Source organism: Hippopotamus amphibius, chromosome 8 (assembly GCF_030028045.1).
Source record: "Hippopotamus amphibius kiboko isolate mHipAmp2 chromosome 8, mHipAmp2.hap2, whole genome shotgun sequence".
Classification (NCBI taxonomy): domain Eukaryota; kingdom Metazoa; phylum Chordata; class Mammalia; order Artiodactyla; family Hippopotamidae; genus Hippopotamus; species Hippopotamus amphibius.
Window position 1 is genome coordinate 45820 of NC_080193.1, and position 68975 is coordinate 114794.

The 68975-nt window shown below is 56.2% G+C and overlaps 2 protein-coding genes and 1 long non-coding RNA gene across 20 annotated transcripts; 1 reads left to right on the forward strand and 2 right to left on the reverse strand.

The window, feature by feature from the left end:
- Window positions 1-2546: 2546 nt before the first annotated feature.
- Window positions 2547-24493, reverse strand: LOC130859608 (uncharacterized). 2 transcript variants are annotated; one of them, XR_009055228.1, is made up of 8 exons: window positions 24336-24493; window positions 19836-20990; window positions 18526-18602; window positions 18108-18235; window positions 17464-17551; window positions 12461-12697; window positions 3217-3488; window positions 2547-2989 (listed from the first exon to the last, which is right to left on the reverse strand). It is a non-coding gene; the product is annotated as an uncharacterized LOC130859608 (long non-coding RNA). The 2 variants fall into 2 exon arrangements; XR_009055227.1 differs by lacking the exon at window positions 18108-18235.
- Window positions 24494-29606: 5113 nt separating this feature from the next.
- DGCR6L (DiGeorge syndrome critical region gene 6 like) lies at window positions 29607-37209 on the forward strand. 2 transcript variants are annotated; one of them, XM_057744629.1, is made up of 5 exons: window positions 29607-29764; window positions 29852-30012; window positions 35141-35241; window positions 36064-36204; window positions 36580-37209. In XM_057744629.1, exons 1-5 carry the CDS (start codon window positions 29676-29678, stop codon window positions 36643-36645), a joined length of 558 nt encoding a protein of 185 aa, XP_057600612.1. In that variant the 5' UTR covers window positions 29607-29675; the 3' UTR covers window positions 36646-37209. The 2 variants fall into 2 exon arrangements, with proteins under 2 accessions (XP_057600612.1, XP_057600611.1); XM_057744628.1 differs by having other exon boundaries at window positions 36738-37209.
- A 444-nt stretch (window positions 37210-37653) lies between these two features.
- PRODH (proline dehydrogenase 1) lies at window positions 37654-60247 on the reverse strand. Of its 16 annotated transcripts, none has more exons than XM_057744612.1 (15): window positions 58462-58742; window positions 54624-54832; window positions 48366-48400; window positions 47897-48046; window positions 46381-46445; window positions 46080-46196; window positions 45557-45636; window positions 44927-45008; window positions 43821-43913; window positions 43586-43732; window positions 42907-43082; window positions 41802-41900; window positions 40260-40406; window positions 38325-38413; window positions 37654-38252 (listed from the first exon to the last, which is right to left on the reverse strand). In XM_057744612.1, the coding sequence occupies exons 1-15, from the start codon at window positions 58732-58734 to the stop codon at window positions 38065-38067; spliced, it is 1950 nt and encodes a 649-aa protein (XP_057600595.1). In that variant the 5' UTR covers window positions 58735-58742; the 3' UTR covers window positions 37654-38064. The 16 variants fall into 16 exon arrangements, with proteins under 16 accessions (XP_057600595.1, XP_057600602.1, XP_057600601.1 ...); XM_057744619.1 differs by adding an exon at window positions 57756-57847 and having other exon boundaries at window positions 37654-38413; window positions 58462-58573; XM_057744618.1 differs by adding an exon at window positions 57756-57865 and having other exon boundaries at window positions 37654-38413; window positions 58462-58571.
- Between the last annotated feature and the right edge of the window lie 8728 nt (window positions 60248-68975).

Here is a 68975-nt window from a genome sequence, read left to right on the forward strand (position 1 = left end):
TAAAAGATGTTTCAAATAAGTATTTGTCTTTAATAATTATAAAAATGTGTAATCATATATATATATATACTGTTTTACTGAGTTGTAAGTACTTATAAGTGTGATAATACTTCAGAAAAAAATGTAACCCTCAGAACTGTATGGTCATAGTAAAGAAAACAAAAATTTAGTTATCTCTTTATAAGCATAGATATGCTGGGTAATCAATGAGACTTTCAGGCATCAAAGTCCATTGCACTGGAATAACAGTCTCTGAGTGATGTGGAATGAAAAGACAATTTCAAATACACAAACAACAGGAAGCTAGTCTGAGACGCTATGTCCTGTGTGATTCCAACCGAATGACACGTTGGGGAGGGCAGATTACAGAGACAGTAAGAGGGTAGTGTTGCCAAAGGCTGGGGCCATAAAACAGGCAGAGCACACAGGATTTTTAGGGCAAGAAATACCCTGTGTGTTACTATACTTGTGGATACATGACATTACGTATTTGTCTACATACATATACGTTGATGTATACACACACACATGTGTAAAATTACCCAGTAATCAATAGCCATACGTATGTCCCAATCACACAGAGACTCCAGACACACAAGGACAATGAGTTGATTCCACTAACACGAGCTGTCCAAACAGGCACGTCCGCAGAGACAGAGAGCGGCCGGGTGGTGCCGGGCCTCCGGGAATGAGGGGGGGCGCTCTGGGAAAGGGTGGGGTTTGGGGAGATGATGCAAATGCTGTAAAATGGACCTGCTGGTGGTTGTACAGCCCTGTGAACACGCACCCACCACTGAGCTTTATACTTAAGATGGGTGAACATGTGGTATGGAAATTAAATCTCTATAAAGATGGTATCAAAAGTGAAAAACTGGAGGCTTCCAGGCCCACCTCCAGAATCTGACGCCAGAGGTGTGGGGTCTGGCAAGACCTGCGTGTCTGAAAGCCCCGTTGTGTTCAACCAGGTGGTCTGAGGGCACCTCACGAAATCCTCCCCGTGGCCTCACAAGCGTGGGGCCCTCGTGTGGTTAGGCCTCAGGCAGAGAGGCTGGATTCCGTGGCCTTGCCATCCTCTCTTAGGGACTGTGGCATCGTCTCCGTAGAAGGAGGTGGGTCAGCTTGAACCCTGCTTCCCTCTTCTGCACGTTTCTTCTTTCTCTCCCGGAGATGGTGCCGGCCGAGCTGTGCCAGAGCTACCAAGGCAAGAGCATCACGCATAGAATGACCGAGCAGTCTGACCGGGGTGGGGGGCTCCTCAGAGGCAGTGACCCAGGGACGAGGTCCCGGAGCCTCCTTCTGAGTGTCAGGGCCCCGGTGCCCTGCTCACGGGAGTCCTTGTCAGGCTTGATGGCTGAAGCAGCCACGGTATCGAGATTTCACTGGTAGAAACTATTCCTTTGCTTCCCTGGGAGAAGCAGGTCTCCTTCTACTTTGTTGGGGAGACCCCCTTTTTAATAAACAGAAATGATAAGCTGCAAGTACATATTAAAAATTAGGTTACTCCCCAGGCAGCCACAGATCTGTCTTCTGGAATTAGATTTGTTCGCATTTCCTCAACTTTTAAATAATGGGATCGTGAAGCACATACTTCCTTTTGGTTTGACTTTTGTTCGGTGTCTTTGAGACACATCCACACTGGGACCTCACGTCTGTTATCAGGCAGGGCTGTGCTGCATCCACGTGCTCCTGTTGCTTCATCCATGTACCTGCTGGTACGTATTTAGGGTGTTCCTAGTGTTTAATCATCAGAAAGTAAGCTTCTGTAAGCATTCTTTTATGTCCTTTTATGGTCATATGCTTTCGCTTATCTTGGGTAAAAAACCTACACGTTCAAAAAAAAAAAAAAAAACACCTACACGTTCAATGCCTGGGTCATACAGTAAGGTATGTAAAAAAAAAAAAAAAAAAAAAGTTTATAAGAAATTGCCAAGCTGCTTTTCATAGTGGTTGTAACATATTATATGACCATCAGCAGTGTATGAAAGTTCCAGTTCCTCCATATCCTCACCAAAGCTAAGTATGCTCTCTTTAAAATTTTAGCTAATCAACTATGTCTATAGTAGCATCTCATTATGATTTTAATTTGTATTTCCTTAATCATAAATAATGTTCAGAATCTCTTCATGTAGCTTATCTGTAATCCAAATAGCTTCTTTAATGAAATGCTTGTTGAAATATGTTATCCTTTTCTGTTGCATTGTTTGTTCTCTTATTATCACATATTGAGAGTTCTTTACATATCCTGGATAAAAGCCCCTAGGGAGATACAGGATTTGGAGGGGAAAAAAAAAGATTAGGTTACATGAGAAGTGGGCACCCAGGAGTGCCCTTCCCTTGTCACGCCCCCTCCCCGCCGTGAGGTAGCTGTTCTCCCGACTTTGTGCCAGTGATCTCGTCCTCACAGTTTACCCCCAAGCATGCATCCCTAACTAACGCCGCCCAGCTGCGCCCAGCTCCGCGCTCCGGACGTGGGTACACCGTGCAGGCTGCTTTGCTGCTCCTGGTGGCTCAGCACGGTGTCCATGAGATTCTCTCATCTCGCAAATATAGTTTTTTTTAATAATTTTTATAATTTTACCAGCTGTCAACAAAAGCGCACGCCACTGCTGTGGAACATCCCTCATATGTGTGCGCATGGTTCATGTCTGCATCCACCTGTGACGGCCTCCAGGTGGGTTTCAGGTTTGGCTCCTGTGCCACAGAGTCCATGTCTGTGTGTCCTGGCGTAGTGCTGGGGGGTTTGTGTGTAACCTGGAGCAGCGCTGTGGGTCTGTGTGCATGGACGTCGCTATCTGAGGCCAGACTGTTTCAGAAGTGAAAGTTGCACCCCTGCTGGGTACAAGGCTTTCCATCTCTCCACGTCCCGCTGACATCTGACACTGTGTCTTTCCTGTCTGCCGGTCTGCTAGGTGTACACACTTTTCCTTATGGTTTTAACCCCTGGGTTATTAGTGAGGTTGTGCATCTTGCTGCATTCATGGACTATTTCCTGTTGTTTTTAAAAAAGTTTTAAAAGTTGTGGTCAAATACACATAACATAAAATTTGCCATCTTAACCATCTTTAAGTGCACATTTCAGGGTCATGAAGTAATTCGCACTGTTGGGCAACCCCAATCGCCATCCACCTCCAGAACTTCTTCATCCCTCACACCTGGAACAGTCCCCACTGAGCACTCCCTCCCCGTCCCCCCTCCCTCAGCCTGCCCCCCCCCCACCTTCTGTCCCTGTGCCTCTGACTGCTCGAGGGGCTTGGACGCGTGGATCAGGCACTGTCTGTTCTGTCGTGTCTGGCGTCTGTCACGGAGCATAGTGCCCTCAAGGCGCGTCTGTGCTGCAGTCTGCGTCAGAACGGCCTTCCTCTTCAGGCTGAATGACATTCCATTGTATGGATGGACCACGTGTTGCTTCTCCATTCATCCACCAATGGACACGTAATATCTACATTATTCTCACATCTTATAATGTTTGTGGAATCACTCAGAAAGTCCTATGAAAAATTAAGACAAGTTGTGGCCAGAAGACATACCCTAAATGAATAACTACATAAAGCTCATTAAACGGAAAGGAAATGATAAAAGAAGGAAACCTGAACATCAGGAAGGAAGAAAGAATAACAGAAGTAGGGAAAATAAGGGTAAATTCAGGGAACTTTTCTTTTCCTCTTGAGTTTTCCAAATTATGTTTGACAGTTGAAGCAAAAATTACAACACTATCTGATGTGGTTCTCAACATATATAAAAGCAATGTATATGACAATTATATCATGAATAGGAGAGGGTAAAAGAACATAAAAGGAGGGAAGGTGTCTACATTTCATTGAAACTGGTAAGATGCTGATACCAATAGATTGTGATAAGTTATCTATACAAAATGTAATACCTAGACAGTACAAAGAAACACACTCAAAAACACTACAAGTCAAGATGGAATCCTAAAAAAATCTATATCTCTCAATATAAGATCAGTACTATCTGATAATATGCTTAAAATGCAATTTATGTTTACAAAACTAAGGCCTTAAAGCCCAATATTATTGTTAATTTAAAAAAAGTTGGTATAACAATAAATATCTGGTAAGTTAAAGGTAGTAACAAAATGTTCCATATAACTGGGAGAGATCTAATAGCTCGGTAAAGGAGTAAACATCAATTTTTAAACTTTTCACATAATGACAAAAAAGGTTAAAATTCTATGGACTATGTCTGGTCATTGTGCTTTAAGAATTCATATGTTTTTACTTTGCCCTTGGCCTGTAATCTTAATACAGCAACTGGTGATTGCACCCAAAATTTAACCAAGAATCATGGATGCTCATCTCTTAAAATATTTAAATATACCTAGGATTTTTACTACCACAAGAGTGAAAACCAGAATGGCTTTATCAACAAAGAACTCATGTATATAAAACTTAACATATACCCATGCATTGAATCACTTACAGGTGGGCTAGCCTCTGGCTGAATGTCTTAACTTTGGAGAACAAATTGCTTGTATTTTCCATCCATGTCATGAAATGAGCTCACAAAGAATAGACCCCCCATACTCTACAGAGGTTAAGTGCTGCAAGTAAGAATACCTGAAAGCTGTCATCATGTAAGAACTGCCAGCTAAAACACCAAAACCTTCAAATTAAAATGAACTTGAATAACTGAAAAAAAAGTCCTATGAATCAAGTCATTAACCATTAAATTTTTCTTAAACTTTTTATTTTTAAAAACATCAAAGCTAAGAAAAAGGGAAGAATATACGTGAGCTTCACTTATGTTCAGGAATTAATGCTTCACGGTATTCACTTTATTCTGTGTGTGTGCTGTCCGTGTGCATGTGCCTGTTTGCATACATGTGCTATGCACGTGCACAGGTGTGTGCATGTGGGCAAATGTGTGCATGTGTTCACATGCTAGCGTGTGAGTATGTCTGTGCTGGGCAGGTGCACAGGTGTGTGCAGGTTAGTGTGTGTGTGGGCAAATGTGTGCCTGTGTTCATATGCTAGCGTGTGAGTATATCCGTGCTGGGCGCGTGCATATGTTTGTGTGTGAGCTGCGCGTGCTTGTGTGCACACCTGTGTGTTTGCCGGAACCACTTGCAAGTTGGCTGCAGACTGAATTGGGCTGCAGATATGTCCGCAAGCATCTGCTCACACAATCCTGCATAGCCACGTAAAGGTCACGGATCTCGGGGATTTGAAAGGGTGCAGCAGGACACCCTAACACGGAGTCTGTCTCCGATGGCAGTCACTGTCACGGTAACGTCCCCTGCGTGCACTAGGCTTGGCTGCACTGAAGGAGGGCCCGCCTGCATCTTAGGACTATGGGCCCAGGCAGAGGGGAACAGGCCCTGCAGGACCAAAAGGGGTCTCATTTGCCAGTCCATCCTCCCCACTCCCTCAGCCCCTGACAGTCCAGCCTTGGGACCCACACCTGCTCAGGCTCCAGGGATGTGACCCCGGCCCAGGTCACCAAGGCCTCAGGGGAAGAGATTTGGCATTTCTTTTTCTTTTCCAATGTTAATTTTTATTTTGTATTTTGTGATTTACAATGTTACAGGCTTTTTCCTCTTGTTTTTCTTTCTGAGGTGTACAGTAACATGATTCACTGCTACATAGACCTATATATGTTCTTTTTGGAGTTCTCTTCCCGTATCGGTTATTACAGGATGTTGAGTAGGGTTCCTTGTGCTGTACCCTGGGCCCTCGGTGATTACTCTGTAAACAGTAGTGTGTATATACTAATCTCGACACACTCACTTCCCCCTGCCCACCACCCTTCCCTGTCGCTCACCATAAGATTCTTTCCTAAGTCTGTGAGGCTGTTTGTTTTGTAAAGAAGCTCATTTGCATCCATTCTTAGGTTCCACCTGTACTTGATATCACGAGATATTGGTCTTTCGCTGTCTCATGTCCCTTAGTACGATCACCTCCACCTCCTTCCCCGTGGCTGCAAGTGGCATGATTTCATCCTTTTTCAATGGCTGAGTCACATTCCATCGTGTCTTTGGACCGCATCTTCCTTATCCCTGCTTCTGTCCTCATACACGTAGGTTGCTTCCACGTCGTGCCTACTGTACACACTGCTGTCACGGTCACTGGGGGGTTCTCGTCTTTGAAAATTTTGATTTTCTTAGGATCTACTCTCAGGAGTGGGATTGCTGGGTCACGTGTGGCGTCTATGTTTAGTTTCTTAAGGAACCTCCATACTGTTCTCCATAGTGGATGCACCGATTTCCATTCCCACCCACAGGGCAGGAGGGCTCCCTTTTCTCCACACCCTTTCCTCCACTTATTGGTGTAGATTTTTTGATGATGGCCATTCTGACCTGTGAGAGGTGATACCTCATTGTAATTCTGAGGTGCGTTTCTCTCACAATTAGTGATGCTGAGCATGTTTTCATGGGCCCAAGGGCCATCTATATGTCTTCTTTGGAGAGATGGCCATTTAGATCTTTTACGCATTTTCTATTACATTGTTCATTCTTTTGATATTGAGCTGCAGGAGTGGTTTGTACATTTTGGATGTTAATTCCTTATGGGTACCTTCGTTTGCAAATATTTGTTTCCATTCTAAGGGTGGTCTTCTCGTTTTGTTTATGGTTTCCTTTGCTGTGCCAACGCTTTCAAGTTGAATTAGGTCCGCTTTGTTTATTTTGGTTTTCATTATTCTGACAGGTGAATCAAAAAAGAACTTGCTGTGATTTCTGTCAAAGCGTGTTCTGCCTCTATTTTCCTCAAGAGTTTTGTAGTCTCCGCCCTTACATTTAGATCTTTCATCTATTTCTTTCTGTGTATGCTGTTAGAGAGTGTTCTGATTTCATTCTCTTTTTAATGTTCTAAGGAACCTCCACACTGTTCTCCATAGTGGCTGTACCAATTTACCTTCCCAACAACAGTGTAGGAGGGTTCCCTCTTCTCCACACCCTCTCTAGCATGTACTGTTTGTAGACTTTTTGACAATGGCCATTCTGACCGGTATGAAGTCATACCTCCTTGTAGTTTTGATTTGCATTTCTCTAATATTGAGCAACGCTGACATCCTTTCACGTGGCTTTTTGTAAACAGCGTGAGGAAAACGTACCTCTTGCAATTGGCTTCTTGAACGTCTGCCCTCTTGGGAATCCTTTCTCGATGACCTATGCCAGGACAGTTGTTTGAGGGCAGCTGATTTTCCTTTACAGCCCGCAGGCCTTGTGAATAGTCAGCGCCCAGAGGCACAGGTTTTCAAGTTCTTATTTCAGGAAATACCCACAGGGTGGCAGCATTTCTTCATGCCCCACTCAGTTAAATTTCCAATTGAATTTTTATTTTATTGGAGTAGAGTTGATTCCCCATGTTGTGTCTGTTTTAGGTGTACAGGAACCTGACTCAGTTATCCATAGACGTATGTGTATTCTTTTTCGGGTTCTTTTCCCATGTAATCTCTTACAGTGTGCTCAGGAGAGTTCCCTATGCTGGCCAGTGGGTCCCTTTCGGTTGTCTATTTGATGTATTTCAGTGTGTGGTACGTGTTAATCCCAACCTCCTAATTTATCCCTCCCCTCAGTGTTCCCTTTTGGAAATTGTAAGTTTGTTTTCTAAGCCTGTGAGCCTGTTTCTGTTTTGTAAATGAGTCCACTTTGGATGCATTGATAGATCTCACCTATAAGTGATAGCTTCTAATATTTGTCTTTCTCTCTCTGACTTACCTCACTCAGTATGATAATCTCTCAGTCCATGCATGTTGCTGCAAGTGGTATGAGTTTGTTCTTTTTTTATGACTGACTAATATTCCACTGTATACACGTACCACACATTCTTCACTTTTCTGTCATTAGACATTTCAGTTGATTCTATGTCTTGTAAATAGCACTGCCCTGAAAATAGGGGTGCACGTGTTGTTTCCAATTAGGATGTGCTCCAGATCTAAGCCCAGAAGTGGGACTGTCAGGTCATGTAGTAACCCTATGTTCAGTTTTCTGAGGAAGCTCTGTACCGTTCTCCAGAGCAGCTGTACCGGTTATATCCCCACCAACAGCGTGAAGGACTCCCTTTTCCCCATACCCTCTCCAGCATTTATTCTTCGTAGATTTTTTTTGATGATGGCCATCCTGAGCGGTGTGAAATGATACCTCATTTTTAGTTTTGATTTGCCTTTCTTCAAGAATTAGTGATGTTGAGTATCTTTCTGTTTTTTGTTTTGTTTTGCTTTGTTTTGTTTACATAGTGTGAGTAAAATTTACCTCCTGAAGTTGGCTTTTTGAAAGTCGGCCCTGCATTGAATTCTTTTCCGACGATTTACCCCAGGGCTTTCTTGGGGACAGGTGTCATGTACAGCCCCGCAGGCCTTGTGAAGTTTCAGTGCCACTGGGCGCCGGCTTGAAAGTTGTTGTTACAGGAAACAGCCACAAGGCGGCAGCACTCCTACATGCTCAACTCTGGTTACTCGGGAAACGAGCCTGGGGCAAAGTCCTGTTCCTGGGCTGTCAATCAGAGTGGAATGCGCCCTAAGAAACACCCAAGACTTGTCTCATTACTTCTTCCCCCTCACCCTCTACCACCCACCCTGTTCACTCCCCAGTGAATCCCAGCTCCTGGAATACCACCCTTCTGAGGGTGCTGTCATCCATAGTTGGGGCGACCTTTAGGAAGGAGGCTGGTGGCCCCCTGTGACCCAGCAATCCCACTCCTGGGCGTAGACGCTGAGAAAACAAAAATTTTAACAGACACGTGCCCCCTAGCGATCATGGCAGCACGCTGTACAAAAGCCAATACATTGAAGCAACCGAAGTGTCGGAGGACAGAAGCATGGATAAAGAAGGTGCGGCCCAGAGACACGATGGAATATGACTCAGCCATAAAAAAGGGTGGAATAATGCTAACCCTAACCCTAGGGTACATCTGCTAATTTAAACCTCCTGATTCATGCCTCTCTCCCACCGTTCCCCTTTGGTAACCAGAAGTTAGTTTTCCAAGTCTGAGGCTTTGTTTTGTAAATTAGTTCATTTGCATCAATTGTTACACACCAACTATAAGTGATATCATATGACATTTATCTTTCTCTGTCTGACCCATGTTGCTTAGTATGATCGTATCCAGGTCCTTCTGAGTTGCTGCCAACAGCCTTTTTTCATTCATTTCATAGCTGAGTGATATTCCATTGTACATATGGACCACATCTTTGTTATCCACTCAGCTTTCTATGGACATTTTGGCTGCGTCCAGGTCTAGGCTCTTGTAAACACTGCTGCACTGAAAGTTGGCTACATGTGTCTTGTTGATTTAGGGTTTTCCCCTGGACACACACCCAGGACTGGAATTGCTGGATATTTAGATATTAAAAGAACCTCCATACTGTCCTCCAGAGTGGCCAGTAGCAATTTACATTCCCACTGCAAGTGTAGCAGCGTTCCCTTTTCTCCACACCTTCTCCAGCATTTCTCCTTTTAGACTTTGTGATGATGGCCATTCTGACTGGTGAGAGGTGATACCTTGTAGTGTTGATTTACATTTCCCTCATAATTTACGACAGTGAGCACATTTTCCTGTGCTTTCTTTAAAAAAAAAAAAAAACCACAGTGAGTAAATTTGCCTTTGGCAATCTGGTTCCTGAAATTCTGCCTTGTTTTGAAGTCGTTTTCAATGACTTATCCCAAGGCATTATCAAGGGCAGGTACCTTTTACAGCCTCGAGGGCCTGGTGAACAAGCAGTGCCCCAGCACCTGTTTTCAAGTTGTTGTTTCAGGAAACAGCCACAAGGCGGCAGGATTTCCTCGTGCCCGACTCCGGCTACTGGGGCACCCTGAGCCTTAGGGAAAGTCCTCTTCCTGATTGGAAATCAGAGTGTCATGTGCCTGTCCTAACAACCAAGGCCTTGTGTCTCTGCTTCTCCCCACTTACCCATCTCCCCCCCTCCCCCCAGCAAATCCCAAGCTGTGCCAAACTGCCTGTTGAGGGTGCTGTCTTCCCCAGGTGGGGAGAGTCTAAGGAAAGAGGCTGGAGCGGGAACCCCACCGCCAGGAGATGTGGGGATGAGATGACTTTTCAAATCTCTTCCAGCCCAAAGGGTCCACCATTTTTTGGGTGTCCCAGGCATGTTTTAGCTATAGGGGGGCTCGCCTGCACTGGGATATTTGGGACCCTGCAGCGTGGTCCTGGCAGTACAAGTTCAAGGGGGCCGCATGTCCTAGCACATCCTCCCCAGCTCCATCAGCCCCATGACAGTCCCGCCATGGGACCCAAGCCTGCTCTGGCTCCAGAGATGTGACACCAAACAGGCTCACTGTGCCTGAACAAATTGAGTAAACATTTCTCTTTTTTCCTAATTTACTTTTAATTTTTAATGGAGTATAGCTGATTTACAATATTGTGTTACTTTTTTGTGTACTGCCACTTGATTCACTTATACAGAGATCTTTTATTCTTTTTCACATTCTTACATGTTCTTAGATACCCTTTTTCAGTTATTAAGGTGGTGTCATATGATTACCACATGATTTACCAGTCCCACTCCTAAGAGCATATCCAGAGAAAACCAGGATTCAAAAAGACACATGCACCAAAACGTGCACTTCGGCACCACTTGCCGTAGCCCAGACCAGGAAGCAACCAAAATGTCCAAGGACCCAGGAATGGATAAAGAAGTAGTAGTTCCATTATTACTCAGGCATGAAAAGGAAATAATGCCAATCGCAACAACCTAGACGGACCTAGTTGTAATCCTACTAAGTTAAGCAAGTCAGAAAGAAAAGACAACTATCATATGATATCACTTCTAAGTGGAATCCGAATATTAATAGCAATGAACCGATCGACAAAAGAGAAACAGACTCACAAAATTAGAAAACAAGCCTATGCTCACCAAAGGGGAAAGATGTGGGGTAGGGATAAACTAGGAATTTGGGATTAACAAATAGATACTATTACCTATAAAACAGAAAATCAGCAAGGACCTAGCTATACCCTGGGAGGTCTACTCAACACTCTGTCGTCACCCTCATAGGAAAACAATCTGAAATGAATAGATATATATATGCATATGTGTTCATGAAAAAGACTCTGTACACCTACACTCACACAACATTATCACAGAAACTCCAAGAAAAAATAAAACTGATTTTAAAACATAGAAGACGAAGAATGGATGAGACACTAGCATTTGGCTGTTTGTTCTGGCATATTCCACGCTAATGTACAACCCCAAAACAGCACTTCCACTAAGGCTCTGGTTGCCAGAGAAACCAGAGTTGGCTCGAAGAAATCCTGCCGCCTTGTGGCCATTTCCAACAACAGGAACTTTAAAACTATTGCTTACGGGGACTTCATATTCACAAGAGCTACTGGGCTGTAAAACATACCACCCCTCAAAACACTTCCACGGGTAAGTAATCCAAAAAATAATTTAAAAAAGGGCAGAGTTTCATGAGGTCAATACCAACCGGTAAATACTGCTGGCCTGAAAGAGTTTAGCAATCCTAGTTTAACTGTTACTTGTCCTTCAGGAAGCTCACACCTTAAACACTCTGACTGTACATTACATCTTGCACCTAACACTCTCTGACTCTGTGCGAATGACATCCTACACCTGGTACTTACACCACCTACACTCCCTTGTAACAAATTACCCCTTGGAGCGTTCTGCATTTCAGAAAGAAGCTCACAGGCCAATGACCCAGAGTCGAACACACCCAGGTACCAGGCCGCCTGGTGCCAGCTGTGACCGCTGTGAAGTGACACCGGAGGAAGAACATGAGACCTTCACCACGATCCTATCAGCCACCCCGTCCTCCAGCCCCGGTTATAAAACCTCTCCTGATTCCTGGGGGGCAGGGGGGGCACATTTCTTGAGGTGCTAGCCTGCTGTGTTCCCTCTTTGCCTGGCAAAGAAGAAAGTTATTCTTTCTTTTCCTCCAGAACTCTGTCTCTGTATTTCTGTGAGGCGTTGGTGCCCAGAGAGGCAAGATTTGGGGCATCACTATCAACGTTATAGAGATAAATATAGGAAATCTACATGACCTTGGACTTGGTCTGTAGATCTTGAGCTTTGAAGTTTAACACACAAGACAAAAAGCCGATCCAAAAAAGAAAATATTATTGTGGACTTTATATTGATAAAATTAAAGATTTCTACTCTTAACTTATTCAGAAAATCAAAAGACAAGCCACAAAGGATCTGGACTCAAAACAGACAGAGACCTCTAAAACAATCCCATAAAAAATGGGTAAGGGTCTGAACACTCAGCCAAAAAAGATATACAGATAGTAAAAATCATACAAAGATATGCTCAACATCATATACCATTATGGAATTACATGCTAAAATCATGAGATATCACAGCACACCTAATAGGACTGCTAAACTCAAAATATGACAGTACCAACTGCTAGAGGGCGAGGAACGGCAGGAACTCTCCCCCCTCCCTGGTGGGACGCACGTACAGCCACTCTGTAAGACATTTTGGCAGTTTTTTCCAAAGCTAAACAAGGCTCACCTTGGGATCCAGCAACCGTGCTTCCAGGATTTAGGCAGCTGCTGTGAACATCTGTGCCCAAATGCAAACAAGGATGCCGTTATGCACAGCAGCTCTACTTATAACGGCTAAAAACTTGAAGAAATCAGAATGTCCTTCCATAGATGAAGGCATACGCAAACGGAGGTACATTCATGTCAAGGCGAGTAGAATATGCCACTTCAAAATATGCCTCTCTGGCAGAAGAATGATTTCAGTCTATTCAAAAAAAGAAAAAAAATCTCAGAAAGCTGAGTAGAGATGGCCCTTTTGTGAAGGACATGTACAATAGAGAAATCTCCATTTATGAGGGGGTGTCCCTCTTTGCACCAGACATAGAAGGATAACAAAATCTCAAGAAATTCTTATTGTTGGAGACGTGCTGACTTACACGTGCAAACAATCATGCCCTTGTTGACTGCGCTTTGCATGATAGCCTGCCGTACCTGGCGTCCCCCCTCCCCCAGCATCTTTCTTGTTTTCAGCTGAAGGTGGTATTTAAGGTGATGGCTCTGGCCATGGCAGGGAGTGACTCAGCGTTCCTTGGTATCCCCCATGTGTAAAGGAGGTGGACATGCTGTTACACTTCTGTCTTCTCCTGACAATCTGTCTTTAATGACAGGGGCAAGGGGGTCTCAGCCAAGAACCTGGAGGAGTAGAGGGAAGATTGTTTTCCCTCCCAAACACACACAATGGAACACTTCTCAACAGAAAGGGATACACCATCCATGCATGGAAAGACATGGATAAATCTTCCGTATATACTGTTAAGTGAAAGAACCCAGTCTGAGGAGGCTGCACACAGTGTGTCCCCATGTCTGACATTCTGGGAAAGGCAAAGCTACATAAATGATAAACAGACCATGGGGTGGGGAGTTTGAAGTGTTTCACGTGATACTTTTAGGATGGACACCTGCCACTACGCATTTGTCCAAGCCCACAGGTTTGTACAGCGCACGGGGTCCACCATGATCTATTAAAATTTAGTCATTTTGAATGTAGGAATATGGCAGGATGGAACAGTCAAAATGACAGAATCTAACTGCATTAGAAATGTATAGAAAAACCACACTGTAGAGGATGGGGTAAAAGGTGCTGCCCTAAGTTAACTTTGGAAATGAACGGAATCTGTAGATTAAAGGCAAAATGGACCATACATAAACAGTGGGCTTTATTTTATGAAGCTCTTTCCAGGAGGTAGCGGCTAACAATTCTGAAATTTCGGCCCGTGTAATCTGAAACGGAGACATGAATTGATAGATGACAGATGGTGGGAGCCAGCCTCCTCGCTGCGGGAGTGGGAAGTTACAGATACGCACGGAGAGAGCCTCTGCCCTGGTAATCCTGGATCTGGGCTTCCTGGGAGGAAGGTGTGGGGAAACTCACAGATCTTGACGCGGGGCAGACCCTGCAGACGTGGGAACCTCACACCCCATGTCTCCACCCACACCTGCTGCAAACACTGAGCCTCCATGATCAGCCAGTTGCAGCTTTTCAGACGTTCTCACGGCCAGGCAGGTACAGGACTGTGAGGGTCTTGCATGACCCCTAAGCTGTCCCAGAATCCAGGCCCGGGAGGGTGGAGCCGGGTTAGGGGTTACTGGCATCTGAGCAGCAGGTGAGAGGAAGAAGGAAGACCAGTCCTGAGGGCAGAGGTTCCCTGAAGTCTGTGAGCCCTGCCTGGGACCCTGATGGGATTCATCCCCAGCGGGGACATGGGTGAGGCCTGCAGTGGTTCTATGCTCCACCCGGGCCCCTCTAATGAAGCCATGGCAGCACCGGGCTCACAAGTCTCCTGGCGGTGTCTCAAACTCTGACACGAGCGTTTTACAAAGGAACCAGAGAGGGAAGCTGAGCCCCTAACGGCCACTCCTTTCTGGCTCCGAGTTGCTTCCAGCAGGACCACCGTCACCTGCACCTAGTCTGCTGTGACCCACCGGCCCCCGCCTGGCCTTTCCTCTTCCTCCCTGCGATGATTCCAGTGACCCTTCCAGCCTGGACCCCTTGCCCAGGCCAGGCGCCTCTGTCCAGCCACCGCATCCCCGTCTCACCTTGGGGCTAACAGGCCCCTCCGAGGACGGCGACCCTGCTGCTCCCCACACCCAGGAGGCAGCCCCACCTCCCTGGTGGCTGAGCCCAGACACCTGCTGGGACCGAGCAGGACCCTGTGGGGACTTCCCGGGACAGAGCCCTCCCCCACATGCTCTGCTGTGGCTCCTCTCAGAAGCGCCTGGATAATAGTATCTGATGCAGGCTTCCTGAGTTGTCTTATAGATGCTAAAACCACCACCAAATGGAAGAAATCAACTACTTGATGATCTTGAACACGTAGCCCCAGAGCTTCTGGTGCCTAAGAATTTGTAATGTTAACTGCCCGGTTACCTCCCCATCAACCAGAGTACAGGGCACCCGCTGACCCCACACCCTGCAACCCCCCCTCCCTCACCTGGCCTTTAAAACTGCTTTGCTGAAACCCTTCAGGAAGTTCAGGGCTTTGGAGGACAAGCCACCTGTCCTCCTTGAATTGGCACGTTTACAATTAAAGCTGCACTTTCCTTCACCACGACCTGGTGTCAGTAGACTGGCTTTACCGCCCTTGGGCAAGAGGACCCAAGTTTGGTTCAGTAACGCTGGGGCCTCCCAGGCTCCCCCTCTCCTTGTGCCCCAGTGACCGTCAGCAACTCCTCCAGAGCCCATGGCCAGTGCCCACACTAACTCCCCTCTCCACCCACAGCGCTGGCCCGGGCCCGATCTCGGGCCCGGTTCCTCCATCAGGCCCTGACAAAGCTTCCTGCCCCCAAAGTGCATCTCACACCCCACCCCAACGTGGTCTTTCTGAAGCATAAACGAGACCGTGACTCTCTCCCGCCCGTAACCCCCCCAAAGGTTTTCCCCATGATTGCTGGGGTGTCTGTTGGGAGAGGCGTGCACTGCGGCCCTGAGAGTCCTCACCCCGAGAATCCCCGGCATCCCCACTAGGCTGCTGGCTCCTGGCTCCCCCGACACCGAGCCCCTCAGCAGGCCAGGCAACACGGCACGAAACCCCAGAACCGCTCCCCTCAGGACAGGGCTGGTACTGCCTCTGCCTGATCGAAGAGAGCAGAGCAGCGTTCCCCAGCTGGGACACAAACTCTGCACAAGTGGCCTCTCCTGAGCCCTCACATCACCTCGTGGGACCTGAGGGAAGAACCGAGGCACGTGTTGGTTCCTAAGCAGGATGGTGTGGGCTCAGTCGTGTCCCCCAAATTCACAAACTGAATCCCTAACCCCTAGGACCCCAGGATGTGGCTGTATTTAGAGATGGGGTTTTTACAGAGGTGATCAAGGTAAAAATCAGGTCCTAGGGTGGTTGCTAATCCAACAGGTCTGATGTCCTACAAGAAGCGATTAGGACACAGACAGGCACAGGGGAGACCATGTGAGGACGTGGGGAGAAGACGGCTGTCTACACGTCAAGGAGAGAGGCCTCAGTTGAAACCAGCCTGCAGACAGTTTGATCTGAGACAGCATCCAGGACTGGGAGATGTCTGTTGTTGAAGCTGCCCAGACTGTGGTATTTGTTACGGCGGCCCCGAGCAGCTCAAACACGGGGTAACTCAGGTCTCAGACTAGACACAGCCCACTCTCCATTCCCCCAGACATGAGTTATAGGAGCCTCAGGAACGGAGGAGGGGGTCCTTGAGGGGAGGCACAAGATAGAGGATTTTAGGCATAACTTGACTGCAGTCACAGTAAACGAGCCTGAACTACATTCCCACCAGATGGTCTTGCCCTGTCTGTACACCCACATCGGGGCCTTCATTCTGAACTGCAGACCTTTGGTTTCACCACCTCCACTGAGAGCACAAGCTTCACCTGTGTGGACCGCCTCCTATAGGATTTCCAGAAACACACAGCACTGAAGCGTCACAGGACCCAAAGACTACGTGCTAGTGTCTGGGCGACCCTCACAGCAGAGCCGCCCAGCTGCCCACCAGAGCCCATTTCCCTTCTTCCTGTTCACAGCCGCCCTGCACCTCCCAGCCTTCCTGACCCTTGCAGCTGGGGCAGTGTCTCGTGTCACCAAGGGCAAGCAGTGGAGGTGGCGAGGGCCTTGGCCAGCCTGCATCCTAGGACGGAGGGCATGGTGCCCACGTGGTCACCCCATCCTGCTGGTTGGAGCCCTCCTCCCACAAGCAGGGAGGAGAAACAAGGTGGACAGAGCCTGGACCCTGACCTCTACCTGCCCTGGACTCTCATGTGAAGGGGAAAGAGACATCCGGAGCTTCAGCCCATTTGGGGGAGACACTTCCAGCAACAAACCTTTGTCCTAAAAGCCAAGGTGCCTTACAAACCCCTCCCCACCTATTAATCTCATCACACTTTTTCTCAAACCACAGTTCAGGCTGAGACCACCACTCAGGTGATGGTGCTTCAGAGCAGCCCCTTTAAAAGAACCCTGGAGTTCAGTTCCCCCAGCCCTGACTTCAGTTTAAAGGAGAAGTTTCCTTGACAACCTTGACAAACCTGCTCGGTTTGCTTGACAACCAATCTTTGCAATCTCCCAAACTCTCCTCCTTCAAATATTCCTGTTCTAGGCTTCCTGAGCCCAAAGTGACAGCGCCGTCATCACGCGCCAGGAAGCGACGCCTCCAAGCCCATAGTGATTGGTTACGTGATGCTATTGATGATGAAATCCCAGAAGAGCCAGCTTTCACGGTAAACACTTCTGGACTTAGCACTGGGCCCCTTTCCACAGATGGGATGGAGTGGCTGTTTTCACAGGCCCCGTGGTGGAAGAGCTCACCTTCTGATGAAGCCAGGCCTTGATCCTTTCCAGGTGATTCCAGGCTCTCCTCAGACCCCACCCACATGGCTGCTGTCTGTACCAGTCTATACAGGACCCTGGTAATCTCCCAAAATGACGGTTGTTTTATACACAGATAATGGGTTGAATGGCAGCCACAAAAGATATATCCCCCCAGAACATGTGAACAGGACCATACCTGGGAAGAGGGTCTTCGGAGACGTCGTTAAGGATCTCAAGGTGAGTTCATCTTGGGTTAGGGTGGCCCTCAATCCAATGACAGTGTCCTTATAAGAGACAAAAGAGAGACACAGACACAGAGGAGAAACCACACGAAGGTGAAGGCAGAGATGGGAGGGAGGCAGCCACAAGCCTGGGGACGCCTGGAGCCCCCAGAAGCTGGAAAAGGCAGGAAGGACCCTGCCCTGGAGCCTCTGGAGGGACCTCAACCCTGCAACACTTTGATCTAAGAGTTCTGGTCTCCGGGACTGGGGGAGGATGAATTCCTGTTGTCTTAAACCACCCAGCTTGTGCTCATTTGTTACAGAAGCCACCGAACAGTCACACAGACCCTGCTCTGTAGGATCCTGGAAGTGTGGGTCTCACTAAAGGCTGGTAGAGGCTGGATTACAGAACCCTTAGAGTCAGTGTTGGGCTCCCAGAATCCTAAAGCGGTGGCTGGACACCCGAATGTTGAGGGGTCAAGTCAGAAGCCCATCCCAAAGGGTTCCGGCTACACATGGCATCCCCAGGTTCTTACACCTGTACATGTGGGGGGTACGTATTTCCATCCTGATTCAGGACCTCTGATGTCACCATTCACATTGCTAATTAAGAACTCACCAGTTACACAGGTGAAAACCCAATCAGGACACTTGCTACAGGGATAAACAAATCTGAAGTTGGTCAGAGGTGGGGACTTTCTCACATGCAGCCGGCAGCCTGCAACAAGGAGCGTCCTCACTGGAAACCTGGTGGACCATGCGGAGGCGTCTCTGAGTAAACGTCAGCTGACCCCCAGGCCAGCTGCTCCTGCACCTTATCCACCCTCCCCAGGTCAGCAGACCTACGTATGTGCAAAGACCTTACAGGCTGGAGGGAAGGGCTTGGAGCCACCCCAGCGACAGCACGCTTCCTGGTTGGCTCCTGCCGGCCCGGCGAGGTGGTCTTGGCCCCGGGCACTCTCCTGGTGACTTTCCATTTCCCTCCCTGGGTCACCCCTCCTGGCCTGGCCCCCACTGCCTTTTACTTGCTTCCTCACCTCTGCCCGGGGAGAACTTCCAACAGCAGGTACAGGCAACACAGCTTCTTCCTTAGCAGGTAGCAGCCCAGCAACACCTGTAGAAGGTCCAGCACAGGTCCACTCAGACCAGACCACCCACGAGACCGTGGCCCCTCGCTCCTTCCTGCCGGCCCAGCCCCACAGCCACTGACGGGGCAGGAAGTACGGCACCAGGCACAGCGGCAGGCGCTCTTGCCGCCTGGAGGGTGTTTACACAGACCTCAGCCCAGGCGCACCTGGGGAGGGCTGGCCCGCCGGGTCACGCTGCCCAGGCCGACCAATCCCCACCCACCAGGGGCTCACAGTTGCAGAAAATGAGACTTACTGTGCCAGGTATAAGGAACAGGTGTGGGACCTGAGGGTCAGGATAGACATAGGGCTGCAGCTCTGGCTTTCTTTCTAATCGTTTTAACAGGCCAACGAGTGGGAGACAATTTCAAGAAGACCCTCTCCTCACGAGAGGAATCCAGGAGTCAGGGAGAGGAGGGGTGGTGGGTGGAGACAGGGGCCTGGTACCCTGGGTGCAGTGGAAGCTGCTGGAAGACCGGGTGGAGGGAGGCTGCACAGAGTGAAGCCCAGGGTCACAGACCTGTCCAGGAGCTCCTGTTTCTTAGTTCAGGTCCTGCTCTGAAGTGCTCAGGGTCAGCTATGACCAACTGGTTGGCTGGGGGGCAGTCTGCAAGGAGGGCTGTGTGCACGGTTCCTGCGTGCAGAGCCCTGCACAATGCCTGCCCAGATGGGCCCCATGCCCTGGGAGGGGCCTGCCCACGTGAGCCCCGTGAGCTCCTAGGTACTTGTCCAAGAGAACCCAGTGCGGTGGGAGGGGCGTGTGAATGAGTGCCCTCTCTGTGCAGCCCCCACGGAGTTGCTGTGCGACTTCCCTGTGGGCAGCGCCGGGGTGAGATGAGAACAGGGGGTGCTGCGGGCCCCCTGATCCCCTGCCGGGGCCCATCCAGAGTGATGAAGTCAGTAGGCACATACTGGCCACTGTGCTGCAGGAGGGAGGCCCCGTGGGGACCTCTTGGTTCTTCCACTTGACACCACGGAGGCCTCCCCAGGACAGAGCGGACAGCCTGCCCCGGGCAGGTGGGAGCTCCTGGTGACCCTGCAGGGGACATGAGAGGGAAGGACCTGCCAGCGTCGGCCCTTCAGGCTCTGGGTCGGGGAGCCCGTGGAGTGTGGGTCCAGCTGTGCTCACCAGGGAGGCCTGGAGGAGTCGGGCAGGAAGCACGGGTGTGGTCATCACCTGTGGGGAAGCGTCCCACCCAGCGTCCAGTGGGAGCTCTCACCTTGCACATGGGTTTCAAGTCCACAGCTCAGACCAGCTTCTCGCGGCGTGGTTTGTTTTCTAGGCACAAAGCAAAGTCCTAATATCTGCTCTGCCCACTGCCCGTGAAAAGGCACGTCTGCTCTGGCTCCAGGTGCTGCCTCTGGCTCCCTCCTGACTGGATGCCCGGTAGCCAGTGTCCCCACGTCGTGAGTGTCAGGTGGTGTCATACGTGGGGGACGAGAGCACACGGTCCAGGTCCACAAGGGGCTGTGCTGTCCACGGAGCTGTGGCTGCGGCTGTAGGTGTTCCTTCCACCCACCCCACGGGCAGAGACCACCGTCCCCTTACAGACTGTTACCAAGTAAGGACCCTGCTCAGGCCGTAGCCTGGCCGCGGCTCTCCACCTGGATGGGGAAGGGTTCCTTTCTCCATTCGGGTTCAAATAGGTGAATAACGAAACCACAGCTGAGACCAACACAGCACAGGCTTTATCCAGTGGCCAAAGAATGGAGAAGAGGGAACTACGTTCACAGGTCAACTTCTCACCAGCCTGGAGACAGTGACTTCATTTTAAAGAGTAAAGAAAACGGGAGGAGGCGCGAGGCCACTGATGGGGAGGCTGACGCGTTTCTCTTCCCGGGAAGGGGCAGGGCTTTTCCCAAGGGCGTGGGGGTGCCACCTCCTTTTCACCCCTTTTTCGGTCCTTCATGTTCAGTCATGGCCATGGGTAGGTGTGTCACTTAATGTGCTGATTTAGTACATTCAACATATGATGAGACTCAGGGTCTGCTGGAGGTCAGATTCATTGCAATCTTGTTCCCAGCTGGTTCCATCTGGTTTTTTTTTGTTTGCAGCTTCCTTTCTTATCTCTGGACCCTTAAAGACTTAGGTTAACTCCTACTAAAGGCAGGGGTTGGAAGACAGCCCTGTTAAAGGTGGGTTCACAGGTTTTGAGCACGGGCCTGGAGCAGCTCTGACAACAAGGTGAAGAGGCTGAGACGGGCGGTCTGTCTGACACCTGCACTGGGGCCTGAAGCCGGCATGCGGAGGCGGTCAGCAGGAGGGATGTGTCAGGGAAGGTTCTTGGTGTTTCCACAGAAGATGTGAACGTGGGTCCAGATGCAGAGCTGCCTGCAGACACTGCTACAGAAACCCCGAGTCTTTCCTGAGAAAACTGAGCGGGGAGGGGGCGGAAGAGAGGATTCAGGCACCAGGGCAAACACCTTGCTCTGGATGCTCTCCTGGGTAAGTGGGGGCCTAGCAAGAGGGGCTCAGCCTACAAAACCCCAGAACAGCTCCAGAACCACTTCTGGAATGGCAGGGAGAAGTGGGTCTTCCACCTACCGGATGTGGAGGAAAGGGGTGGGGTCTGCAGGGCCACCCTCACCTTCAGGGACTTGCCTGGAGCCTCACAGGACTCTGCACACGCTTGTGTGCTCACCGCTCCGATGGGTCACGGCGCACAGTAGGGATGCACGGGTGGGGGGGTCCCCGCTCCGGTCCCCTCGTGACCCTTCACGCCCCCTCCTTTCCTTGAGGGTCTCTAGGGTGTCTCTTCCCCCAGAAACAAAAGGTCAGCAAAATACCAATGGAATTTTACGGAGAACTGGAACAAAGAATTCTAAAATGAGTAAGGAAACACAAAAGAACCTGAATAGTCAATACAACCTTAAGAAAGAAGCACAAACTTGGACGTGTCACACTCCCTGATTTCAAATTCTACTACAAACCTAGATTAACCAAGCCAGCATGGTATTAGGACTAAAGAAATACACACAGATCCACGGAACAGAGTCAAGAGCCCAGAAATAAGCACATGCATATGTGGTCGATTCATCTGTGGCAATGGGGAAAAGTTAGCCTCTTCAATGAATGGTGCTGGGAAAACTGGACAGCTACCTGCACAAGAATCAAACTGGAATCCTTTCTCATACCACCTACAAAAGCGACCTTAAAATGAATCAAATACTTCAGTGTAAGACCTGAAACCATAAAGCTCCTAGGAGAAAACACAGGCAGTACACTCCTTGACATCAGGCTTAGCCATATTTTCTGGATCTGTCTCCACAAGCAAGGGGACACAAGGAGAATAAACCGATGAGACTCCACCCAACTGAAAAGCCTTTCATTGGCAAAGACGACCATCCACAAAATGAAAAGGCAGCCTACTGAACCTGAGGAAATATTTGCAAACAATACATCTGAAAGGGGGTTCGTATCCAAAATGGACGAAGAACTCACACAACTGGACCTCCAAAAACTACAAACCCAAGTAAAAATTGGGACCGAACATTTTTCCAGAGTACGTACAGATGGCCATGAGACACACGAAACTCTGATCAGCATCAGTTATCATCAGGGAAATGCACGTCAAAAGAACAAGGAGATTATCACCTCACATCAAAAAACAAAAAAACCTATCACCCAAAAGACAACAAATAACAAGTACTGGCGAGGGTGTGGAGAACCCCTCACCCATCTTCCTGGGAATGTTCATTGGTAGAGCCACTACGGAAAACAGCAGAGAGGTTCCTCAAGAAATTATAAAACTACCACATGATGAAAGAATTACACTTGGAAGTATCTTTCCGAAGGAAACAAAAACACAAATTCCCAAAGACACACACACCCCTATGTTCATGCCAGCTTTATTGACAATAGCCAAGACATGGAAGTCACCAAAGTGTCCATTAATTGAAGAATGGATAAAGATATTTTCATACACACACACACACACACACACACACACACACACACACACACAGAATGCAATATGACTCAGCCATAAAAAATGGTATCTTGCGACAACATGAATGGACGTAGAAGGCATTATGCTAAGTGAGATATGGCAGACATAGAAGGAGAAATACCTTATGGGACTTCCCTGGTGGCGCAGTGGTTAAGAATCCGCCTGCCAATACAGGGGACACGGGTTCGAGACCTGGTCCGGGAAGATCACACATGCCTCGGAGCAACTAAGCCCACGTGCCACAGCTACTGAAGCCTGCGCACCTAGAGCCCTTGAGACACAACTATTGATCCCCTGTACTGCAACTACTGAAGGCCGTGCACCTGGAACCCGTGCTCTGCAACAAGAGAAGCCACGGCAATGAGAAGCCACGCAGCACAACAAAGAGCAGCCCCCACTCGCCCCAACTAGAGAAAGCCTGTGTGCAGCAACGAAGACCTAATATAGCCCCCCAAAAAACAAAACAAAAAACAAAACAAACAAAAACCAAAAACAGGAGTCAGGGTTCCTGGCAGGCTCTCCCACTCTCCCTCGGGCAGTCTTCCATCCTCGTTGGGTCTCAGTTTAAAACCGGGGACATCGGACTATAATTCATTCCAGGAACCGTAGCCTATTGAGGGGGAGGGCAAATAGCTACTCTAAACTCTGGATGAGAGACAAAAACCAGATTTACAGAAAAATACGTCATTGCTGGTTTTCAAACAGACAGGTAGGTATACGGAAGGCTGGAATCCCCCGGCCCTTCACGATTTGCCTGGGGACCTAATCTGCGAAATTCTTATACATCAACAGATGGCTGTGAGCCGGGCTTCTACAAAATAAGAGTGTCCCACGCAAAGAACGACCCAGTAGTGCTTTGTACCGCACCAGCCACAGAAGGGCAATGGCGGCAGGCTGTGGAAAGCCAGCAGCATTTACAAATTAACTCCCACGGCCTTTGCCAAACTTCGGTGGTACCTCTGAGTTTTCTGTTTCCTTCCCTTTTCCGACTCTTTTCTCAATAAATGCACATTTCTTAATGTCACAGTGGAAGCAAAACAGACCTTTAATTTTTAGACCTCAATTTATAAAACAGAGGTTCCAGGGGTTTTGCTTTTAAAATAAAGGACCACATAATTTGAAAATCGTACAAGTTCTAATTATTCCGTTCCAAGACACCGAACACACTGCGTGGAGAGGCCATGAAAAGGCCCCTCTCAGCGGGGAAGCCACCGATTCCACGATGAAAGACCAGCAAGGTGCCCTCCGCCCTTCTTTGCTGCCTGGGTGGCCCCCATGGTTTTAAATCCATGCCCCCTGGCAAGTTCCTAAGGTGCAATTCTGAGACCCTTCTTTTTCCCATCCCAGCAGGTGCCCAAGGGCAAGCCGGCCGGGGCCAGAGAAGTGCAGGAAGTAGGGCCAGCTGGCCAGAGTAGGGGCTGGGGGAGTCCCAGCTGGTGAAATCACAATGGAGGATAAATCCCTTAGACTTCCTATAGGCCAAGGGCGAGTCCCTCAGGGCAACTGGCCCCTCTCAGGTTCTACTTGCAGAGACCTCTCGGCGAGCATCTGGCTGCTTGGGAAAACCGCGCGGGAGTGAGCTTTACAGCTGCAGATGTTCTGCACAATGGGAGGGGATGGGCTTGGGGATGTCCTCAAAAGCCTTCACCCCAAAGGCGAGCCCTTCCCTGCGGCCGCCAGGTTAGGGGGCTCCGTGACTGTGCCAAACAGGTCGGGTGTAAAACGTGGTTCCCTCCTCCACGCACCCCCACCGAGCCCCTGTCCCCTTACCTGCGGCCCGCGCCCCTCGGCTCCGCGCTCGGCTGCCGCTGGGGTGCCGGGGACTCACGGGAGGGGTGGTTCCCAGCCGCGGCGCGCAGGCTCCCTAGACCCCGCCGGCTCGCCCGGGGCGGATGCCGAGGAGCCGGGGGGAGGCGCGCGCCAGGTGCGCTCTGCCCGGGACGCCCACTTCCGGGAGAGGCGCGCGGACTGCAGCTGCGCTCGGGTGAACCGCAGCCAATGCCCAACAAAACCTGCCCGGCCGAGGCCGCGTTTGCGCTGCACAGCACGGTCTCCGCACTCAGCGCAGGGGCGCCTGGGGCCGGGCGTGTCCGCTCCTGCGAGCGCGAGGGGGGAAGCGGCGCCCCTGCGAGGCCCCGGCGCGCGGGCTGATGCGGAGGCGCGGAGACCGCTGCAGGCTGGACTCCCCGAGCGCAAGGCTGCCCCGAGGAGCGCGCGGCGGGGCCAGGCTTGCGCCAGGGCGCGCTGCAGGCCCCAGCAAACAACCCAGTTTTTCAAATGGAAAAAGGACTTGAATGGACCCTGCTCCAGATAAGACGTACAAATGGCCAACAAGCAGGTGAATAGACGTTACACATCGTTAGTCCTGCTGGAAATGCAAAGTAATACCAGAGTGCGTACCTTCCAACAGTAGAAGGCCTGTAATCAAGAGCACTAAAAATAACACGTTGGCAAAAATGTAGAGACATTGATACAGAGTTTCCCATTGGGCAAAATGAATGGGTTCTGGAGACGGATGCTGAGAATATTTGTACAACCACGTGAATGTAGTTAAGGCCATAGAACTGTATACTCAAAATGGTTTAAAGGGTAACTGTTATGTGTTTTTAATCACAATGAAAAAAAAAGAATGAAGCACTGATGATACATGTTAGAACAATCTCTGGTCAGGAAACGAAGATCCCACATGCCACGCAGGGAAGCAAGGAAGGGAGGGAGGGAGGAAGGGAAGAGAAAATAAATGAAGGGAGGTCTCAGGAATGGCTTCAGAAAAATAAAACTGGATCCGAAGGAGAAAAGACGTTTCCATAGCGTTGGGGCAGTGATGGAGCTTGAAGCAGACCTGTGGACAGGATTATAAGGTAGAACCATGAAACGTCCACTTTGGGGTTTATGTGCTGATTCCCTGGCAGAGTATGGTAGTATTGGGTAAAACACACTGGAGTATTTAAAGTTTTTTTTATACACTTGAAATTACAGGAAAGTAAATGACTTTTTCAAAACAACCATGTCATAACATGCCAGAAATACAGACATCAGACTTTGTTACAGAGGCCAAATCTTGTATCAGAAAGTGAGGAAGGACTTCCCCCAAGGTGCAGTGGTTCAAAATCCACCTGCCAATGCAGGGGACATGGGTTTGATCCTTGGTCTGGGAAGATCCCATATGCCACGGAGCAACTAAGCCCACGCACCTCAGCTACTGAGCCTGCATGCCTAGAGCCCATGCTCTGTGACGAGAAGCCACCACACTGAGAAGCCCATGCACTGCAGCGAAGACACAATGCAGCCAAAAAAAAGTTGATGTTAATTCTCACAGATTAAAATAATATAATAATAATTTAAAAATGCTACCCAGAAAGTGAAAAGACAGCCCACAAATTGGAAGGAAATACTTGTACATTTTATACCTAATAAAAGTCTATCTTTAGACTATACGAGGGTGAAAATTATCCACACTCTGGCTGTAGAATTTATAGAAGTTTTAATATGGCTGGAGTGCAGATAATTTTTGACTCACACTTGTATCAGGAAACTTACCAATGGAAACAGAAAGAACTCAGTTTTTACAATGCACAAAAGACCTGACCTGACTCTTCTCCAGATAAGATATACAGATGGGGCTTCCTAGGTGGCGCAGTGGTTAAGAATCCGCCTGACAATGCAGAGGTCACGGGTTCAATCCCAGCTCCAGGAAAGATCCCACATGCCACGGAGCAACTAAGCCCGTGTGCCAAAAAAAAAAAAAAAAAAAGACATACAGATGGTCCACAAGGACACGAAAAGATGTCAAACATCAGAGGTCATTATGGAAATGCATGAGTACCACACAGCAATACCCCTTCCAACACACTAGAATTGTTAGTCAAGAAAAATAAAAAATAATGAATATTGGCAACAAGGTAGAGCAAATGGAGCTTTTAAATGTTGCTTGTGGAAATGTAAAATGGTGCAGCCTGTGTGTATCAATATTTTGACATTTCCTCAAAAAAGATGAACGTACAGTACGATACAGTGCAACAATGCGACTCCTAGTTATAGACTCCAAAGACGTGAACACAGGTGTTCTAACAAAACCTTGCACATCCATGTTAAGGGGATCTGAACACGACACCCCATATATATGGCTCTTTGGCATAAGGATTCTTTTGAACAGATTAATTTTAAAAAACAGACGCAGGAGAATCTCTGAAATTCCAGTAGAAGTTACCCTTTTGGGGAGGGAAATTTACATTTATAATGGAAATCTACATTTATAAAGGTGTCTCCCTGTCAGTACCAGGAATAGAAGGGTGACTGTCTCAAGAAACTTACCAGTGGAAAAAGCCTGGACTTAAATCTGTGTAACAACCGCACCCTTTTTTACGGTGCTTTGCCTGATAACGTCCCTTAACCAGGTTTCCCTGTCCCCCAGCATCTTTCTTTTGTTTTTATCTGAAGATGGCATTTGAGGACATGGCCTAGGCCATTTCAGGGAGTTACTTGGTTTTCTTGGGTATCTCCCAAATTCACAGGATGTATATATATTATTAAACTTCTGATTGTTTTTCTCCTGTTAATCTGTCCTTTCTTATAGGAGTGATCTCAAGTAAGAAGCTATAATTCTTTATAGAGGAAAAAAATTATTTTTCCTCTCAGACACATGGAACATACTATTTAGCAACAGAAGGAAATGAACTATCAACCTATGCAGAGACATGGACGAATCTTACATGTACAACGCTAAGCGTGACACCACCAACAAAAAAAAAATGCAGGAGACTAGAAAGAGGAGAAGAGGTTCTTTGGGATCTTAAGAATTGTGTTCGGAGGTGTCCACTGGGAAAAAAAAAGCACAAAGTGAGAGTTGTGAGTTACACTTTATTTGGAGCAAAATGAGGACTACAGCCTAGGAAACAACCTCTGAGAACTCCTGGGGGGGGGGGGGGGGGAGTGGTATTGATGTCGGCAAGACAGTACAGAGCAGTGGTGTGAAGAGAGATCTTAATTCCCTGCCCAGAAATTGAACCTGGGTAGCCAGAAGTCCTAGCCACCAGACCAGCAAGGGCGAGCGACTAGAAGCTATTTTTCCCTGGCTCTTGCCCCTAGTGAAAAATGCATTTCTCACGGAGGCTAACACTGTAACAGCAGATACAAGGTTTACTATTAGAGACATAGCATAACAACAAGCTGGAGAGCTCACCGAGAAAGTTTGTTTAGTTAGGACAAAAGCAAGGCAGAGATGCACCCCCGGAGGGAAAGGGTGTGGGCGGCCCCCCTAATGAGGAAGCAGTAAAGAGGGGTTCAGTCATTTAAATATGACAGTTCTGCTGCGTCTTTGTTTACCTTTGGCCAGTTATCTGGTTTCCTTTTCCACATCTGACCTGTCCTAAGACCCTCCCCATCATGAGTGTGCAACTGTTTTCCAAGATGGATTTCAGCCCAGAGGCCTGTGGGAAAGGCTTAGCATGACATATTATGGGGTGGCGGCCCCTCCTTTTTGACTCCCAAGGAGCCTTTCTGTGCATGTGTCATGTCTCCCTTGCCCCAAGGATGGGGAGTGTCTGACCTCTTGATCTCTTCACAGGGTCTAGCCCCTCCCTGTCTCTGCCATAAAAGGGTCCAGTGTCCAGTTATTTACCCTGTTCCTGTTGCTCTTTCTTATATCGAAGTGCTGATATCGAAATATAGACAGGAGTCCGGTCATAAATATGCAGTCCTGGAGCCCGTTGGTCTCTTGCCTCGGGAAGTGTAAATAGGGAGCTGGTAATGAATGTCCAGCCTGGAGCTTATCTTCTTCTCTGCCTCATGAGATGTAAACCAGAGGCCAGTTGTAAATGCCTGGCCTGGAGCCCATCCATCTCCTGCCTCAGTATCCATGGGACGTTGGTGAAGGGAGATACACTCAACCAAGCACACGTGAGCACAAGGTTGCGGCTGGTCACTAGCAGACGTCACCATGAAGGATTTTAGTGCTTTTCTAGATGTGAGAAGATGCAAGACACTAGGCTCATAAAACATTTTCCTGAAAATACCTAACTATCTGAAGACCTGTTCCGACAGATTTCCCAGAATGCAGAGGGCCTCATTCCTGACCTCCACCTCACCTCCTTGCAGGGTGTGCTGAAGGTCAGCAAGGGCAGAGGCTGGTGACCTCATCCTTGTAGAGCCAGAGAGTGACAATTTGTAGTTGGCAGGAGACAAGAATCAGGTAACCCTTAAACAGTGTTCTGGGGAAGAGAAAGAGTTACAGGCTTATAAACACTCAAGACACAAGGTTGCTAAACGTTACCTGGTAATAATTGTCAGGCACTCTGATGGGAGTAAGAAAATGTTTGTCCTTAAGAAATCACGAGGGACTTCCCTGGTGGTGCAATGGATAGGACTCGGCGCCGCCAACGCACGGGACCTGGGCTGATCTCTGGTCAAGTAACTGTATCTTGCATGCATGCCACAACTGAGCGCTCACATGCGGCAACGAAGGCGCCCCTACGCCACAACTAAGATCAGCACAACCAAGTTAATAAACATTTTTTTTAAAGAAAAAGAAATCATGAGGTTTTCTGGGGGGGGTAAGGCCTGTGATTTAATCCCGATAGAGGCAGATTCACCCGTACTGCACGTCGACTCCGGAAAAACAGCCAACTGAAGCCGAGACACGCAAAGCCCGCCCCTAACAGAGCTCGGCCCACGCCCACCGCGCGCGCCGGGGCGGCTTCTCAGGCACCTCGCGGTTCCCAGACCGCGCACTCACGCCCCCGGGGTCGCGCGGGCGGGGACGCGGCGGGACGCTCCCCGGAGCCTCCGCCACGGGCCGCGCCGGCCTCGTCCTGGGTGCTGCCAAGGCGGGGCGCGCGGTGTCCAGCACGGTCGTGAAAGGGGGCGGGGCGCGCGGAGTCCAGCACGGTCGTGAAAGGGGGCGGGGCGCGCGGAGTCCAGCACGGTCGTGAAAGGGGGCGGGGCGCGCGGAGTCCAGCACCGTCGTGAAAGGGGGCGGGGCGCGCGGAGTTCAGCACCGTCGTGAAAGGGGGCGGGGCGCGCGGAGGTCAAAACAGTCGTGAAAGGGGGCGGGGCGCGCCGCGCCGGGGACGACGTCGGGGGCGCGCCTAGCGGCGGCGGAGCGCGAGCACCATGGAGGAGGCGGCGGACGGGGCCCGGCAGCAGGAGCGGCACTACCAGCTGCTGTCGGCGCTGCAGGGCCTGGTCAAGGAGCTGCCCAGGTGCGCGGCTGCGGGGCGCGCGGGGCGGGCGGCGGGCGGCGGGCGGCCGGCCGGGGCCCGCCCGCTCATCGCGCGCTCCGCCCGCAGCTCCTTCCAGCAGCGCCTGTCCTACACCACGCTCAGCGACCTGGCGCTGGCGCTCCTCGACGGCACCGTGTTCGAGATCGTGCAGGGGCTGCTGGAGATCCAGCACCTCACCGAGAAGAGCCTGTACAACCAGCGCCTGCGGCTGCAGAACGAGCACCGAGGTGCGCGGGGGCGGCGGGCGGAGGCCTTCGCCGGGTACCGCTCGGAAGAAGCCCCTGAAACTGACCGGATCGAGGGCGCGGGGCCTTTGGCGACAGATGGGTCGAGTCAGTTTTACTTGAGCAGTTGCACGGTCATCTTTTCGCAGGACATCCTCCCTGCTCGCGCATCCCCCTGCAGGCAGGATGGCCCGAGGCCTCTGTGCTTGCTCAGCCACCGACAGGTCTGGTGGTGGCGGTCGGCCGCCCGCAGGGGTGCCCGGCAGTGCGGATAGCTCCGCAGCGCCCTTTAGGTTCTGTACTCTCCGCGCCGCGCCTCAGGTTCCCATGCACTGAGCCCCGAGGCACCCTCCGGGTCCCGAAAACATTTCCACTGAGCCACGCGCTTGGCCGAAGCCTCGAGAGCCTTGGTCCCTCGCAGGCATCTCTACTGGAACGGGAGGGCTCCGGATCTCCTTCCTGCGAGGTGTACTGGGCAGCTCTTCCTGACTCCTCAGATTTCCCACCTTTGTTAATTTATTTTCCCCAACTTTTTCTTTCTTAAGAAAAGTTTAAACACTTAGAAAAGTTGGGAGTATAGTATAATGAATGCCTATACGTTCTTCAGCGACACTTAGTAACTACAGTTTTGACAAAGGTTTTTATGTCCGTAAGTGTGTGCAATACCACAGGGCTTCACCACGAGTCCTCGCCGTTCCTCTAGACCAGGGTTTTCAACAGCAGCACGGTTGGCATTTGTGGCTGGACAGGTTTTAATGGTTCTTCGCACAATGTCTGACAGCATCCCTGGCTTCTAACTACTAGATGACAGTGGCACCTCCCCCCAGTGGTGACAGCCAAAAATGTCTCCAGACATTCTTGGGGGTCAGCCTTGGTCCAGTGTTGAGAACCAGTGACCTAGAACAAGAACACTCTCCTGTTTAACCACAATGGATAGAAATTAATCATTCCAGGGTGTGTTCTGACCCTGAGTCCGCGGTCACATACCGTAACTGGTCTCAAATTGTCTGTCCCTTTATAAGGATCCAGTGTGTGGTCATGCGTTGTGATTGGTCAGTTTGGTCTCTGCTTCTGAAACAGTTCCCAGCGTTTGTCGTGGCGCTGACTTTTGCAGGAGTCCAGGGCATCCTGCTTTAGAACGTGTCCACTGTGGGTCTGTTGAATGGCTTCCTCGTGCTGATATTTTACCTCCTTCTCCACTCTCTGTTTCCTGTAAAGTGGACACCATGACGATATGTACGTCAAACGTTTGTGGCAAAAATTCTTCCTAGTGATGTGAGGTCCCTTCCCTATGGGGCAGATGATAGACATCTACCCCGGGATATAGACTCTGTCAGGAATGGGTGTTGGGATTTGTCAGATCTTTTCTCTGCATCTATTGAGATGATCAAGTGTGGTTTTGGTTACTATGGTGAATTACATTGATTTCTAAAATTCCTAGGATAAACCCTAGTTGGTCATGATGAACTATCTTTTTTGTCTGTGTTGTTTTGATTTGCTAAAATCTTAAGAATTTTTACCTTACACTCATGATAGACATTGGCCTGTGGTTTTCTTTTCGTTTCTTTTTTCTTTTTTTTTTTTGGCGTGTAGTTTTCTTGTAACTTTTTGGTCTGGCTTGGGTTTTGGGGTGATGCTCACTTCACAGGATGACTTGGCAAGTGTTCCCTTTGGTTTTCTAGGAGACTGTGTAGAATTCGTTCTGCTTCTTCCCTAAATGTTTGGGTGGTTGTCTTTGTACACATTTTTATTGAGGGATAAGATGCATACTCACACGTCCAGAGTAGATACCTCATCCCTTTGAATGCTCAAGTCATGCCACATTTGGCTGGTGGGAGAATAATGTCCCCATCATTCTTTGAGCACATCCTGCTTTCTGGTGCAGGAAGCTGTTCAGGCTCTTCTTTTCTTGTTCTTTCCCAGCGTCAGCCCCTCTTCTGTCAGCCTGCCTCCAGCTTCCCCACACCAACAGCCTTTTATCCGGACGGACCTTTGCACTTTGCCACCGTAAAGCGTTCCCACTCCTGCCGTTGATTGAGTCTCCGCCAAATGCAGGCTGTCAATAAGTAGTGTTTGCTCTCATTTTGGTGATTTTTGTTTATCTCCAGAGGTTAGTAGCTCAGGGAGTAAATCAAGCACTCAGAATAATTTTTTTTAAAGGGGGAGGGGGCAGTGAGGGAACAAGCCATTGTCCTGGTTCCTTTTAGTGGGGACTTTTGCTTTGTTTTTTTTTTTTTAAAATATGTTTATTTGTTTATTTATTGGCTGTGTTGGGTCTTTGTTGCTGCACCCGGGCTACTCTTTAGTTGCAGTGAGCGGGGACTACTCTTCGTTGTGGTGCCTGGGTTCCTTATTGCTGTGGATTCTCTTGTTGTGGACCACGGGCTCTAGGCGTGTGGGCTTCAGTAGTTGCGGCACATGGGCTCAATAGTTGTAGCTCACGGGCTCTAAGGCACAGGCTCAGTAGTTGTGGCACATGGGCTTCGTTGCTCCGCAGCATGTGGGATCTTCCTGGAGCAGGGATCGAACCTGTGTCCCCGTGCATTGGCAGACGGATTCTTAACCACTGCACCACCTAGGAAGCCCTTATTGGGGAGTTTTGATAACTCTTCAGACACTCTGCTTCTTGTCCTTTGGAAGGTTTTGTGCTGTCAGCAGTGGGGAAGGGCCTGTTACTTTCTGCTTTTCCGTCCTCTGACTTAGCAGGTGATGGTCAGCTGCCATTGTTTTCCTTGGCCATTGCTGAGGCCAGGCCGCCGCCTGGGCAATGGGCGTAGCTCTCTCTTTGCCTCTGGCTGCTCACCCCATGGAATCTGGAAGCTGACCTGGGATTTGTGGTGACGTTGATGAATGGGATGAGGATGACATTTCCCTGCATGTGTCTGTTTCCTCGCATCCTGCATCCACATGGTGTAGACATTAACCAGGCCTTGTCGTTCTCATCTCCGTGTTTACGGAAATGTCTTGAGGGTGGCTCTCAGCCTCCGACTCAGTGAGCTAAATGCCATAGTCGAGATGTGCACACACTGCTGAGAAACAGGAGAGCGGGGAACCTCCAGAGAAGAGCTGTGCCGTAAGGTCTCTGCCTGGGATGGAGTGGTGGCCTTGTTCCTTGCAGCCGGGACCCCTCTTCACAGGGGAGGTCTGGCCACTTGATGCTTACCGTCTAGGAGTTTGGCTGCATAGTGTTGAGTGTTCTGTTTTGTGACTGGTTTCTTTCCATCCCACGCTACCTTTCTCCTCTGTCCAGTCCTGTACAATTAGCGCAGACCGTGGAAGCTTTGCTCGGTGGTCCTGGTGGGTCCCTCTTGTAGCAGCACAGGCTCCCTGGCACGTGGCCTCTGCCGGCTCATACCACCTGTTGAAAACTTAGTAGTCGATATAAGAAAGAAATGGAAAAATTTATTCGAGCCAACCTGAGGGTTATAACCTGGAGACAGTCTTTCCGAAAGCTCTGAGGACTGTTCCAAAGAGGAAAGGGGGAGGCCAGTATATGTGTGATTTTGGCAAAGGGGTGTATGTACCCAAGCCCCCAGCTTGGTAGAAGGTCACTGCTGTTCTCGAGGAACAGGTACCTTCGTTACTGCTTTTAGTGCCTTTCTAAGGATGGGAACAGGCAAAAAACTGCACTCATAAATTTTTCTCCTGAAAACAGCGAAGACTCTGAGGGCCAGTTCTGCCCGTTTTCCCAGAGCAGAGTGCCTCATCCCCATCTCCACCCTGAATTCCTTTCAGGTAGGTCAGCGACTGCAGTGGTTAATAACATGATTCTTGTAGGACCGGGTGGTGGACAACATTCTCTATGCTGCAGTCCCTTCCCTTTCAGTCTTAACTTCGACCAGGGTTTGGGAGGCATTTCATGACCAATGTAGCCCACTCCCAGGTCAGGCGGGGATTTCCTTGATAGGCCACGCGATGTGCTGTGAGTGGACTAGGCCCTGTTAACTAACAGCAGCCCAAGGCCTCCTGTTGTTGCTTCCTCCTGCATCTCGAGCTGCACTGAGACAATCACGGATCTTTCAGAACTATGTATTTGGTCAGTTGTTTCAGGTCTCCTCGTCATCATGATTTTTATGGGAGGCTCAGTCACACATTTGGTCATGAGAGAAACAATCTTGTAAAATAGGCAGAAATACAGCAAGTGACATTAATAAGGTCATCTTAATACCTCTTAATACTTAAATAAGCAAGTCTTTAAGCTGAGAACTCCAGCCCGGGATCTCCCAGGTCACCTGACCAGTCTGTTCTGCACCAGTCGCTGTCTTTCTAAGGAAGACGATGCAGGGGCCTTGTCCATGAAGTCCACCGAAGACGTCTGCACGCACGAGGCCAGTGGTGGGTCCGCAGGACCCCTCCCAGCACTGAGGACGGAGTGTTCTCTCCTGAGGGGCTGCACGGCTGCCTCAGAGGGAGGAGCGCTGGTCTTTGTGGCCGAGCAGGTGTTTCTGCCCTCGGGGCGTCTGGTTCACGCACAGGGCAGGTGCACAGTGCACAGCAGACAGGAGGGGGAGGCTCAGGTGGCAGAGGAAGAGTTTGTTTAAGTTGTTCTTGTCTTACCTTAAAATACGAATTTTACTTCATCACACCCTTGGGCCCCCCAGGGTCTGTGCCCACCCTGCTCCCTCTGGAAGCTCCGGATAGGGTGTAGGGTGGCTCTGCCCTCCCCCCAGCCAGGGGCAGGGCTGAGGCCACTCCCCTCGTCCTGCTTTCCCAGGCCTTTGCCTGGGTGGTCTCTTGGATGTCTCAGTGGAAGTCCCGTGGGTGATGGGCAGGTCATGCTGGACTCCTGGCCTGTAGCCATTTGAGCCTAGAAACCTCCAGACTGCAGTCTCTCCCCACCTCACCCCCCCAGTTCTCTGAGCTCTAGCTGCAGCCCTGGCCCCACCCCCACACCACATGCCACCCTCCCCCTCCTCTAGTGCCGTGGAGCCCTGCTGCTGGAGAAGGGCCGTACCCTGGGTGAGGGCAGGCCTGAGAGAGCTAGGGGCTGGGTGTGCAGAGCTCCGGGTACAGGCCTCTGGCACGTCCACACCTCTGCCCTGCTGCCCTGCGGTGGTGGAGCAGCCGCAGCAGGCCCCCTCCTCACCCCTCCGCCACTTGCTGACGCCCCTGTGGTCTTGTCCCCTCCCAGCGCTCAGGCAGGCTCTGCGACAGAAACACCAGGACGCCCAGCAGGCCTGCCGGCCCCACAACCTGCCTGTGCTCCAGGCGGCCCAGCAGCGGGAGCTAGAGGTAGGGCTGCGGGCAGGGTGGGCACCAGCTGGGCTCTGCTGACACGGCCGTGGAGGAGGGGCTCCGGGTGCCTCGGGAGCCGCTGACCGGCCTGGGCCGGCCGCGAAGGCCCGGCACGCCCGCGCGCTGCGCGTCCCTGTGCGGGGCTGGACGGTGCTTGGCGTGGCTGCAGAGTGTGTGACCCCCCCACTGCCCTCCGCCTGCTCCTCGGGACAGCAGCTCCTCCTGGGCTGGGCCTCCACAGGCAGGTGTGAGTGGGGGCCGTTGAGCCCTGTGGCCTTGGGGACAAGGGCAGCGGTGGGATGATGGGGCCAGCAAGTCCTGCTCCCAGGTTGCCTAGGAAAACCCCAGAGGCCCACCCATAACCAAGAAGCCGGCGGTGGTGCGCTGTGCTCTGAGACGGGCACAGGGTCCTGAAGCAGCCCCAAGCCAGGGCGAGCAGGCAGGAGGTGCCACAGCTGCAGTGGGGAGGAGACGTGCGCAGAGGCCCAGAGGTGAGGGCCAGCCTGACAGTCAGCAGCGGCGGAGCCAGCATCTGGCCGGCTCACGGAGGTCCCGAGCTGTCAGGGCTGGCACAGCCAGGGAGGACACCTGACAGGAGGTGCTGGAGGAAGGGCGTTTGGGGCAGGGCATCTGAGTCCCTCTGCGGGGTTCTGTGTGGTCAAGGAGGGAGGGACCTGGGTGCCGTACGCCACCACCTGTCGTCTTGGAGCTGGAGCCCCTGGGGGGGGCAGAGGGCCCAGAGGAGGTGGCAGGCCAGGAGCGTGTTGGAGGCCTGGCTGGGCAGGAGGCGGAGCCCCTGAGCCGCCCTGGCCGTGGCAGGCAGTGGAGCACCGGATCCGTGAGGAACAGCGGGCGATGGACCAGAAGATCGTCCTGGAGCTGGACCGGAAGGTGGCGGACCAGCAGAGCACACTGGAGAAGGCAGGGGTCGCCGGCTTCTACGTGACCACCAACCCACAGGTCAGTGGCCAGGGCCTGCCCTGGCACAGCCCAGAGGAGGCGGGTCCCCAAGGCCAGATTCCACCTGGGGTTTTAAGTGGTCGCGGGGAGCCCAGGCCCAGGGTGTGTGGGGGCAGGGGAGGTGGTGAGTTAGGGAGGCTCCGGGAAGGGCTTCTGCACCATGCTCAGCACGGAGGTGGGTCACACACTGCCTCTGCCACAGGAGGGCAAACCCCCCGGCCGCAGGGCACTGCCCACCTTCCCCCGGCTGGCTGTGCCCTGCAGGGCCTCTTGTGCAGCTCCCTGCATCCCTGCACACACCTCCGCTTGTGCTGAGCCAGGGCCCCTATGGGCCCTGCCACAGGCAGAGTCCCAGCTCCCACCCCTTTCTGGCAGGTGGAGGCCAGGCTTCGCTGGAAGTCAGCCCCATGGGCTCCCTGCCTGGTGCTCTCTAGGCCCTGATATGTGCCCTGGGTGCTTGGAGAAAGGAGGCTGCTTCCTGAGGCCTCTGCCAGGGCTGAAGGAGACCTCACGGGGGCCCCTCTGCATCCCAGGAGCTGACGCTGCAGATGAACCTACTGGAACTCATCCGGAAGCTGCAGCAGAGGGGCTGCCAGGCGGGGAAGGCGGCACTGTGAGCAGGCAGGGCTCCTGCCAGGGACCCGCTCCCCATCGTGGCCAGGAAGACGGCCCTGTCTCAGTCACCTAAGGCAGCAGAAGGCTGAGTGGCACGCGTCCTCCTGAAGTCCGGCCACCGCCTTCCCAGCTGCCTGCAGGCGGGGGCTCCCTGTGGGGAGGAGCCAGGTGGACCTGGGCTGCACCCGCCACCCACCTTCAGCTGGTTTTTGTCCAGCGCCAGCGTGGGAGGGCGGCGGGGAGAGCGGGCCCAGCCTCCCACCTGTCTGCCCCAGGCTTCTGACGTGTTCCGCTCTCGGCCCCTCCCTCGGCAGGTGCAGCCCCCGAGTGCGGAGGCCTCCCAAGCTGTGTGTGACCACGAAAAATAAAGTCGCCTCAGCGTGGCCTGCACGTGGCTTGCATGACAGCTCTGTGGTGCCTGTCGTGACCAGGGTCCAATTAGGCCCTCGTCTGAGGGGTCTGTGACCTATGGAGGAATGGGCAGAAGATGCCCTCACCCCCCATGTCACAGAGGCCCCTCCCTGGGGCAAGTCCCAGGGCACCAGGGCCACATCCAGTCTGCTCTGCGGGCTGCCGGCGCAGCCAGAGCCTGGCGTGGTCACTGGGCAGCCGGGGTGAGGAGCACAGAGCAGGAAGGGTCTGAGGGAGGAGGCGGCCAAGGATGGCGACGCACAAGCCCAGGCTGGGGATGCGCTGCGTGCGTTGGTCTGAGCCGCGGCTGTGGGGCTGGGGGTGAGGGTGTCCAGCGCCCTCCGCGGCCGGGTCTGCAGTATGGCGTGAAGGGGGGTGTTGGTGGGGCCACGCTGCTCGAGCTGTGCGGGGGGGGGGGGGGGGGGGGGGGGGGCGTGTGACACCGGAGCCTGACCGTGAGGGGCCACGCCCGCTGCCGCTGCGCACACGTCAGGGCCCTGCGGGGAAGAGCTTCTGGGCCTGGAGTTGAGGGTTCTCTGCTGCAGAAACAGTGGTTTATTGACAGGCCAGCCTCCCCCACCAGCAGCTGCCCACCTGGGGGACTTGGGGCACGTGGGCTGGACCCTGCAAAGGTGGTTCTTCAGGTCCAGGCCATGGGGGTGGGCAGAGGTGCAGCCGTGCTCGCTTGTTCAAGGGCAGTTCGGTCAGTTCCCAGCAGCTCTGGCCAGTGTTGGACTCAGCCTGCACCTGGGTGCCCACGCGCAGGGGCCAGCCGGGCTTCACAGGCTGGGGTGTAGAAGGTGGCGTGAGTGAGGGTGGGAGGCGGCCGCGGCCCTAGGCCCAGCGGTGGAAGAGGCTGCCCGTGCGCAGCCTGCGCTTGAGCTCCCGCCATAGCAGCTGCCGCTCCCTCTGGGTGCCCTCCATGACCGCGCTGTTCTCCTGGGCTCGGCGGGACAGGTAGGGCAGCACCTCCATCACGGGGCCGTAAGGCACGTACTTGTATGCGGGGAAGCCCGCCTGGCCTGCACGCGGGGGCACAGGCAGTGAGTCCCGGCCCCGCCCCTGCGCCCCAGCCCCTGGGAGGCCCAGCTCACCCAGCAGGAAGCTGATGTGGTCGCACATGCCCAGAAGCTGCCCAAAGTACACCTGGCGATCGGCAGGGTGCAGGCCCAGCTCCTCCATCCTGTGAAAGGGAGGTGGTGGGTGAGCCCCTCCCTGCACCCCCAGGTCCCCACCCCCAAGGCAGGGCGGGGGCACAGGCTCTGTCCTGCCTGGACCAGGCCTCCACCCCACTGCTCCGCCTTCCCCAGCCAGCCTCCCGCTCTTGCTGGGCTTGCTCCGACGGCCCCTTCCCTGCCGCCCACCGTGACCCAGCAAGGCAGACTCGCCCAGGGGCTGGCCCTTGGTGTGGCCTGGGAAGCTCTCAGCCCTCCCACTGTCCCCTTCTCCAACCCCCGGCTCCACGACCGTGTTCCCAGCCCCGCGACCCCACCTCCAGCCTCTCACGCTCCCCTTGCTGCCTGCCCTGTCCACGCGGCAGCCACCAGCCACTGGTGGCCACTGAGCCTCTGGAAGGCAGGTGGTCTGAGTCGAGTTGCACGGCAAGCGTCCAACACACGTGGGCTACTGTCTCACTGTTTTCCTGAAAACATGTTTAAATGGTACTGTTTTGGATCTGTGGGGTTCATTAAAACGTGTATCGAAATTAATGTCTCTTTTTTAACATGGCTCTGAAACACCTGGGATTAATAGATGTGACTGGAGTTTCTATTAGTGCTGCGCGGACACTGAGGGGGGACCCCAGCTCTGCCCACAGCCTCTCCTAGCCTCACACCTTCCCTCCGAGGATCTTCAGAAAAGCCCCAGGGTTTGAAATACCTGCGCGTGGATGATTCCCACCTCACGTCTTTGTCTTTGGCAGCGCCAGCACTCTGCAGCCCAGCCCCAGCCTTCCACCCCCCAGGGCTGTGTTCAGCCTGGGTCCTCATACCCACCCCAGCGACAGGCTGGGCCTGGTGGTCCCACCTCCCTTCTCCTCACCGTCTCGGGGCCCCACCCCAGGCTCCCGGAGCACGGAGTGCATCTCGCCCTGGACCTCCACAAGAGGGGCGTCCCACGGACCCTTGCTCTCCTTCCCCCACGGCCAGGCTCCACGGTCAGGGCCCCAGTCTGCACCATGTTGCCCTGGTATCCAGCTTGTGTGTCTCTGGCCCCTGGGAGAGCAGGGCTGCCACCACACTGCTGCCTGATGCTTGTGGCAACACTCAGGGGGCGTCCTGCGAACACTGGCTCCGCCCCTGATGCTGCCCTTCCCCACCAGTGCCCACGCGCGCCGCCAGGTGACCGCAGCTTCTCCCAGCACAGAAGGAGGCTCTCTCCACCCGGCCACCGCGACCTGTGCATGACTTCCTTTGGCCAACAGAATGATAGCAAATGGGACATGGGCAGAGCCTGGCCCCCTCCAGGCCTTCCGGAAGCCTAAGACCACCTCTGGAGGAGCCTAAGCTGGCCTGTTGGACACCTGACAGTGGGATGCAGTGCCCTTTGCTGTCTGAGCCGCAAATGAGGCCATTTAGGGCCAACCAGACCCCAGCTGACCCTGGACGCAGGACAGACGCCAGGCAAGGCAAGCAGAAGCCACCTGAAGCAGAGCCCAGCCCACACTGCCGGCTCCCAGCACACGCTGTGTTCAGGCCTCTGAATTCTGGCTGGGTTGTTGCTCAGCCAAAGCTAGTACAGGCTGTCTGCCTGAGGTCTCTAATGTGTGACACCAGAGGCCCACACCGCTGCCCCCAGGAAGACCAGCCCAAGCTGCTCAGGTCTCTGTGGCCCCGGAGCACGTGCACAGGACCTCAGTCTGCAGCGGCCGCGGAGCCTGTGAGAGACGAGGGAAACGGTGTCTCGGGCAGGAGGCCATGACGGCCAAGATGGGGAGGCCAGACGTGCTCCCAGTGGCAAGATCCAGAAATCTGGAGAAAGGACGCCCTTCTGAGGACAGGTAATACCTTGAGACGTTTCACTGTCCTCACCTAGTGAGTCTGAGTGGACCAGCCCGTGACCGAAACCGAAAACGTGAGGGGCAACCACAGCCCGCTGAGGTGGTGATGGCGCCACCAGGCAGGGGCCGGGCCTCTGTGCACATCATCTGTGGAGGACCCTGGTGCCAGAGGGACCTGCTGGGATCACGGCTCCATCACAGAAACGTATTTCTAAGCCCAAGTGAAAGGCAACTTCTAAAATTTTCAACTCAATCCTGTGTTCCTTCAAAAGTCAAAGAAGCCAGAACTAATCTTCCCTGAGTATAAAAGGTGCCCCATCCGTGTCCAGGGATAGGATGGGGTGTCCAAGGAGGCCCCAAGGGATGGAGGGAACAGTCCACCCAGCTGCAACGCCCGTCAGACCACCCACCCCCAAGGAAACAGCCTGACCCCAACCCAGCAGGACTCCAGAGGGAGCTTCGACACAGCCTGCTGGCCTCAGTGCTCCTGAGTGCAGAGCAGCAGAAACGTGGCTCTTAGTTGCAGTTTCAGACTGTGAAAAAGCAGCCCCGGCACGAGCAGGACAAGCGGACATTAATGAGTGGTCACCCTCCAGGCAGCACCTGCGAGTGCTCCTGGGTGCGCCCCCGCACCTCCACTGCTCGGCCCAAGTCTTGGGCTCAGGGTGCCCACCGTGGGAGGGGGAGCCCTGCCTTGCACCTGGGGAAGGCGAGGGCCCGCAAGGCCACCGCCCGCCCAGCTTCCTGTAGGGAGGGGGAGGCGGAGCTAGGACCCCTGGTGTGGTCCAGATTGGGTTATGATACGAGGTAAACGAACACAGTGACCGGGAATCCCCTGGCGGTCCAGTGATTTAGAACTCGGCACGTTCACTGCCAGGGGCCTGGGTTTGATCCCTAGTCAGGGAACTAAGATCCCACAAGCCACGCATCATGGCCAAGAAAAAAAAAAGAATTTATTTCATCCCATCCCTCTATCTGACTTACAAGGATGCTCCATGGCAGAGGCATTTAAAGAGAAAACAGGCACCTCCCTGGTGGCGCCGTGGTTAAGACTCCACACTCCCAATGCAGGGGGCCTGGGTTTAATCCCTGGTCAGGGAACGAGACCCCCGTGCCACAACTAAGAGTTGGCATGCCACAACTAAGGAGACCATGTGCTGCAACTAAGGAGCCCGCCTGCTACAACTAAAACCTGGCACAACCATATAAAAAAGTAAACATTTTAGAAAATAGAAAGCAGACTGCATTACATTCTAAACACAGTTTAAAATGTTGACAAACGTTATAAATGAGGCGACACAGCGGAGGGCTCCAACATTCCACACTATTTAAATCACCGAATGGAACTTATTTCTTAATTTGAAACTTTAGTAAGTTGAGTATTAATGTTAAAACCAAAGCAACTGTAAACAGCCTCTTCAGCACTGCAGCACGTGCCCAGCCAGGCCCAGGAGGGTCTGGGGGCCCTAAAGCCGCCACGCCAGCTCATTCCACAGATGTCCCCCCAAACCCACCGCCCGTCCATGCATGCTGCCCACCCAGGAGTGCCCCGCAGGAAGGGGGTGTGGCCTACCTGCACAGTGTGAAGCGCACGGTGTCCTCGTTGTGCGAGGCCACCATCACCGCGGCCTTGGCGTTGTGCTTCAGCTCCTCCAGGATGTAGTTAAGGCACCTGGTGGGGGGCGGGGAGGGACCCATGAGCAAGGTCCGCAGAGCCCCCACAGGGCCAGAGGCCACGGGCAGGCCCAAGGTCATTCCACCTGCAGCTGTCCACAGCGATGAGACCACAGGGAGGAGTGACTGTCCCTGCTCAACCGGGGCTACGTGTCCAACAGGACTGAGGCCCAAAACCCCACGCGCCCCAAGGCGACACGGCCTCACTTCCGAGAAGGGGTCTGCAAGGCCTGGGGTGGAGGGCCTCCCTGGCACAGGGCGTGCACGGTGCTGCGGTCCGGCAGTGAGGACAGTCAGCAGGGGGTGTGTCTTCTGACCCACCCGCTCCTCTTCCAAGGACCTCACCCAGGGGTACGACAGACAACGACACGCTGTGCCGTGAGTCACGGTCACAACAACAGGAAGGTGTCCGCCAGAGAGCTCACAGACTGGCACGAAGGCATGGGCACCCGCGCTGGCCAGCAGGGTGACACGAGGGCCTGCACGCTGACCTGCAGGGTCCAGTCACCACGGGACACGGACAAGCAGGGCACAGGGCGGAGGCACAGGTGCACACGGCACAGACACGCAAAGCTCTGGAAGGAAGCGGTGCAGCCAGGGCGGGAGCCCGTGAGCGGAGCACACGCGACCCCAGAGGGAGGCTGGGGCCTGTCCCTACTGTGTGACGCAATCTCCCAGATCAACAAACAGAAGCAGGTGCAAGACAGTGGACGATCCTGGCATGGAATTAAAAAGCAAACAGGCCTCACGCCCCCGGGAGGGCTGCCGGGGCACAGCTCTCATCCTTGTCAGCCCAAGCAGTTCAGTAGACCTCTATATTTAAAAAAAAACCCTTAATGGTTTTGCAAAAAGTAAAACAAAGGCAGAGAAGGTACTGGTCCTGAACCCAGGGCTGCGCCCACTTTGGACAGGGTCACATCGGGTCAGCTCCAGCCCCTTGCCCGGTTCCCCCCCACCCCCACCCAGAAGCTCTGAGGCTCCGGGAGCCAAAGAGAGCAGCGCACCTGTGGTACATGGCGTTGGTGGCCTCATACGTGGGGTTGATAGGGTCCTCACAGCCCACCTCCAGGGCGCGGGCCCGCTCCTGGGCCATGTACGCGCCGCGCACCAGCTTGGCCCCGAAACACCAGCCCTCGCGGCGAGCCAGCTCCACGTCCAGGGTGACGTTGTCATAGGCATCCTGTGGGCCGGAGCCGAGAGTCAAGGAGGACCGGGATGGGCCCCTCCAGCCTGTGTCCCGTGGGGCCTCCCTGGGGCCCGGCACCCCGCCTCCAGTCAGCAGCTGTGGTGACGCGGGAGCGCGGAGCGCGGCCAGCCCCTCCCCACCCACCCACCTCCCCGTGTCCCCGCAGCCCCAACACCCACCCCACCCCGAGTCCGCCACACGCCCGGCTGGTCCCGGAGCGGCCAGCCAGGGTTTCTGCTCAGGGGCCCTGGAGGCGCACGCACGGGTCTGGGGAGGGGCCCAGAGCCTCATCAGGCCCTTCGAGGGGACCACGCTAAAAAGAGCAGGAGAAAACAGTCGCGCCAAACCCTGGGATTAAGGCCCACGACGTGGACTCGGGAAGCTCCTCGATCCTCCTCCACCCCCGCGACACTGGGCGCCGCCTGGGGCCTGAGGCCCGGGGCGCGGCCCGCCCCAGCTGGTCCCCCCGGGCCCCGTCCCCCGGCGGGCGGGCGCACCTGCAGGTAGCACTGGTACGTGTTGAAGACCAGCGGCCTCTGCGCGTTGAACCTGCGCTGCAGCTCCAGCGTCAGGCGGCTGATGGCCGGCTGGAAGTAGCTCTGCTCGGCGTCCACCATCAGCCGCACGCCCTCCGCGCTGGCTTTCTGGCGCCCGCGGGGGAGAGAGGGTCTGTGTGGGGCTCGGGTGGGACGGCTGCCCCGCCCCCACCCCGGCACCTCCCGGGGCGCTGACCTGGGCCAGGACGTCCATCCGCTGCAGCATCCGCGCCCTCTGCCGCTCGTCCTCCTCCGTGAACCCAGACAGCAGAGGCTCCAGCTGTCCCGTCTGGGGGACAGTGCGGTCAGGCCGCGGCCTGGCTCCAGGCCCGGGCTCTCGAGGCCAACGCGCCCCCCTCCTCCCGCGGGCACCCTCTCGCCCCTGGTGCAGGGCTTACCGATACCCAGGGCCTGGTGCCCAGGACCAGGGGGCCTCATCCCCGCGCCCCCCACCCCCACCGCCACCCTGTTTATGCATTAAGATCAGTGTCCTGCCCAGAGTACCGCCGGCCACACGGTGTCCCAGAACCGCGCTGCCCACCTGCACACCCTTCATCACGGGGCTGCCCGCCCCGGTCAGGCCTGCACCCAAGGATCCTGCTCCCACAGCCTCCCTGGGACCCTCAGGGTGGACCCCCCTCTTCTGCTCCCACGCAAAGCTCAGGAAGGGACCCTGGACCTATCCAAGCACTGGGAAAGACTCAGCCCCTAGCAGGCCGAGGACACGGGGGAAGGACCGTGCCCGCAGGCTGCACAGCACAGACGGACGTGCGACAGGTGGACGGAGGCATCGTCCCCAGACAGTGGCCTTCGGGGGGTGGGTCAGCATGGGCACCCACCCTGCAGGCTGGCGAAGCACGGGGGGCCCTCTGTCGCCCCCACATGCCCCTGACGCTGCCCAGGGCACTCCCGTCGAGGCCTCGCGCTCACCCCTCCTGGGCTTTCCACCTCCAGGCCGGAGGTTGTGAAAGGCAGCGTCTGTGGGGTGTTTCCCAGGGCACCTCTGCTGCTTCCTCCCCCCCAGCTCAGGGGTGCACGCTGCACGGCCCCAAGTGCCCGGTCACCCTCCCAGGGGCAGATGGGGTCTCGTTCTCCCCCGAACACAGGCCGGTCTAGCGACGCCCTTTAAACAAACAGCACGGGACACAGGGGACAGCGTGGGACCCTGAGGCTACAGCTGCTGCCTGGCTCGTGGGGACTCATCCCGGGACCAGCGCCGCTCTCAGGAAGCCCTGGCAGCGCGCGGACCCTCTGTGATGACCCTGGGAGAGCCGTGGGGGGGGCAGACACGCACGACATCACCTGCGTGTTGGGGACCACCAGGTGCTTGGAGAGCTCAGTCCGGCTGTCGATGAGGCCACCCCAGGCCAGCAGGTCCAGGGTGCTGCAGGAGGAGGCACGTCAGCACGCGGACCCTCGGCTTTACCATGGCTGCTCGCGTCTGCGACGGGCCCAGGCCGCAAACCAGCCCCCTCCCTGCAGGAGCGTCCGCAAACCCACGCCTCACAGAGGCCGGGGGGAGCACTGTCCTCTGTGTCAAACACGGAAACCAACACGCGAACATTCTCACCCCGGGGCGGAGACCACCCAGGCCACATCAGGCGCGGCGAAGAGCCGCACACAGGAGGCCAGGCAGGAGGGGACGGCACCCTGCCGCCTGCCCCTCACGATGAGGCGTGGACCCTCCGGGATCTCAGCAGCCCTCGCCCTTCATCCCCTGCCAGGTGCGTCCTGGGACGGCTGGGGTGGCACCTTCCCTCCAGAACCCAAATAATTCCGAAAGAAGCCCTGGGGTTCGGGGGGCCCACGCCCTGGAGGTGGGCAGCCAGGACTGGGAGAAGCTCTGGGGCTCAGCCAGAACCGTGGCTGAACCAGGGCGGCCGCTCCCAAGGTCTCAGCGGGGGGTGGGGCGGGATGGGGAGCTCCTCCTACCCGGACGCACTCGGGGTCTCCACGGTGAACCAGTCCTCAACCTCCGTCCGGGACGCGGTGCCCATCTTCAGCACGCGTTCCTTCAGAAGCGAGAGGGCGTTGGTGCCGCCGCCGTCTCCCAGCCCCGCTCACAAACGGCTGCCCCTGCCCGCTGGCCCGTGAAGCCAGGGCAACTTTATTCCTCCGGTACCAAGACCGGGCTACACTTCTGCCCTGGGCTTCTGCTGCACAGATGGTCTCTCCCCGCTGCCAACCACCCCCCCGACCCCCCGAAACGCACACCTGCCTCTCCCTGAGGGTCCACAGAGCTGTGCTCCCTGCAGGGCAGCCCCCCACCCCCCAGCTCCCAGCGCATCCTCAGTCTCTGCAGACTCCCTTCCCGCTGACCCGGCAGCTGGGGGCTGGGCAGCGGCCCGGGCAGCGGCCCCTGCAGCAGCTCGGGGCACCCCGCCCGGCCCATTCCTCCCGGGCAGGGCTCCCCCCAGGCCGCCCGCTCATACCCGCCAGGGAGGGGCAGCCCCACCTGCAGCGCAGCCACCTCCAGCTTCGTGTCCAGGGCAGCCAGCCCGGCCTTGCCCTGCTCTGTGGCCATTTGGTGGAAGAAGCGTCTCCACTTGGTCAGCACATCTGAGAACTGCAGCTGTAGACGCGGGCCTGAGCTGCCACCCCAGGCCCCGCCCAGGCCCCCCGCGATGCCCGACCCCCAGTCCGCCTCCGCGCCTGGCTCCCAGCGCCAAGGCACCGGCACGCGAGCTTTCACTTCACGCGCACGGCAGCCCCAGGTTCTTACGAACTCTCTGTGGGTGGAAGGTTTTGACAATTACCAGAAACTGGGGTCTCCCCAGCGCGGTGAGCTTGATGGCTAAGAAGCCGTCATCACTGGCCCCGCCTGTGAGAAGGCACAGGAAGAGCCGTCAGGGCTGCAGGGGAGGCCCCTGAGCCTGCGCTGAGAATCTGTGCCACTCAGGAGTGAGGACACTTCTCGCTGACATGTGACGGACCTCAGGTGGCTGGCGGCGGCCGTCCTTCCTATCCGTTACCTGCGACACGTGGTACTGGGTCCACCTCGCACTTGGGCCCTGGGACCCCCCCAGAGCGCGAACGGTCCAGTCACCCAGTGAGGCGGTGTCAGCCCACCTGTCCTCCCTCGCCCACCTGTCCTCCCTCGCCCACCAGGCCCGAGCAGGCCCGCGGTGGCCACGCTTCCCGGGCGGGATGCCCGGCCCTCGGCAGCAGCTCTGGGGGCTGCTTGGCCATCTCAGGCCGAGGGGAGCGGCAACAGGAGGGGAGGGCACCGAGGACCCGGACCTGGGCCGGCTGAGCACCACGACAGGAGCGCGACGGCCGCGCCGGGCCCGCAGACACGCTGCACACGGCTGCGCCGAAGCCCCGCCACAGGTGGGAAGGGGCCCCTCGGCAGGGTTTGCATTTGCCACGTGGGTCCAGGAAGGCAGTGGGCAAAGGGGCTGGAGAGACCTGCCCACGCTCTCCCTGCCCGCTTCTTCTCCGATGCCCTCGGCACCTGGGCTGCCCCTGAGGGTTCACCAAACAGAAACGCCTGGCAGAGCACAGGCCGCAGGCAGAAGGCACTCAACCGCCACCCCCACATCTCTCCTCTGGCTTCTAGAAGCCCACAGCACACACCTTTGTGTCTGTGGGTCCCTCCCTTGTCCATCTGCCCCCAGGCAGAGTGGGCAGGGAACCAAGAACATGCCGCTGGCACCGGACCTGGGCAGCTGGGTGTCTTTCTGACCGTAGGGGTGCCCAGAGCTGCTCCTGGGAGGCTGCCTCTGGGCCCTGCTCACTCCCTCTCCTCAAAGTGTTCAGAAGGCGTGGGACCCACCAACAGGAGGGCCGCCGGGGACCTGGGAGGTTTCTGAGACTAAATGATGCTGAGGCCTCTGTCACCTCCTGGCTCCAGTCGCCTCCCTAGCAGGTGTTCCCACCCAGAGGCCACGAGGGGAAGAAATCCCCATTAAAGAGGACGTGGCACCAGCTCCAGGAACAGCGCTGCCCTCGGCAAAGGCAAGCGTCGTGTGGTGGGAGTCAAGCCCCTGTATGAGTCTGGGGGCCACTCGGGCCACCGACAGGTCCACATCTGGCCACCAGGTACCTGGGAGGGGGGAGGCGCCCCCCTGGGGCAGCCAGGCGCCTCAGGAAGGGGCTGGACTCAGGTGTGAGCCCAGGTCATCCTCACGACCAAGGCCACCGGGTCAGGGATGCAGCCCTGAGCCAACACTCTGGCCCCCGCCTCGCGTTCCCACACCAGCATCTCTGTGAACGGAGGTCGGCCCAGGCTAGGCCCGGCGGGCAGGAGGCCAGCAACCAGCAGGGCCCCACCGGAAGCCTCGATGCAGTGCAGGAACATTTCCAGGTGGCTGTCACACTTGGCCTCGCTGGCGTAGAAGTAGGTGGGGGCGCTGACGACGCCGTCCCTGCGGTCTCCGAACGCCCGGTGGGCCTGGAGCTGCTTCTCCCTCTTGCTGGTGCCTGGGGATGAGGGCACCCGGCCTGAGCTCCGGCTTCCCCCCGCCCCCAGCACACACACACCCCCGCCCCCCAAGCCCGCCTGCCCTGGGGTCCAATTCTCTGTGGCCCAGCCCGAGTCACGCGGCAAACCCGGGGCAGGAAGGCAGAGCCCAGACCCACCAGGGGCCAAGTTCACCGGCACCCTGGGAGGGCCAGGAGGGCCGTGAGGGTGTGTCTGCCACACAGAATGGTGGCCTGGGTGCCCAGGGGACACAGGGGAGCCAGGGGGTGTGTGCAGGCGGGCAGACAGCTTGCTCCCGAGTGCCGGCCTCTTACTCACCATGGCCGTCCCTCTCCAACGCTGAGGTACAGGCCCTGCAGGAGGGGAGAAGAGGGAGCAGGTCAGGGTCACGTTACCTTGGGCACAGGTGACACGTGTGTCCCACTGAGGAGGAAGTAGAGGTTGAGCCCTGACCCTGACCAAGGAGGGCTGGTGAAGAAGGCAGGGTTACTCGGCCAGGTAAGAGAGACTCACCCCACCCCACCTGCCCTGGGCCTCCAGGGTCACCTTCTCTGAGCCTGGCACACAGGACCTGAGGCAGGAGATGGACAGGCTCCGGGCTAGGTATTCACAACTGGCCTCCGGTTTACATCCCGTGAGGCAGAGAAGATGAGCTCCAGGCCGCACATTTATTACCAGCCCCCTGTTTACATTCCCTGAGGCACGAGACCAACGGGGTCTAGGACTACATGCTCATGGCCGGACTCCTGTCTATATTTCGATATCTGCACTTTGATATGAGAAAGAGCAGAGAGCCTCCTAGACAGCTTCCTCCACAAGAGGGCAGACAGCAGCATCAAGCAGTATCAGCAGTATTTTGTCTTGTGGGACTGAAAACCACAGCCACAGAAAGACAGAGAAAATGAAAAAGCAGAGGACTTCATACCAGATGAAGGGACAGGATAAAACCCCAGAAAAACAACTAAATGAAGAGGAGATAGGCACCCTTCCAGAAAAAGAATTCAGAATAATGATAGTGAAGATGATCCAGGACTTTGAGAAAAGACTGGATGCAATGATCGAAAAGTTTACCAAAGACCTAGAAGAATTAAAGAACAAACAAACAGAGATATGCAACACAATAACTGAAATGAAAAATACACTAGAAGGAACCAATAGCAGATTAACGGAGGCAGAAGGGCGAATAAGTGACCTAGAAGACAGAATGGTGATCATCACTGATGCAGAAAAGAATAAAGAAAAAAGAATGAAAAGAACTGAAGACAGCCTAAGAGACCTCTGGGACAATGTTAAATGCACCAACATTCGCGTTATAGGGGTCCCAGAAGGAGAAGAGAGAGAGAAAGGACCCGAGAAAATATTGGAAGAGATTCTAGTTGAAAACTTCCCTAACATGGGAAAGGAAACAGCTACCCAAGTCCAGGAAGCGCAGAGAGTCCCAGACAGGATAAACCCAAGGAGAAACACACCAGGACATATAGTAGTCAAATTGACAAAAATTAAAGACAGAGAAATGTTATTAAAAGCAACAAGGGAAAAACGACAAATTACATACAAGTGAACTCCCATAAGGGTAACAGCTGATTTCTCAGCAGAAACTCTACAAGCCAGAAGGCAGTGGCACAATATATTTAAAGTGATGACAGGGAAGAACCTACAACCAAGAATACTCTACCCAGCAAGGATCTCATTCAGATTCGACGGAGAAATCAAAAGCTTTACAGACAAGCAACAGCTAAGAGAATTCGGCACCACCAAACCAGCCCTACAACAAATGCTAAAGGAACTTCTCTAAGCGGGAAACATAAAAGAAAAGGACCTACAAAAACATAAACAAAACAGTTAAGAAAATGGTAATAGGAACATATATATCGAGAATTACCTTGAATGTAAATGGACTAAATGCACCAACCAGAAGACACAGACTGGCTGAATGGAGACAAAAACAAGACCCATATGTATGCTGCCGACAAGAGACCCACTTCAGACCTAGGGACACATACAGACTGAAAGGGAGGGGGTGGAAAAAGATATTCCATGCAAATGAAAATCAAAAGAAAGCTGGAGTAGCAATACTCATATCAGATAAAATAGACTTTAAAATAAAAAATGTTACAAGAGACAAGAAAGGACACTACATAAAGATCAAGGGATCCATCCAAGAAGAGGAGACAACAATTATAAATATATATGCACCCAACATAGGAGCCCCTCAATACATAAGGCAAATGCTAACAACTATGAAAGAGGAAATGCAAGGCAGAAATAGAGACACAGGTGTAGAGAACAAACACAAGGACACCAAGTGGGGAAAGTGGGGAGGGCTGGGGGGGAATGGAAAAAAAAAAGAAAAAAGAAAAAAAAGAGCAGCAGGAACAGGGTTAATAAGTGGACATTGGATCCTTTTATGGCAGAGACAGGGAGGGGCTAGACCCTGTGAAGAGATCAAGAGGTCAGACACTCCCCATCCTTGGGGCAAGGGAGACAAGACACATGCACAGAAAGGCTCCTTGGGAGTCAAAAAGGAGGGGCCGCCACCCCATAATATGTCATGCTAAGCCTTGCCCACAGGCCTCTGGGCTGAAATCCAACTTGGAAAACAGCTGCCCACCCATGACGCGGAGGGTCCTAAGGCAGGGCAGGTGTGGAAAAGGAAACCAGATAACTGGCCAAGGTAAACAAAGACGCAGCAGAACTGCCATGTTTACATGACTGAACCCCTCTTCACTGCTTCCTCATTAGGGGGGCCGCCCACACCCCTTCCCTCCAGGGGTGCATCTCTGCCTTGCTTCTGTCCTAACGAAACAAACCTTCTCCGTGTGCTCTCCCACCTGCTGTTATGCTATGTCTCTAATAATAAACTTTGTATCTGCTGTTACAGCGCTAGCCTCTGTGAGAAACGCATTTTCCACTGGGGGCCGGAGCCCGGGGAAGACAGCTTCTAGCCTCTGGCCCTTGCTGGTCCGGGGGCTGGGGCTCCTGGTGTTCATCCAGGCTGCCCAGGCTCCCTTCCCGGGCAGGGAATGAAGACCTCGCGTCACACCACTGCCCACTCGTGCCTCGCCCAGATCAGACCCAGCCCTGTGCTCTGGGGGAACCTGGCTCTCGCCCTGGGTGGAGCCCTCCCTGCAGCGGGTGCGGAGGAAGTAAAGACACGCGGCGCGGGGCGGGGGTGGGCCCCGGAGGCTGGCCGCCGTGGACACTCCTTCCCGTGAGGAACAGGCAGGGCCGCGTGCCAGCCAGGGCGAGGATGCCGCACACGGGGCAGCCTCCAGAGTCGGAGAGCAGGGCCCTGCTCTGCCCGCCCCCACGCCCCCCGCCTGCCGGGCACAGAGGCCACACCTCCCCCCGTGCCCCTCAGGGTTACTTTCACACCAGCCACCAGAGTTTATTGTTTTTAAGGCAAACCTGCCCCTGGCCATGGACTGAAGACCCCCAGTCCTCATGAGGACAGGACACGGAGGCCCCCCCGGGAGAGGGCACCTGTAAGGCCTCACCCGTTCCCCCAGCCCGCCCCCGCTGTGGCCCACTGAGGGGCGCCACGACGTGGCACCTGCCAGCCGCACCAAGGCGGGGGCCTCGTCCCTCGGTGGCTGTGGGGGGCCTGGCCCTGCTCTGCCACCACTCGGCCCATAACCCGCAGGTGTCCACCTTCTGGGCAGGCTGCCCTCCGCTGAGGGGACACCATTACCCAGGGGCCGTGCGACGGTCCCAATCAGCATCCCCACAGCGGCCCATCTACCCTCCAAGCCCAGCCAGGCTCCAAAGGCACAGGGGGGCCGGCTGGCCACGCAGCCACGCGGTCAGGAGACAGCAGCCTCTCCCACAGCAGAGAGCCCTCAGCAAGGACAGGGCTGCACTCCCCACCACGCCTGCTGCGCGCTCACAAGGAGACAGAGGTGGCACTTCCCAGGCGGGGAGGAAGGGGAGTGCCGCGTCCCCGTGGAGAGAAGGAAGAGCACACTCCGTACACGCACACACGCGTGCAGACACACGCACACACACGTGCAGACACACACACACACGTGCAGACACACGCACGCACACACACACGTGCGCGGCCCGAGCCGTGGAGGGAGCGGCACGCGCCCGGGAGCGAGGGGCGGGGACGACAGCAGGAGCGACCCAGGGCCCGCAGAAGTGGCAGGAAGACCCTGACCATGCCCTCAGCCACCTCCAAGCTCAGCTCTGCATCAGGAGATTTGTTGGTTAGACGCCTTTTACTAAAAAGTAAAAAGTGAGGGGAGACCACGCCGGCTGCCCTCACACCAGCCCTCCCCCGGGTGAGATGCAGGAAGCAAGAGAAAGACAGAAAAGCCTGGTGGGCCCCCAGGCCCTGGCTCCAGGCAGCACCCAAGACGCTGTGCACACCAGTCCCGGAGAGAGGGCTCCACCCTGCGGACCAAGGCCCAGGCCTCCCCTCCAGCCAGCCCGGGTTTGCAGCCAGGACAGACACACCTGCCTTCCACGCCATCCCCAGCTGTCCTCATCACAGCCAGTCGTCAAGAGGAACCCAGCCCTCTTCCTGGTGCCCACGGCTCTCAGCCTGTGGGGGGACCCTGTGAGGCTCCTCTCCTAGAGTTAGGGCCTTGGCCTCTGCCTTCTAACACGTGTTCTGGGAAATACCCTCCCACCCCCTCCCTGGACGGCTACCCTCCCTCCTGCGCCTCCGGCCTCCTACCTCCTCTTCCTAACCTGGGGAAGCCCCCTGGGCCCCCTGCTCCCAAGGCCATGTCCTCAGGGCCTCTTGCACGTTCAGACACCCCCATCTTTTCTGTGCCTCTTACGGTTATGCCTGGGGCAGGCCCCTACCACCTGCGCTCTCCCCACCCCTCGCCCCACTCCTGAGGCTTTAACTTGGGGCAGTGGCCCATGCATCCCTCCCCAGAGCAGGGTCTGAGGGCCTGCGACCCCTCTGTTCCCCACACGGGGGCTCCTGATGGAGAGCACGTGGCGCGGACGTTCACTCAGCGCCTGTGAGCCTGGTTCCGCACCCCCAGCCAGCCCCACCGAGCGCACGGGGCTGCCTGGCCGCAGACCCGGACATGCGTCCTCGACACCTGCCACTGGCATCGGAGGGCAGCCACCCCGTTAGGACAGGAAGGGACTGCCACTCACGTCCCAAAGCCCACCAGGCAGGGCTCCGCGGGACAAGGGGCACGAACAGCAGGGTGGCCCACGGTCACGGGCTCCAGTGCCCGTGGCAGGACGAGGCTGGCCCACCCAACGCTCCTCTCCAGGGCAGGGAGGAAACCAGGCAGATTGCCCTGGGAAAGAAGCTTTTTCCTACCAGAGAGAGAAAATCCCATTGTGAAACCAGCAGCCCTCACCCAGGCCCAGCGGGGATACAGCCCATTAGTTATTCAACAGGCAGCCTCCGTGCAGGCTGCAGCCCCAGCCCACAGCCCCCCAGGAACGCAGGGCTGCCAAGCCGGGGAACCCCGCCTTCAAGACAGCAAATCACGAGGCAGGGGCTTGGCTCCCCGGGCCAATCCACCAACAGTTCAGCTCGGGACATTCCGTTCCCAGGGCAGGAGCCTCTTGTGACATGGTCACCTCCGCTCCCCTCCCCTCCTCTCCCCAGGCCACTGCAAAACACCAGAGCATGAGAGAGGGCAGGTTACTCAGCAAGCCTGTCCCAAGCCTCATGTTTGCGCGCGGCTGCTGTCAGAACTCAGGGGCCCAGATGCCAGCTAGGGCACAACCTGGAGGGGTGCAGGCACCAGCCCAAGAACCAGGCATTTTGCAAAGAAAGGGCTGGTTCTGCCTGGATCTCCCGTGAGGCTCCTACCCCAGGGAGCAGAGGGTGACCTGGTCCTTGAGCTCTGTCCCGTGGCCCAGGAGGCTGGGTCAGAGGGGCGCACGTCTGTCTCCACACTCACCGCCCAGAGAACAGGCCCTGCAGCCGTCGCTGACCTCGGCAGGAGCCCAGGCTGGCCTGCCACACCTGTGCTCCGGGCAGCACATTCCCTTTTCCTCAGACCCCCAGGCAGGCTCCACACCCACCAGGTGGAGCCCACCTGCTAATCAGGAAACCACCCCAGGGGCCAGGCAAGGTCAGGGCAGTGGGACCCGCCCAGCAGGTCAGAGTACCCGGAAGAAACGCTTCAGCAGAGCAGGAAGCCAGAGCCCCTCCAACCCCAGTGTCAGCCGCCACACTTTGTAAACTGCCGGGCAGCCCCCACTTTCAGGCTGACAGGCCATCTCATACGTGCCGCGGCCGCTCAGCTCTGCCCCCGCAGGGTGAGAGCAATTTGGATTTCAGATAATTTTCAAGTGTCACAAAACATCACTCTTGCTTTGTCTCGGTCATTTAAAAATACAACAACTCTTAGTGTGCAGACTGTACAAAACCAGGCTGATCGGGCTGGGGACCAGAGCCTGCCAACCCCGTCCTCGCCCCTCCTCCAGCCTCGTGCACACAGGCCTTGGTGAAAGCACAGAGCTGTCATCCACATAGGGCCAGGACACAACCCCAGGCAGACCCAGGAGGGCTGCCGGGAGTCAGATGGACCCAACTCTCCCAGCCAGGCCCAGCCCAGCCCCGGTGCGCGAGGGGCACCACGCGGGCCTTACTCCATCTCCCGGTGCTCGGCCTGCGCGGGGCTCAGGTCCTCCTCCACGCTGTAGTCCAGGATCGAGCCCACGCCGAAGGCCCTGTTGTGCTGGATCAGGGGCCGGATGGACTCTTGGTCCTCACCAGCCACAAACTGCCCGTAGAAGGTCAACTTCATCAGTCTGTCGAACAGCCTTTGCCCCGGAAGTCTCCTGGCGACATGGAACAGCTGAAAGGCAAAGGGGAGCGGCTAACCTGGGCCACCTGGCCTCCCCTATCCCCAGCAGAACACCCCTGCCTCCCCGCCCGTCACAAAGCCTTGACGCGCTCTCCCCAGGGCCAAACTTGGCTCACGGCCTTGGTTTTATGGTGACACCACCCGAAGCGGCTTGGTTTCTCCGCTCACAGCAACGGTCCACCCCCCCCCACCCCATGCAGGCGGCCGCTCCCACGCGCTGCTCCTGCCTCCCTGCCCTGCACGCTCACGGGTGACCCCGGTGGCACGCGGCAGTGGCCTGACTACCGCCTGGCAGATAGAGAAGCGAACGGCAGGTCTCTCTGGGAACAGCAGTGGGCATGTTCGTAACATCCTCTGTACCCACACCTCTGCGGGCTATGCTGGCAAAGAGGGGGATTTGCTCTGAGCTTCTAGAAGGAGAGCACCCAGATATTTCAATGTTCTGTTCACTGCCTGTTCCAAGTCCCTAAAACAGTGCCGGCAAGGGGCCGGTCCTCCAGTGGGTACTGAACAAATGAAGACATAAAACTCTGAGGGAGTGTGACTTCCGCTGGGGGAAGTGTGGGCTAAAAGTGAGCCAGGCAGCCATCCACAAAGGTCTGGGAGATGACCACCCACCAGGGCCCAGCGGGGACTCAGCGCCGTCATCCAGGCCACAGCAGGCCAGCGGCCCGAGGGCACGTGCGCCGGGGGAGACAGCCGCCCGAACGATAAGCCTTCTCCCAATCACGACCTCACCACACCCCAAATTTCTGCCATCGTCATTCAAGCCTCCCAAGCAACGGCCTCCTGCCCGGCACAACTCTAGGCTGAACAAAACCAACGCGGGGCTCCCACCCTAGTTACGGGGAGACCCAGAACGAGGAAGGGGCAAGGTGCCTCCACAGAACTCAGAAGGGGGCGAGGGAGTCCCGGCCAGGACGACGGCGGGAGGTGTTTGCTAACTGAGGTCCAGGCTGAGGGGCTTGCCCGGCAAGAAGGTGGCACGGCGCTCCTGCACGGGGGACAGTGGCAAGAAGGAATGAGGCCAAGGAGGGGCAAGGGGATGACCACTGGGAGGACACACCCACCCCCTGTCTAGGAATTCCTGTGTGCCCAGTACCCCCACCTCCAGCTCCAAGCCAGGAACAGTCCAAGGTTCCTCAAACTCAATGAATAGCAGAACCCCACATTTTTGTGAGGAACATCTCGAGATTAGAGTCTCAGGGAACAATCTCTAGTCTAAGCAAAAGCATGCGTGAGTCATACACCTTCACCCACAAACCAGCCCAAAACACCCCAAGCCGCTCAAAGACTGACACATCTGAACTGTGGCTGGCGCTCGGACAGAGACACTTAGGCAGCCGCACGGCACCCCAAGGGTGAAGGTTTCCAGGCCATCATCTCTGTCTCACCACAGTCTGAGCAGTGTCTGATTTCACTGCATCTCATTATTTTTATAAAGAAGATTAGAAATGGAAAGTGAAAGTGCCAACCCGGGAGACGGGCAGGGCTCCAGTGCCTCACAAGAGCCCCGGCCAGAGGTTGGGGAGTCTGTGGGCCACACCAGCCTCACAGGAGGAAAAGCTGGGTGTTGGATGTAACAAAGTTCACCCCAGAGGCAGGCCAGGCAGAATCAGGGACCTGAAAACCATCATTCCGCTCTGGAAAACCCCCTACATCACACATGCCAATTCTGAGGACTCTCAGAAACACACTGTGTGTGGAAGTGGGGCCGACTGTCTTCTCTTGGGCTGGCAAACTTTCCCGCCCAGGAACACGTGGTAAATACTTGAGGCTGTGCGGGCCACGCAGTCTCTGTCATAACTACCCAGCTAGCATGAAAACAGCCCCAGCCAATGCTCATCGAAGGAGCAGGACCAAAGCGGACGCTGAGATGTGGTCCAGGGGTCGTGGGCTGGTGACCTCCTGCTCCCCGGCTGTCAAAGGAACAGTAGTGACGGCCAGCCAGATAACGTGAGCTGGTCACTTACCCTCTCACCCGGCAAAGGAGAAGCCAGCCTGTCACAGAGGGCTATGAAAGCACATGGGACAGGGCTGGCAGTTTTAAGCCAACTCCGGAGCAAAACAGCCCCTTTAAAATCATCCTGGCATCAGGTATCCCCTAGGATGGCACTACCTGAGACCAGGGTAGCCGCACCTCTTCCTCAGGTAGGAGCATCCTTCCTGGATTTAGAAACTTGCACCAGTAACAAAAACACTGTAAAGACTCCAGGACCTGCCTGCAGAGCCAGGATGATGGGTAAAGCTGGTTCTCGGCCCCAGCTCCTCGGCACTGGCTCACACCCAAGCACAGAGGCTTTCATCACAGAAGACCTGACTCTTCTAAACCCTCCTCAAAAAGGTCTGCCTTCGGGCAAGTGCGGGCCCCCACTGGGTCCTGAGCCAATGCCACACCTCAAACTGGGCTCCTGCAGGCTGATACTCCCTGGGGCGTGAGCTGCACAGACCTGCACTGGCTCAGCAGGAGGAATTTCTGCTGCAGGCCAGAGCACAAGAAGGACCAGGTTCTGGTGAGTGGCCCACAACTCTGCAGTCTGGCCTCTGCCCCATTTCCTCCAACACCAGGCCCCAAGGCCAATGTCACTAGCAGGACCACTAGCAAAGACGACAGTGGAACAGGTCCCACGGAGGGCAGGCAAAGCAGGCTGCACAGCTACGGGGCTCCTTAAGGATGTCCCCAGGGCACAGGCAGAACATGAGGGGAAGCGTGAGAGAGGCCTCCTTGCTCCTCCGGCCTCGCACAGCACGGTGCCAGTGCACTGGTGGAGCTGACATGTCCCTCCCACTGCTGCCCACAGTACCCAAGGACCCACAGCTCTGCTGGCTTCTCTGCTGGTTTTGAACCTAGCCCCTTCATAGCTACCCAACTCTGACTCTGCCCTCACCATCCACCCCGCCACTGTGGCCTCACCTGCGCCTGTGCCCAAGGCAGGCTTGGTGCTCCTCCTGGGTCCAGTCTCCCAAGCCTCTCCCCGGAGCCAAGGTGCCCTCAGCACAGTCTCACTGAGAAGTCAACACCACCTGCATGAAGAGCCTTCAGGACCCTCGGCACCAACTGAACCTTTGCTTTTAAACTCTTCCCAGCATCACCTTGACCAAGAGCCGCTAAGATGCCGCTCTGCTTTTTACTTCCCCAAAGCCTTCACACTTTTCCATGTAACTGTGTTAAAATGTCAAAAGTCAGATATTTGAGCAACTTCCCACTCTCCCTCAACATTATTTGTTCAGAGTGGTCATCTCTGGAGAGCCCCTGGGTCACAGCTTCCAAGAACTCTGGGGTCCCAGGCTTTGAGCCGCTCCCTACGGCCTGCCTTCTCTTTGGGCAACAGAGGCGACACTCAGTTTTAAATTCCAGGTGAACACTGTGTATGACTGCAGGCAACATATACCTTAACATTTACACTGGTCTTTGTTTTTGGCTGCTAGTAACTGGCATGCAAACTTCACGGGCCGAAACGGGCGTGGAGTACACACCCGCCTTCCTGACGTCCCGGCCGTGGCCCATGCGCCGGAGGCCCCGCTTTCCCCTCTGAAACTTCACCACGGCTCCCAGGACCGGCGAAGGCCCGCGGGGCCCCGGCCGCGCCGCACCCCCGCGCCCCCGCGCCCGCGCACACCTGCTCGTGGCGCGCCAGCAGCGCGGGCGAGGCGCAGAGGCGCAGCACCAGCAGGCTGCGCGCCAGCTCCCAGCTGCGCCGGCTCCGGTACGCCGCCTGCGTGTCGCCGAAGTCCACGGCGGGCACCGGCGGCCGCGCGGCCTCGGCCGCCCCGCGCCCCCGCACGGCTTCCCGGCCCGCGGGGGGCTGCTCGCGGGTCGCCGGCGAGGTAGACAACGGCGCGCGGCGGGGGAGGGTAGACCGCACCACGGAGACGCTTCGCCTAAGACCCATGCTTGCTGTGCCTGCCGCCCCGCGCTGCTTAAGTACTCGCCGCCGGCCCCGCCCCGCGCTCCGCCCCGACCCGCCCCCGGCCCGCCCCTCGCCCCGCCCCGCCCCTGGCCGCACCCCGCCACACCCCGAGCTTCGAGCCACGCCCTCTCCCCAGAGGCTCCGCCCCGCGCTTTCCCGAAAGGAGCGGGAAGGCCCCGCCCACCGAGCGGCGCCACGGGCCCCCGAACCCCGCCTTCTCAGCTGGTGGCCACACTCCCGAGGAGACCCCGCCTACTTGGCCGCCTCCCTAGCTCCGCCTGCGCCGCTGGAGCCCCGTCCCCTCCACGGACCCCCGCACACCTGCACACCCGGGCGCCTCCCTGGGCGTGGAGCAGCAGGAACTCACAGCTGAGGCCGGGTCTGCGGAAGATCCGAGAAGGCCGAGGGCGATGCTGCTTCTCCCGTATGAAGGGGCTTTGGGAAGCCCTGCGTCCTGTCCCGGGGCCGAAGGCTCCGAGCGTGGGAAGGAGCCTCTTGGCGGCTTGCCAGCTCACTTCTCCCCAGTCTTCCCGGTCCCACTGCCCAGCCAACGGGCAAGCGTGGACCACTAGGCGCCCCTTGGAAGGCCTGCAGTCCCCATGGTTCCAACACGCCCTGCTTCTGCCCTACAGGCTCTTCCGGGGCTGACGGCAAAGCCGCTGCTTGGCCACCTTCCATCGGCCTCCCTTCACTCCTGAGGGCCTTCAGGGCCTTCCCACCTCTGTTGCTCTGCCTCGGATTCCCTTCCTCCCACCATCACGCGTGGCCTGCGGTCCCAGCCCCAGACAGCACTTCATGCGAGGGGCCTGTCTTGACCACCCTGCCCATCACTCCCCCTCCCCCTCCTGCATCTCCTCAGGGTGCTCCTGCAGCCCCGCAGGTGCTGGGTCTGACTGTGTGCGGTGGCCTCACTCCACACCCGGCCCACCTGTTTCACCCGGTTCCCTGGATGCTCCACGAATCTTGGTGCGTTGGACTCCCTGACCTGTTCGGCACTGAGTAATCGTGGGGTGGGGTGGTCCTGTGCCTCGCAGGATGTTATCAGCATCCCAGGCTTCTACCTGCCAGATGTCAGTAGCACCCCCCCTCCAGAACGGGCTGCTGTCCCCTGGGGGCCACCATAACCACACCCTACGCTGAGGGAGGCTTCTTGACATCATCACAGGCCTCTTGCCCCCCTGCCCCCTGTTGGAGTTGAAGAGAAAAAGGGAGAGACGGGGGCAGGTGAGTCGAGGCCCAGGAGCAGAAACTTGGGGGTCCCTCCAGCAGCTCAGAAACTTAGCTCCCCAAGAGTAGGCCGGGCTTGACAGCTGGCCTTGCCCACCAGACTCCCCCATTTGCCTGTCATAGGTACATTTCCCTCCTCCCCGAACACCCTTCAGGGATTCCCCACTGTCATCTGGACAAGGCTGCTGGCTCCGCCTGGCCCATCAGCCCTCAGTGGCCAGGCCCTGCCTACACCCACCTTACCGCTCACCGTGCCGGTCACTGTGCGGGCCCCTCCTCGGAGCTCCGGGTCAGCCACACGCTGCTCGTGGCTCCCAGGCACCTGTCCCTCCCCCTGCACCCCAGCCCCCTCCCTCCTCCTCCTCAGGGTTAGCTTGGCAGGCACAGCCCCAGCCGGGCACCAGCTTGACCACAGCTCCTTCTTCTTGCACTTGACTCCCAGCCACCGGCTGTGTGCCTCCCCCGCTGCCTCTTGACGAGTCTTTATTGAATGAAGGAAGGAAGGAGCACGTTTGACGTGGGACGTTCGATGCCAGGCTCTAGGTTGGTGACTCGGTTGGAGGCATTCTCCAGGCCCCACCCTGAACCCTGAGTCGCCCTGGACCACACCCAGCCCTCACCCAGCACCCTGGATCCTGCTTTACATGCAGGCACTGTGTCGGTGCCATGTCTCTCCTCTGCTGGGCACACCAAGCTGGCCTGGGCTGCGTCCCCCCAAGAGCGTTCACACTCTGCACCCGGTTGCCAGGCTTGGACCCAGGTTCCCAGCCCCCAGCATCCACCCAGGCAATACGTGTCAGGACAAAGTGCCGCTGAGCGGTTCTGCGGGTGCCTGGTGGCGCGCACACGCGTTGGTGTGGGTACTCGCTCCCAGCCGACTCACAGGGCTGGAGCTGACCCTCACCCCAACCCTCCCCGCCAGCAGCTGGTACTGCACTTGGCCCATCTTCAGGATCATCTTGTTGATCTCCTCCGCCCCTGCCAGTGACCTCCCTCTGATGCATTCGTATCAGGGGCCGGGGCGGGGGAGGGGGGTGTACCGTGGCAGCCCCGGATGTGCCACGGCTCCCTGCACTGACAGTGGAGAAGCCTGGTAGTCATCCACGTCACACACATTTTTGGCAAAACGATCGCACATGTGAAACGCCAGGTCAGCTCACAGACGGACCTTCCCCTGCACCAGGTCCTCCGACATCTCCATCCCTGCTCTGACCCAGGGAATGAGAGGATGGCGTCTACGCCGAACACAGCTGACAAGGTCAAGGCAAAGTCCAGGCAGATCTCACACACCAGGCCGCACAGTCGCGGTCAGTGCTGGGCCCTGCCTGGCGCTGCGTCCCAGCCGGGGACAGTCTCCAGGGGCGTGTTCAGCACTGCCTCCTGCGCGGGAGGTCACACTGGGTCCCTCGCCTCACAGCAGCGCTGGATGTCTGTCCTCCAGTTCAGGAGACTGAGGCAGGTCCGGGAGGGCCAGACCTCCGGGGTCTCAGCTGTGTGGCCGTCACCTGCTGGTCACCCCTGTAGGCCGGCTAGTCAGCAAGGCCAAGGGCTCTGGGGAGGAAGCAGCTGGGCGACAGACCCTCGTGGGCGGGCCTGTCCCACTCCGCGGACTGCGCCATCTCAGGACAGTCGCTGACCCACTTTTGCCACGGCCGTGTGGCCCGGCTGTTCCCAGAGCGCGCACGCTCTGTGTCCCTCCTGCGCCTCGGCTCCCGCGGATACCCAGCGAAGTGTCTGTTTTCACTTCATTGGTGAGCGTGACGCTGGAACTCTGTAAAAGTTATTATTTTGCCACATGCCTCTTACCCGTGTCCCTGAAATATTTGTCTGCCTGAATCGTGGCTCATTCTGACTTGTCACAGTTTGCTGCTTGCTCTGTACCCAGTTTTACTGATGTATGTGCTCTGTCTGCACGCAGAGAAGTTCATTCACATTTGTTTAGTTTGGGGCTTGTCTTCCTGTTAGTAGCCTGCACCAGACACAGGCCAGTATTTGCCCCGCCGTGGCACAGATTCCCTCATGGGCACCTCATCCCCTTATCCACTCCCTGCCGGTGTTCACAGATTCTGCCCGAGTTCTATTTAACTCTGTGATTTTAGTCCTTTTTGCAGAGCTAGGGTGGTATGATGCATTCCCTGACATTAAGAGTGTCTGCTCCATCCCAGAACGCGCTGCTGTGTTTACGCGGGTGCCGTCACTCTTCGCCACGGGCCACTTTGTCTGGTGACTTTCCACATGTGTGAGGATAGCTGCTCAGATTCCACCCCCGCCCCCGACTCTTTCTCTGTAAAACGGACGTGACCTCCCTGGGCTGACAAGCCTGGCGATCGTGACCTTCCCCTTCCGAGCTGGGGTTGCTGACCCGGTTTATGCAGGAGAAACGGAGGCCTGGGGGGCGGGGAGGAGCAACCTGCCCAGGGCCCCCTGCAGGGCTGGAAGCCAGGGTCACTGTCCCCAGAGCCTTCTTTCACCTCTTCAGGGTGTCAGCAGTGCACTAGGTCTGCGGAGCACACCAGCCCACGGGGACACACGTGGCCGGCGCCAGGCTGGGGGCCTGCAGGCTAAGGAGGCAGGGACGTGGGGGGCCTGGCCCAGGCTCGGGCCCTGAAAGGGAGCCAAGCCCAGGGCACCCACAGCCCCTGGCGAGAGAAGGGAGGGCAGGACAGCAGTCGAGGCCACACAAGCCGTTCATCTGAGGTCAGGGAGGTGGAATCCTGCCCACGCAGAGGGCAGCCGGCTGGGGCTCCAGACACCTGCAACGGGACCGGCAGGCGAGCGTCGTGTGAAGCCTGGAGTCACACGCCAGGCACAGCAGCCCGCGGCGACCCAGGTCAGCTGGTGTCCTGGGCACACCCTACCCCGGAGAGCTGGGACTGCAGAGCAAGGCCACAGACCCTGGCTTTGGCCAGAGAGAGTTTGGGGCCCCTTCTGTGGGGAACTGAGTATAATAGCAAACCCCCCTCGGGGCTGCTGTCAAGATTGGATGGACACCCAAGGTGTTTAGCACAAGCCCTGGCACCTGCCAAACACCTGACAGACCAGAGCTCTGCTCTCGCCAGCCATGGGGTGCACCTGAGAGATGCGGGGAAGCCTCAGGAGACCTCGTCTCCCACAGGCTGGGAGGGGGCCCCAGGGGACCGCAGGGCTTGACGAACAGCAGGGTACAGGCAGGTTCCCGTGTGGAAGGGGATACCCTGCTGGCACCCATCCTGGGGGCCTGGACGTGGCGGTGCCCCTCATACAGAGCTGCCTGCGTGATGACTGTTCCCTCAGGGGGTGGCGGGCGGTCACCAGGGCCCTGGACCTTGTGGACAGCCAATGGGTCCCGGGCCGAGTCTCAGAGGCAAGGCCACCCTGGGAAGCTGTGACCTTGGTCCTCCTGCCTGCAGCCCTCCCCGGGTGACCCTCACACCCGGTAAGTCGGTGGGGAGGATGTGAACGTTGTGCCACATGGTCCCCTGGGGGTGACTAGAAGCCAGGACTCTTGGTGACACTGGGCCAGCCATGCCCTCTCTGCTCCAGCCCGGGGAAGGTGACACCCCAGCCCAGGTGCAAACCTCCCCGGGGAGCAGGACCGAGCTGCCCCATGTGGCTTCTTTGGGGGACCAACCTGGCCGCTCCCCAGGGCCATGGGGCAGGAGGCAGGACGATGCCTGTGGTCTCTGCATGTGCACGGGCCCAGAAGGGTCTCCAGGAGGGCACAGGGGGACAGACACAGTCACTTGTTCCTTTACACACCTGTCTACTTTGAGCTTTTTAACCCAACAAGCAGGTGTGACTTCTGTAATTTAAAGAAGTATTTCTAAAGTGTGTAAAATAATAGCCATAGAAAGAAAAGGCAGGGCTTCCCTGGTGGTACAGTGGTTAAGAACCCACCTGCCAATGCAGGGGACACGGGTTCAAGCCCTGGTCTGGGAAGATTCCACTTGCCAAGGAGCAACTAATCCTGTGCGCCACAACTACTGAAGCCTGTGCGCCTAGAGCCTGTGCTCTGCGACAAGAGAAGCCACTGCAATAAGAACCCCACACACCACAATGAAGAGTAGCTCCCGCTCACCACAACTAGAAAAAGCCTGCGCACAGCAACGAAGACCCAACACAGCCAAAAATAAATAAATTTTAATTAATTAAAAAAGAAAGAAAGAAAAGGCAAGCAGGGACTCTGGCTGAAGTCCGGGACGTTGGTAAGGAGCTGGCTCAAGGTAGGATTACATGACAGGCCTTCCATGCCTTGCACACAGGTGGAAATGGCCCTGGCCCTGCAGATGCCTCACACAGGTGGGACTTGCACAGCTCCCTGGTGGTCTCTCCCCCAAGGTGGGAGGCCCTAATGTGCAGGGATGAGCTTATCCAGAGTCCCCAGGGCCTGGTCTGGCTGTGTGTGCCGATCTGGCCACCAGCAATGGCCTCAGCGCTTCCTGGGCACCTGTGCAATGACTGGGTGGCTTCCTGGAGGAGGTGACAGCTGAGTTGAAACAAGGAGGACCCTGGATTGGTAAGGGAGAGCTGGGGCTTCAGGGGGTCACCGTGAGACTTGGCCTAAGACGGGGAGGCTTGCAGTCCTCCTCTACCAGCTGGATGCACCCTGAGCATCCTCCAGCCGGGTGGTGGGGGCGGGGCTTGCAGCCTTTGCTTCTGACTTCTGACCCTTTACCATGGGTGCCCCCACGGCCCCTTGTCTGCCTCCAGCAGTACTGGGATGAGCCCCGCCGCCCCACCCCAAGCTTCCATCAGTCCCAGCACCCAAATTACTGCCAAACCACTGCCTCTCCCAGGGGTCTGGGCGTGGGGGGAGGTAGGGAGCTCCCTGCCCAGCCCACCTCCCAACAGCAGCTACGTCGAACTTGTACCAGGGGCCCCAAGATGAGTTCCCTTGGATAGGGGTTGGGACAGACAGGGGCTGCACACAGCATGGCGGAAGGCCCCCGGTTCCTCCTGCGGCCCCAGCACCTCCCGGGAGCTTCAGGCCTCCTCAGGGCCATCTCCTTGGGCTGCATGGATGCATGTCAGCCCAAGGCCCCGCAGGGGTCGCTTGGTGGCAGGGTCAGGGCAGGCCTGGCACACTGGGTCCTGGGTGGGGTCTTGGACTGCAGCTTCTCCCAGAGCCCCCTGATAAAGAAGATATGGGACGTCCTTAAATGTCACCACAGGGGTTGAAGGACTGGGAGCACCTTGGGGCCTCCACATGATGATAAAGGAGTGTCCTCCGTGTGTTGGCTGCGTGACATGGGTCCCTGGTACGCAGGAGTGGGGCGCGCCCGCACAGGTGAGGCTGCACGCCCACAAAGGCCGAGGAAAGGAGTGGCAGTGGGACAAGAACAGGGGAGTGGAGGAGGCGGGGACGCGGGGACTCGTCTTTTGCGGTAATGTTTTTGTATTAATTGCTCTTTTATAAAGAGTTGCCATCCGTTTTTTACAAAAGTAATAATGTAAAGTAACCCTACGGCTTATTCTGTAATATGTGATCATCAGGGCCAGTCGGACACAGACGCAGCCCCCAGGCCGTCCCCAGTGCCCTTCCCCCAGGCTCGCCAGGACTTTTTGGAGAGTGGTTCAGCTGGCGTGGCTGGAGCTGGCCTGGGGTGTCTCGGGATCCCTGTTCAAGGTGCTGGGGCTCCTCTCCAGATCCGCCCCAGGGCGCGGTCAGCAGTCCTGCTCCGACTGGGCTAAGAGCCCGGCCACCTCCAGGGGACGTCCAGGGCCCGGGAGGACGGGCTCCCCCAGTGCTGTTCCCCTGGCCACCCCTTCCTCAGTTTCCCACGGGACGCTGAAAGGTGCAGGGGCCTGTGGAGCCGGGGTAGTCTGGGGCCCTAGCCCCACCCCAGCCCCGCCCCTACTCCGCCCCAGCCCCGCCCCTACTCCGCCCCAGCCCCGCCCCTACTCCGCCCCACCCGGTCCCTGCACATGCGCAGCTGACGCTGCAAGTAGCCCCTCCGCCGGACGTTGATTTTCCCTGCTCGCTCCCGCCACGCTTTGAAGCTGGAACGAGCTGTACCTCCAGGTGCTGAGCCATGCTGACCTGGGCCTCCTGCGCCTCAGCAGAGCACGCTGTCCCCCTGTGCGTCCTGCCACCCTCCTGGAGAGGCCGTGCACGAGCGACCCTGCACTGCGGGGAGCGGCGCAGCTGGGCCTCCCCTTCCTCTGACTGGTGGTTACACACACGTGTCGGGGGACGCGGTGGGGCACAGGGGGCCGAGGGGAAGGGGAGCTGTGTCCTCTGTGCGCTCAGATGCTGCCCGCTGCTGAGGAGGAAGGGGAAGCAGGAGGCGTGCGCATTGAGGGCTGCGTGCCTTCTCTGGGGGCTGAGCCTGGGGAACGAGGGTGCCCACTCCAGGAGAGCCTCAGCACGTTCCCCTGGGACAGGGGTGGGTCTGGAAGGACTAGGTTGGGCGCCCTGGGGCAGAGCAGGCTGTGGGAGCACAGTGGGGAGGCCCCACCTCCAGGCCATGAGGACATCAGCCAGGGAGAGCCTGGTGAGGACAGGGCACAGCGGTGCAGGGTGGCTGGCGAGACATAGGAGGCCTGTGCACCGCGCGCGCGCGCACACACAGAAGATGCTAAAACAGAGCCCTGCAGGTCCCCAGTGCCGGTGCAGCCCCGCATCTGCCTTAGCCCCCCTCCCAGGTTCCAGGAGCCTGGCTCTGGACCACCCATGCCTTACCCTCCACCTCTCAGAGGCCTTCGCATGCTTTGAACACTGCCTGCTGTTTTGGAGAAGCTGGTTTCCTTTATTATAGAGCTAGCCTGTGCTTTTGGTAGACATCCTGGTAAACACATGGAAGGTCAACAGACACAGCAACACTCGCTGAGATCCCAAACCCAGGGAGGGAAGCCAGGTGTGTCTTCCTTGCAGGTGTGACACATGTGCACACACATCACGCGTGTACCCACACACAGGCGCCTGTACCCAAGGCACACGGGCCCCACCCCACACGTGGTCACGTGTGCACATCCACCCTCCTTCTGGCACTTCCTGGCCCGCAGGGCTCCGGGCCTGGTGCTCTCAGTGTCCGTGTCCTCACAGGGACCTGCTGCGCAGCAGGGCTGCCTCAGGTGCCCACCAGCCCTGCACCGGCTCACAGCTGCTCAGGGGGTGCAGAGGCCCCATGGAAGCCAAGAGACACCTTCAGCTCTGACCCCCCAGCAGCCTGCAAGGGTGGGGGGGCCCAGGAGCAGCAGCACTGGGGCTACGAGACCTGCCGCTCCCCAAAGAGCAGGGCGGGTCTGAGTGATGTCCTGGGGGAGTGGAATCTTGGGGGCGCTGCGGGAAGGGGGGTGTAGGCGGAGGCCCAGGGCACTGAGGGCTCTTAGCAGACGGAATCTGCCCTGAGCCCTTCACAGCTCCTGGTGATCACAGGTGAAGACCTGGCCTCCGCTCAGCCCTGGGCTGGGCACAGGGTCCCCACCAAAGTCCCTGTACAACCAGCACAGCCCACGGGCCTGTTTTAGCCATGCATCAGACTCCACTAAGATTGATGGAATGCATTGTCTGTGTACAGAGCTCTGGGGCACACAGAGGAGGGTCAGCCATAAAGGGGGTCTGGGTGGGGAGCTCCCCTGGGAGGGGCTGGGGGAGCCAGGCCATGTTCAGGGTGAGGTTGTTGGCCTTTCCTTAGACCCCCCCCCCCCCAAAAGGGCCCAGGCACTTGGAGTGGGGTTTTCCTGTCCTCCTCCTGGCGGGGAGGCACCTGCCAGGTTGGCCCCTGCCGTCCTGAGACCTTGGGTGGCAGCCCAGCCTCTCTGAGCCCTTTTCTCTCGAGCCACCGTGAGCCAGTGGTGGCCCCCAGGCCGCCCCATGGGCTCCCCCAGGACCTCCTGGCCAGGGTGAGGCTGGGCCCGGGGTCGGCACAGGCCCTCGGCCCCCTCGTACCTCAGCAGGTCCACCCTGTGCCTGCCCCTGGCACTGCCTGGCCTGACTCTTGGGGTCCAGGCCTCTATGGGTGTTGGGGAGCTGAGGGGCCAGGCCTGCAGTGACAGAGCCGGCCGGCAGAGGGCGGCAGAGGGCCGTGGAGCCACCCTGCAGAGCCCCCACCCCCACCCCAGGGGTCTGGTCCCACCTCTAGGACACCCTGACCCTGACCCACACCTGCAGAGGGAGGTGGGGTTCACCCCTCCCCCACCCCGGGCCGCCTCCCCTTCAGGCCTCTCTCCTGCCACCCGCCCCCTGCACACAGCTCTCCCCCTCCTGCTCTCGCCACCCCCGCACACGCTCACCCCCATCCCAGAGCCCAGCACAGGGTTTGCCTCCGCTCCCCGGGGCCCCAAGGACTGAGTGAGGCTGCAGAACATTCTGGGCAGCATCCCAGGGGCCATAAAGCACGTTTGTCGCCTCTGCTCGCGCACCCTAAAGAACGCACCTCCCAGCGGCTCAGAGACCTGGTGTGTAGCCAGCGGCTGTGGCCGCGGGCAGGGAGCACCTCCAGGGAGCAGGACTGGGCCCCCAGGGCCTGGCCAAGCACCCTCAGGGGCCAACTTCTGCCAGTGGGGGTCCCGACAGAGGTGGCTGTGCCCCGCGCCACTGTGAGGCTCCCTGGACCCAGCATCCTGAGGGCTGCAGAGCCTTGTCGCCTCAGCGGTGGTCAGTCCCTCTGTGTCCCCCAGTGGTGGGGAGCTAGCGCCTTCAAGGCTGCTCCTCCCGTAAGCCCAGGTTTGGCGCCGTCGGCCCCCTCGCGCCACGGGTGGTGTTCTGAATTTGCCATCAAGCCCCCCTCCTCCTGCTGCTGCACCTGGCCTCTGGCAGAGGCCCCTCCTGCAACCACCCACCTTCTTGCTCTGGTGAGTGCACTGGCGTCTTGGCTGTAACTGCAGTCCACCGCGGTCCCCTCTGCAGCCCAGCCACCCCCAGCCCCACCCCTGTGCCAGGCTCCCACTGCGGGCTCCACACACCTGCCCCTCCAGAAAACCAGCCCTGGCCCGTCCCCCACCCACCACACGACACCGCTGGCCCAGGGGCATGGCCGCCTAGGTCTCCTTCACTCACCCCAACTTCTGTCTCC

Bases quoted from the DNA above. Each gene is read 5' to 3' on its own strand.
- DGCR6L (XM_057744628.1), top strand. From the start codon at position 29,676: ATGGAGGAGGCGGCGGACGGGGCCCGGCAGCAGGAGCGGCACTACCAG. The intron at 29,765-29,851 runs GTGCGCGGCTGC...CTCCGCCCGCAG, and splicing joins CTGGTCAAGGAGCTGCCCAG to CTCCTTCCAGCAGCGCCTGT. The intron at 36,205-36,737 runs GTCAGTGGCCAG...TCTGCATCCCAG, and splicing joins ACGTGACCACCAACCCACAG to GAGCTGACGCTGCAGATGAA.
- PRODH (XM_057744610.1), bottom strand. From the start codon at position 58,734: ATGGGTCTTAGGCGAAGCGTCTCCGTGGTGCGGTCTACCCTCCCCCGC. The intron at 48,047-48,365 runs GTGAGTAAGAGG...CCTCATCCCCAG, and splicing joins GTTGGAGAGGGACGGCCATG to GCACCAGCAAGAGGGAGAAG. The intron at 46,446-47,896 runs GTGGGGCCCTGC...GCCTTCTCACAG, and splicing joins GCACTGCATCGAGGCTTCCG to GCGGGGCCAGTGATGACGGC.